A 71,729-nucleotide genomic window follows, 5' to 3' on the forward strand; every position below is an offset into this window, starting at 1 on the left:
AACAGACAGGGAAGAAATGAGCATTTCTGGCTGTATGAATGAGTTACATCCACAAAACATCTTGATCAGTGCCTGTTGTCATCTTGTGTCTACAATATTACTAATTCGCTACTTAAAACAAGGAGGGGGAGGGACTGAGGGGGAAAATGAATCCACCAATCGGCTGATAGAATATGATGTCTGTTTTTTTTTGTTGGTCTTTTAATACATTCATCAAAAACTGGCAGTTCCTCCCCCAGTCTTTAATATTGCCCTTTTCAGGAATGCGATTAACATTGTCATGAGAAGAAAAAGACGTCATTTGTTATTTCAATAGGCATGTCAGATCTTCTAGTTTTCTGTATGGATTCATTTGTGTGCTCATTGTGATAGAAAGTGAATTCTTGTCTTTTTCTTTGTTGAAACTGGGTCTAAAATAGAGAAAGAAACAAGGTGACTGAAATAAACTTAACATCACATTTGTCTACAATGCGACTTTTTGAAATCAAACATGTATCCATTTGAGTTTTCTGCAATCTAATAAAAATGCTGCACCTGTATGTAATTTCATATTAAAAATAACCTTTTTAATAACCTAAAAATATTTTGTAGTTTTATTTGGGCATAATTCTAGACAAACTTCACATTCAGAGATTATCATACATTACTATGAAACCAGATTTCACTCACTTGACTGAAACAATCATAAAGATGGTAATATATTTTGTCTCAAACTTCACTTGTTCATGAGGCATAAATGGCAGACTTTCTTATTCCATTATTTCTTGTTTCGCATAGTGTCCATTTTCAGGCATTGGTTTGGAAAGATGTGTCTAAATGCAAATAGGTCAGGTAGAATGCTGGGAATCAGACATTTGGGAGTTTGGAAACAAATGCATGATAGCTTCAGTATAGACTCTGCAATAAATTCAGTGCTTTCACACAAAACAGACTCATTCACTATCCTCGAGGTATTTATTATTATTGTGAAACTTTGTTTTGAACATATATTTTCGTAATTGTAAAGAATTATATATTTGCCCAAACGCGAATGTCTGTCTCTGTCTCTCTCCATATAGAAAAGAAAATAATAATAAATGTAAAAACACATGGTTCTGCTACCCTCTGCTGGCACGTAAGCATACAAACATACAGGACCATTGCACCTTCATGATTCAGCCTTCATAAGATATTCCTCGATATTAATGTTTTTGCTCTGAAATAGCCTGAAAGTTTGTTTTTCCTCAGAGGAACCACCATTTCATCATTTCACAATGTTTATTAAGCAAAATAAAATCTAATAACCGAGGAATATTTCCCATGTTATTTTGTTTTAGGCCTACTAGCTGGCCTAAATGAACCAGAAATAATCGTTTTAATTTATATAGGCTAAACATGTATATACAACACAACATATGTATAGACCTACAGCCAATACATAGTAGCTTATGAACATCAATATTTATCCACAAATATTTTTTTAAAACATTTAAATAGCCCTAAATGAAAAATGAGTAGTGACGCGTCTAAATGAACCGTTGTATCAGCGGTTCGAATCGATTCATTGAAAGGGTGAGTTTGAATTGATTCACCTAAAATGATTCGAATTTACTAACTCTGCTCTGCTGCATATTAATCCGAGATGCCGTTAAAACATGTCTGTCTTAATGCTTTCATAATGCTACGTTGTCTGAGAAAAGGTAGGATGAAGGACGCAGTTACACACTAATTTGTAAAATTAGTTCACGATGTTACGTACGCTAATTTTATATCGACAGCAAAATCATCTCGAATATAGGCTATCGTGAATGTTCGATAGGCCTGCATTACCCAGCTCTAATAATAGTTCAGTCATTTGAATGTTCTTATCAAAATCTTTGCTGGCAAAACCAAACAAAACAAACAAAATTAAAAGTGTGAAAACTACGAACACTGTAAGTGTGTTTCATCAACTTTGGCACCACCCAGCGGTAAAATATGAAAATTCATTATAAAAATATGTATTATATTTTTTACAACTGGCCATTAAAACAAAGAGTGAAATAAATCTAAACATTTAAAAAAAAAATCGTTTACAAAGGTGACAACAGTGAATGTGAGGGGAAAAAGAACAATCAAGGGTAAATACACAGTACATGGCATTTCCAACCAAAATGCATTTTCTCAATTACTATGCAAAATCGTATTTAATTGTATATATTTAGGATACATAAAATGCTGGCTATAGTTTTCCATTTTATTCTAAAAATTTGCAAAGGTTTATATTTAACAGAATACTGAGTAACTCAATTTGAAGTGTGGTGGAAATGACACTGGGTGAAAATGACATTTTTAGAAAAGAAAATTAAAAAATTAAAAATTCTCACGTGATGCATGCATGTCCATTGTTAGTAGACAAACTAGTAAGAGTGTGAATACTGTATTTGTTTATTTTTTTGTATCAAAAGTTGACCCAAGAGACCAGGTGTCAAATGTAGTCACATAACATAAATTATCAGATGTCTCTGAAAAAAATAAATGTCTTTTAAACATTGTTTATATGTTGCCCTCAGCTCCTATCCTCAGACTTTCACATATCATCTATGTAAATCCATTCTGACACAAAAAGTTACTCCCATTTGTTTGTCATTATTTTGAAACTATACAGACTTGATTTTGGGACTCACTTAGGCCTGGTCTATGTCTATGGTCTACTTTTCACATAATCATGATGACTTGCTCCTCTAGTTTTATAATAGGTTTGATGGATTTAGGGTCCTAGTATAAACGGTAAAGTTGCTTATGGCAGGAGAGCGATCACCTGTGGATCCTCAGGCAGAATACACACATGGTATTGACTGGATTTTTAGACATGTCTCATAAATAGTATATGTCTAGTTTATTGAGATGTCTCATTTACTTGTCCTCCAGGCTATAGCTACTGTAAGTTTCTGAATCAAATGAGTCATCAATTTTTTTTCCGAGCTGCTGAAAGTATTTGGCTTTTTTCCAGTTTCATTCCGTGTCAAATCAACCAAATTTCAGAACCTTCCCTGGCTCAAATTTTTGATTTTTCTCTGAAGGAAGACAAACATAGATGAAAGCCAAAATATTAAATATCATGAATGTATTTTTACTGAAAAATTCACTATTTTGTAGAGGGGGGTCAAAATGACCATTTTCACTTGAGATTTGGAGCCAAATTACAGGGGGGTAAAAATGACTTTAAAAAGATGACAGCATCATTATTTTATTTTTATACAGAGATTGGTAGGTCTGTTAGTAAAATCTGTTGACTTTAGCAAACTCTGTTGCATTATATGCCAACAGTGACAGTTCAAAAATGAGGAAAAGCACTTCTTGTGTTATTTGCCCCAAGTTTACATGCCTGTAACTCAAGAAGTATTAAAGATATCTTAATTTCCTTTATAGATTTTGGTTTTTAACATTTCTTTTGGTATCTTCATTTTAAAGGCCCCATGTGGTACAATTCCAGAGTTATATATATTCTTCAGACATTCCTCTTTAAATGTAACAAGTATCAGCTGTGTACAAAGTGAACCACATTTGGTTTTCAATCACTGAAAATGGGTAAAATTCAACAATTTGAACATGGAGCCGCATTGAGATCTTCATATCTATGTGACTGAACCAAATGAGACTTTAAAAATGAAGATTCCAAAAGAAAAGTTTATTAAGAATTAGAATCTAGAAGGATATTAATATATCTTGAATACATTTTGAGTGACAGGCAAGATAACTTTGGAAAAAGAATATTTTTGGCACTCGGGTATATTCTATGCAATTGTGTTGATAGAAAAAAACGAGATACATTTCTAGTTTCAACAATATTTGATGTTTGTCTACAATCGTCTGCAACAATAAAAATATTCGTCTTTAAAATAAAAAGTATCAGCTGTATGCAAAGTGACCCACATTTGGTTTTTGGCCACTGAAAATGTGTACAATTGACCAATTTACTTATTTAGATCGCCATATCTCTGGCATTGTACCATATGGGGCCTTTAAAATGAAGATACCAGAAGAAATGTTTGTTAAAAATCAAAATCTAAAAGGATATTAAGATATTTTTAATATTTCTTGAGTTACAGGCATGTAAACTTGGGGCAAAAAACACAAGAAGTGCTTTTTCCCATTTTTGAACTGTCACTGTTGGCATATAATGCAACAGAGATTGCTAAAGTCAACAGATTTTACTAACAGACATACCAATCTCTATGTAAAAATAAAACAGTGATGCTGCCATCTTTTTAAAGTCATTTTTACCCCCCTTAAATTTGGCTCCAAATCTCAGGTGAAAATGGTCATTTTGACCCCCCTCTACAAAATAGTGGATTACTCAGGAAATACACATCCATGACATTTAATATTTTGGCTTTCTTCTGCATTTATGTATTTCTTTCACCAGAATTTTTTTTTTAGAAAATCAAAATTTTTAGCTGGGGACCTTTGGTTAGGTTGACACGGAATGACCCAATTACTCTACACAATATTGTTTCAGCTAGATTATTTTATTAATGTTAAAGTTAATTAATAGTAATTATGATCATATTCATAATTTAATATAATTATTAGATAACTTCACAGTGTCATGTTTTATGCTACACACCTTTATAGAGATTTAATAAATTCTGCATCATTTAAACAAACCCCTATATGAGATGAACCTGGCTAACTTTATTCAGGTGTTTCTGACGTCACTCTGTATCAGAGGCCGTAAAGATGTCTACTGAGGATGATGATGGATGTTTAGCTTTCTGGGAACCAAATTAAACACAGATGAAGTGCAGGTGAACAGTATCATGATGTATTTCATGTTGGGTAAAATGTTTGGCAAAGAGATTTAGCTTTCAATCTCGTAGTGCTAGCTGTAATGCAATTTCTGAAACATTTTCACTAATAAGAATAGCATTTTTTTTTCTAATCAAGATTGACTAATCAAGATTGAATGACTAGTGATCATTCAAATTAATAGGGGGAGTGCAAAAGCTAAAACTGCTTGCCATAGAAATGAACCAAAGTTTAGACATTTACAGTGATCAGAGTATACAGGTGCTGGTCATATAATTAGAATATCATCAAAAAGTTGATTTATTTCACTAATTCCATTCAAAAAGTGAAACTTGTATATTATATTCATTCATTACACACAGACTGATATATTTCAAATGTTTATTTCTTTTAATTTTGATGATTATAACTGACAACTAAGGAAAATCCCAAATTCAGTATCTCAGAAAATTAGAATATTGTGAAAAGGTTCAATATTAAAGACACCTGGTGCCACACTCTAATCAGCTAATTAACTCAAAACACCTGCAAAGGCCTTTAAATGGTCTCTCAGTCTAGTTCTGTAGGCTACACAATCATGGGGAAGACTGCTGACTTGACAGTTGTCCAAAAGACGACCATTGACACCTTGCACAAGGAGGGCAAGACACAAAAGGTCATTGCAAAAGAGGCTGGCTGTTCACAGAGCTCTGTGTCCAAGCACATTAATAGAGAGGCGAAGGGAAGGAAAAGATGTGGTAGAAAAAAGTGTATAAGCAATAGGGATAACCGCACCCTGGAGAGGATTGTGAAACAAAACCCATTCAAAAATGTGGGGGAGATTCACAAAGAGTGGACTGCAGCTGGAGTCAGTGCTTCAAGAACCACTACGCACAGACGTATGCAAGACATGAGTTTCAGCTGTCGCATTCCTTGTATCAAGCCACTCTTGAACAACAGAAGCGTCTCGCCTGGGCTAAAGACAAAAAGGACTGGACTGCTGCTGAGTGGTCCAAAGTTATGTTCTCTGATGAAAGTAAATTTTGCATTTCCTTTGGAAATCAGGGTCCCAGAGTCTGGAGGAAGAGAGGAGAGGCACACAATCCACGTTGCTTGAGGTCCAGTGTAAAGTTTCCACAGTCAGTGATGGTTTGGGGTGCCATGTCATCTGCTGGTGTTGGTCCACTGTGTTTTCTGAGGTCCAAGGTCAACGCAGCCGTATACCAGGAAGTTTTAGAGCACTTCATGCTTCCTGCTGCTGACCAACTTTATGGAGATGCAGATTTCATTTTCCAACAGGACTTGGCACCTGCACACAGTGCCAAAGCTACCAATACCTGGTTTAAGGACCATGGTATTCCTGTTCTTAATTGGCCAGCAAACTTGCCTGACCTTAACCCCATAGAAAATCTATGGGGTATTGTGAAGAGGAAGATGCGATATGCCAGACCCAACAATGCAGAAGAGCTGAAGGCCACTATCAGAGCAACCTGAGCTCTTATAACACCTGAGCAATGCCACAGACTGATCGACTCCATGCCACGCCACATTGCTGCAGTAATTCAGGCAAAAGGAGCCCCAACTAAGTATTGAGTGCTGTACATGCTCATACTTTTCATGTTCATACTTTTCAGTTGGCCAAGATTTCTAAAAATCCTTTCTTTGTATTGGTCTTAAGTAATATTCTAATTTTCTGAGATACTGAATTTGGGATTTTCCTTAGTTGTCAGTTATAATCATCAAAATTAAAAGAAATAAACATTTGAAATATATCAGTCTGTGTGTAATGAATGAATATAATATACAAGTTTCACTTTTTGAATGGAATTAGTGAAATAAATCAACTTTTTGATGATATTCTAATTATATGACCAGCACCTGTATATTGCTTCTCTTTTGAAGCAGGACAATAAAATATGGCATGCTATACGTTTTTGTGATATATATATATATATATATATATATATATATATATATATATATTGGCGAGGAAAATGATGTACAGATATTCTACACCATGTATTGATAGTTTACACATTTCTTGGAGGCCCACAATTCTTGGAGAACATCTCTGAGAACGGTGTTATTCCGATTGTTTTCAGCTATGTTCACTTTAAAGGAACACTCCACTTTTTTTGAAAATAGGCTCATTTTCCAACTCCCCTAGAGATAAACAGTTGAGTTTTACCGTTTTCGAATACATTCAGCCGATCTCCGGGTCTGGCGGTACCACTTTTAGCATAGCTTAGCATAGTTCATTGAATCTGATTAGACCGTTAGCATCTCGTTAAAAAATGACCAAAGAGTTTCAATATTTTTCCTATTTAAAACTTGAGTCTTCTGTAGTTACATCGTGTACTAAGACCGACGGAAAATTAAAAGTTGCGATTTTCTAGGCTGATATGACTAGGAACTATACTGTCATTCCGGCATAATAATCAAGGAACTTTGCTGCCATACCATGGGTGCAGCAGGCGCAATTATATTACGCAGCGTCTCTCACAAATGTCTCCATGGTTGCAAGGCACGCTCCCTGTGCAAGCAGGGCGTCACAGGCGCTGCGTAATATCATTGCGCCTGCTGTTCCTTGATTATTACACCGGAATGAGAGTATAGTTCCTAGTCATATCGGCCTAGAAAATCACAACTTTTCATTTTCCGTGAACTGTTTAACTCTAGGGGAGTTGGAAAATGAGCCTATTATGAGCCTAGTGTTCCTTTAAGCCCTGTTGTCATCATTGCCTCAAAACAGAATTTATGTTTCTGCTCAGATTCAAAACATTTTATTGTTTTATTACTGCCTGGCATGCTTTGAACACCACATGCTTTGATGTTTCAGCTTCATTTTTAAGTACAGTGGTGTTTCCACACAGCATGCTGACATACATGGCATGTAGCTGTATATCACAAAAGGTCAGGACGTTATCAGTCCCTGCTGGAGATTTCCCATGAATCCTTTAAGCATTTTTAAGACCATTGATGTGTACAGTAATTGTTTTAATTTAAAGTTATTACATACAAAATCATTAAGAGCTGTGCATGGTTTCAAGATTTCTTTTGTACATTTAAAAGAAATAATTCTCATAGCTAGTTTAATTAGTAGTAGATCAGTAGTTAATGTATGTTTTAATATACATGAGTCATTTGTTATACATTACAATATATTATTCATAAATGAAAATGATTTTAAGCTCCAAATGCTTTGAAAAAATTAAAACAGTCTTTGTTACATTAATGCACAGCCATGCATCTTATATATAATATAGCATTATGTAAAAATGGGTGGGTTCATGGGAGGAGCTCTGGATATTAGTGTTCCTCTGGATGGCAGCAGATGCTTTACATGAATGGAGTTGATGCACATTATTACATTTCTTCTCCTATACAGCAAACCCATGCACTCTTCACACATATCCATTGATTCTCAGTCATTTCATATGGCATCTTTTTATTACATGTGGATCTCACACAGAGAAGAGGCTGTGAAGTCTGTCATGCGTTTTTGATCTTCATCTTTCAGGTTGGACTCAAGCTGGTACTGTACTGAAATCAGAGCTACTTTACAGTAAGTGCACATTTTGCTTGCATTAGCAGTTTATGATACTGTTATGCTTGAAGAGTTCAGTAAAATTAGTAAAAAATCATGAGCATCATGAGAAAATAACTTCTTTGCTTTTCCACTTTTTCATTCCTACACAAGGTAATGTTGCAGTATGATGTTAATACAATGTTTTGGGTATTTAGAGTGAAAAGTAAATAAACAGCTGCTGATTGCAAACTTTGAATGTGGCAATGCGTGTGCATTGTGCGTTATCCATCCTTAATATTGTGTGGGCATCTGTTTGTCTCTCTCCTACTGTAGTGATGAAGCGGCTGTGTGCAAGTTGGCTGGTTTTGCTGTTGGGAGTTCAGCTTGTTTTTGCTCGGCTGGAGGATCTTGATGATGATGCTGATGATGATGAAGATGTAGAAGACAAGAGAAATGGAAGAAACAAAAATAAACCAGTCACCTCAAATGTCATCCCAAAAAACAATGGTAAATATTATTTGCCGTTCAACAAACAGCAAGTACAAAGTGAGCAGATGGCTTGCAAAATACTGTATTTACTTTCTTATCAAAAACTCTTTTGTTTTCAACTAAGCACAAGTACGTTTTTGGAGGTGGTATGAGATAGTCGAGAGAGATTTCATTCATGCATCTGTCATGCAGGGTGTGGTCCTCAAATTTGACGTGAAGTATTGTGATTGAGTGTGATTTTTTTAACAAATGAAACTGATTTAAATACTTCTCAAGACTTAAATACTTCTCATTGAGTATGATTTTTTTTTTTAAACCAATGAAACTGATTTAAATACTTAGTCCTATGGTCTGCTCTGCTCACTGTCCTGGGGCAAATTTTCATCTTTGACATGTTACTTTTTCTTCATAAATGTGATTTGCTGTAGACTGGGGCCATTGCAGATGGATTACATTTACTTTTACCATTACATTTGTTTTTGGCAGACACTTTATGGTATTTATGTAATACCTAAGGAGTTATCAAATGATTCAAGTCAAATAGGAGTCACTGGCTGTCCTTTAGTGTCAGAACACATTACACTGTATGCAGTCACAATTCAGCATTTTTGTCACTTTGTTATTACAAGTTTTAGATATTTTGGTATTTAAACTAAACGAAAATACAATGTTGCCTAGCTGAAATAAAATAGGTTAAAGTTTTGTTTTCCTATTTCAATTAATGTAACCCTAGTATGCTTTTGTTACAAGATTTTTTGAAGAATCTTCACACAACTCTTTTTTCAAATTCAATAACAGTCCATATTTACAGCTGTCTAGCTCCAAATAAAGACAAAAAACCCCAATCAAATAAGATGTCAGGAGTCATGTTTGACGTCAAAGATATTTGCTCTCAAGACACGCAAGAAACAAAGATGTTTGAAAAAGTTTTTTATGTCCAATCTGAAATTATGTCAAAATAACATGTTTTTGAATTTATATTTTTGAATTAATGTTGAGTACTTGTTTTTTTTGTTCTCTCCTTCTTTTAGATGAGGACTGTAATTTGGAACTGGCATTTTTGGTGGACAGTTCAGAAAGTGCCAAAGGCAACCATGCCCAAGAGAAGCGTTTCGTTACTGATCTCGTTACCCGGATCCAGAATATCCATCTCCAAACCGGGCAGGGCTTGAACTTCAGAACTGCTCTCCTTCAGTATAGCAGTCATGTGATCACCGAGCAGTCCTTTAAAGATTGGAGAGGTGTGCCCACCTTCCAGGACCGCATTGCGCCCATTCCGTACATAGGGCACGGTACCTACACCACCTATGCCATCACCAACCTCACCCGCATCTACCTCGAGGAGTCTGGCCCTGGCACCGTGAAGGTGGCCATTCTGCTGTACGACGGCGTGTCGCATCCCAAGAATCCCGATATTTTCTCTGCTTTAGCTGATGCCAAGAACCAAGGGATTAAATTCTTCACAGTAGGTTTCACATCTGCTGCCAACGTGGAACAGCTGCGACTACTGGCCAGTCCTCCAGCCACCCGCTATGTACACAACCTACAGGACAAGGGTGTCGTGGACAAGATTGTCAAAGAGATTGTGAGTAGTGCTTTTTTTCCCCAGTAGTAAATAAAAGTCTTGTCAGTCCTTTTTTTCATAATAGAAAACAATCAAAATAAATGGACCGCAAATGGAGATTTTGCTTCTCTAATAAGACCCCAGTAATCTCCTTTGTCTCCTTAAAAGAACCATTGTGAGCCTAAACTGATTGCAGAGGGCATTGGTGCCAATGTCTTCTACAATCTACTTACAGTAGGCTTGTTTGAAGAAATGGAATGTTTGAATAAATATCTGAAAAATTGTTTCCATTAAGTCTTGTGAGCCATGAAAGAGCAACATCTGAATCCCTTAGGATTGTCCGAACAAGGCAGTTTAAGGTAGCGATGTTGAGCCAAGAGCTGTGAAAACATTAAGGGACCAACTTTGAAGTGTAGAAATTATGATGCTCAGATGCTTGTGAAGGCCCAAATGAAGGATTTATATCTCTTGAGGGATCTTAGATTAAGAGGGACATGTGTTTCAGGGTTTGTGCAACTGAGTACCCTCACTCTTCTTCATCCACACATCTGCAGTAGCAGCTATGGAAAATGGGATGTCTTATCTCTGTATCTCTCCTGAGGACATGGAAAAAGTTGATTATGAATTCCTTGAACGAGGCATTAGGCATAATAAGTAAATGTTCACTCATACACTGCTTATCTCAAGTTAAAAACCCCTAAAGGTGATTTGCCGTACTCCGCATTCCTAAGCCCATTCTTTCTTTATTACCTGATAAAAGAGATACAAAGCATGCCTGCAAAAAAAATCCAAGTATGCATCAATGTATCAGGCGATAAAAGTAATTATCCATGATATCTGATGTCACCTGATAGTTTAAAAACAGCCAATGATCAGGGCCGATTATATCCTGTCAATCAAAAGGGGGGTGAAAAACAGATGTCTCTCATGACATTTACTTTGAATTGAGTGACAATGAATTAAGAATGTAAGTAATGTTTTCTGTTTAAAACTGAAAGTAGTTTCTCTTAAACATGGAAAACATGTTGATATGGAGTGATTAAAAGTTATTTACATTTCTTTCAAAATTGTGTAATTAATTGTCATTAATTTAAAACAAGGTATAAAAACCAGAACCACCTAATTCTCTGCGGTATCCATATAGGCAGATGTCATTATAAAAAATTGGATATCGATATCAGCACAGAAATTTTTTAGCGGTGCATCCATATGTTATGGGTGATCTATGTTTTTTTGTTCTGTTTTGGGTGGGATCCTGTGTTTTTTTTTTTTTTAGTTTTTATGGTTTTTCATTGATTTGATTATCATTTGCACCTGTAGTTCATTTCGTTGATTGGTTTGGTTGTGTATTTGAGCTCTGTGTTTCTTTCAGTTTACTGTGTGTTCTCATGTTTTGTTCATGTTTTTGAGTCTGTTCATGTTTTTGAGTCTTAGTATCCAGAGTGTTTTGTTTTGAGTTGGAGTTTAATAAACCCCACAACTACTGCATTTAGATTCTGCTTTTGTCATCTTGTTTGCAACTGAAGATGACAACATACATCCAAAATGCTTGCTGAAAAGACCAGAATAAATTTCTTTGCTGGTCCAGGTTGATTAATGCTGGTGAAGTTGGTCAACCAATATATTATTCCCAGTAAAACTGGTTGTCCTGTCTGTGAGTGTTCGTCTACAAGAGGGAGATTCCACCCATCTGTTTCTTCTCAGTTTTATTAAAAATCCTTTGACAATTCCGTATGACGTTTTTAGGATTGTTTCCTATTAGTAGACTGGAATGCTGGATCTTAGTGTGTCTGGAATGGTGTAAAACTACAGAATGCCTTTTCTGATCTCAGTGTGACCGTGTCTCACAGCGCAAAGCATCTGCACATGGTCAGGAAACTTTTACGACTGAATATGTTAGCCAGCGCTGCTGTCTCCTGCTAGAGGTTCCTTTGTGCTTCTCTGATAATAGAAAACAGCAGATCACAGGAGAGACAACCAATCCCATGACATCACATCATAGCTGCTGACAAATCCAGCCAGAAGCAGCGTTTGATGGTTTAAAATGTTCTTCCAGCCTGGACAAAATAGTTTAAGTGCTTTAATCAGATGAATTCACGGTTTGAGATTGACCCGGTAGATGTTGACCATTCTAATTAGGACTGACAGACAACCTTCCCTACTGGAATATCCAGCTAAACTACAGTTATGGTGATAAGTGATTTGGTTTTGCAGGGTCTTAGATTGTCCAAGCTGGTAATTAGCTGTTAAAGCTGGAGCAAGCATGTTTAGGTGGTTTTAATCAACCAGACTACCAGTTTATAGGGCTGAGGCTGATCATGCTGGTCAGAGCTGGTTGACTACTTTGGCTAAACAAGTGTAGACCTGGCTGAACTACTTGACCAGTTTGACCATCTTAAAAGTGGCTGTTTTTTGGCTCAGTGGGTGGGTGTATGAGTGACATCTGTGAAACAATATCTGTTATAGAGACATTTGTGGTGGGTAAATCCAAATTCTGAGAGTAAGCTGACCAAAATATTCTTTCCGTCTTACTGTGGTTTTAGATAATGAGTGCAGTTTTTAAATGTCTTTTTTTATGGAAGCCCGTTTCCGCCACTAAATAAAAAAATAAAAACAGTAATTGCCACTTTTTATCTCAGAATTTTGACTTTTTTTCTCACAATTGCGAGTTATAAAGTCACAATTCTGAGATATAAACTCGCAATTGCATGATATAAAGTCAGAATTGCGAGATATAAACTCGCAATTGCGTGATATAAATTCACGATTCTGAGATATAAACTCACAATTGCGTGATATAAAGTCACAATTCTGAGATATAAACTCGCAATTGCATGATATAAAGTCACAATTCTGAAATATAAAGTCACAATTGTGTGATATAAACTCACAATTGCATGATATAAAGTCACAATTCTGAGATATAAACTCGCAATTGCGTCATATAAAGTCACAATTCTGAGATATAAACTTGCAATGGCGAGAAAAAGTCAGAATTGCGAGAAAAAAGTTTCACGCAATTGCAAGTTTATATCTCAGAATTCTGACTTTATAACTCGCAATTGTGAGAAAAAAAGTCAGAATTCTGAGATAAAAAGTCGCAATTACTGTTTTTAGTTTTTATTTAGTGGCGGAAACGGGCTTCCATACTTTTTGTATTAATTGTATCAGTTTTGTGGATATAACCAATGTGATGTGGATGTGAATGTAATTAGTCTTGACAGATGTAGATCTGAAGGATCTGATTGACCTTAAGCTGGTATGATGATTTTTTTTCCCCCAGCAGTATCACTGGTATTAGAGCAGAATAACAGTTAGCAGGTTGCAGTATTTGCAAAGGGAACATCTGTTGCTCATTGACTTTGTGCTGGGTCAGAGCTTTAGGGTACTATAAGCTGCATGATCCTGCATGCAGAATGAATATCTCACACAGCCTTCTGCACGCTATATTCATGCTCTGGAACGACTGTTGATGCAGGTGCTTGTCACAGAGACAAGAAAAGCACAATCAGGGGCTTTAATCGCAGGCCAGGAGCATTCAAATCTCATGCAACAGCAACACTGTCATCTTCTCTGCTGCTCGACTTTCTCAGCCGCGGTGTTTACATCTGTTGATCAGCTGCTCGTTCAAACTAAGTGTGATGTTGCTCATCGCACACACTTTAAGTTAAATAGGAAATGCATCTTTCCATTGTGTCATTAAGTCCACTGTGTGTGCTGTTTACAATCAAGAAGAAATGACCTATTGTGCTGCAATGAAATTTCCTTTGTTCTCATGGTTGCCTGTGATTCCCAGATTATGGCATCTGTCTATCATCACTGTCTGTAAGAAAGATCTTTAGGCCAAGGAATGTTTTTGGATATGTGTCTCTCTCTCTGTGTTTTTTTCTTTTTTCATTCACACACATGTGCACCCATCATGCACTTTCTTCCAATATACGTGATGAAATTCAGTGTTTCGAGAAGAAAAGAAATGAGGGACATTTCTGTTTTTCTGAAAGTTGTTTGGGACATGTATACACTGTAAAGGCTTTGTGAGTGTGAGTGTTGTTGTTTTATGCAAAATAAGGAAGAAATTGTCCCTCTTTGGGGTTGCTTCTGAATTCCCATTTCTAGACATTTTCATGACAGCTATTCTGGGACATTTTAGAATATCAAATATTACAGTCTCAGAAAAAGGTGATTAGTTGAGCTTTATTCTGTAGCTCTGAGGATTAGCTGGGCTTCTAATATTCAAGAACTTGCCTTGACAGCTTAAGTGACTAGTATTACATTTTTAAAGTTAATTTAAAAAAAAATGAAAGAGTTAATTAGCTCATGACAGCATATCTCAGAGATCGCATGCAGACATTCACCCCCTTTTCAGTTTATGTTAGATGTTTGATACCAGAACATGCCACAATGTTTATTGTGTTAATTACATTCTTGTAAATTTCTTATAATTCTTGTAAATTGTCTCTTGTGAATTCACCTTTTTCACTTTTGTTCCCTTCTAGACTGAGGTGGCCAATGAAGTGGTAAGTGTTTGTCTGACCAAATTAATTTAGGACACTAATGAATGACATTATTGTGACTAAAGCTGTGTGTGTGTGTGTTCCAACAGTGTCCTCTTTCCCCAAAATGCACTTGTGAGAAAGGAGAGCGAGGACCCAGTGGACCCGCTGTAAGTGTCAAACATTCTTAAACCCTTTCTAGCCTCTTACATGATGTTTCAACAAAGCATTTAATATAAATTCTGACATTCTTAATAAAAAGAAACACCCACTATATTGATCAAAGTGGCCTAATAATACAAAATTTAAATTTTGTAATTATTCACGCTCGTGTCTTTCCAAACCTGTTTGCTATTATTTTTTTATTTCTAATTTTTGCTGTATATCCACACAGATGTTATCCATACAGTGATGATTTATGGTCATATCTGTCAATCTGCAAAAAGGAACATAAAGGGGGAAAAAATTAAAACACATTAGTCCCTGTGATGGTCAAAGGTTGTTTAAATATTGCAGTAAAATAAATAATTCAAATACTGATAATACTTTAAATATTTTAATATGTAAATAAGTAATAAAATAAAAAAAAAAAATGGTCTAGAATACAGAAGAAAATATTCAGCCTTTTAATAAGACTTTCTTTATTACTGAAAAGAATTTTCATTGATTTTTTTTTTCAGTAGGTCCAGAATGGAGCACATAAACATAAATAAATGATTCTGTACCCACTAGTTGTACCAATTTTCATCATCGATACGCTGTCAACATAATGATGTGCTCTGCATGGCAGTCTGAATATGAATCGTTTGTAAGTTAACACTCTTTCTCTGAGAACCACAGGGTAAAAAGGGTCGTCCTGGGGATGATGGAAGTCCAGGACCTAAAGGACAAAAGGTCAAAGTTGTCTTTAAGTATCATATTTGTGAATTATTTATCAGTGTTACCATCTAAAATGGGTTGCACTTCCTGCAGGGAGAGGGCGGTTTCAGTGGATCTCCTGGTCGAGATGGGACAGAGGTAAACCTGGCTAGAACAAGGCCAAAAGTTGCTCTATTTTGACATTAACTGCTTGTGTATTTGCTCTTTCTCACCATGTGTTCTGTACTAATCATTAGGGGAAACCTGGATACAAAGGAGAAAAGGTAAAATGATGCATCATAGAAGAAAATCAGCTGATATTACAAAACAAGTAAAGCATGGTGCTTGCAATGCCATCTCATGGGTTAGAATTCCAAGGAATGCATGAGCTTATTAGAAAAATGTACATGCAAAAAAAAAAAAGTCTTATTTACAGTCCTTAATGGTGCACTAAATCATTTTTCTGTTCTTGTTGTTCTGGCTGATGTGACAGTGGTCTTTAACTATCTGTTAATATAGAAAATTAAATATAAAATATAATTTTTTTTAAAAATTGTGGAATTTCATTTGATAAACCGTTTAAAATGTCTCATTTGTAAGTCGCTTAGGATAGACATGTTTGCTAAATGAATAAATGTAAAATGTGTTAAATCTAACTAAGCAGATTTGAATGCAATACAACAATCAGATTTTCCTTGCCTATTTGAAAAGCCAAAGAAAGTAGTATTTGACTGGTACAATTTATGTAGAATAAAGGCCACTGATATGGAGTCTGTGTATTACATATTAAAGAAATCTGTCAAAAGTACTATTGTCCAAAAAATTACTTGGCAAACACAATTGTATTGTGTGTATATACAAAGTGGCATTGACCATGAAACACATTTTTTAGGGGGAACGAGGAGAGTGTGGAACACCAGGAGTCAAAGGAGACAGAGTGAGTGACACTTCGGGTCTACAGTGCAGTTCATGCACAATAATATACTGTATGTTTAATTGACTGAATCTGATTCTTTTAAGGGTCCGGAGGGTCCTGTTGGTATCAGAGGAAGTCGAGGGCTGCAGGTATGTCTTTTAAACTACATTTGTGAAAATGCAAGCATTGTTTCTCGCTTTCAGTAGTAATTTACTTTATTCATTCTGCAGGGTTTGCCCGGACCTAATGGAGACATTGGGCCAGAGGGCCTACCAGGCAAAAAAGTGAGTTGGATTCAACAATCTCAGCTTTCAAATACAGTAAAGCAGCACTTTTCCAGATAGCAGGTGGAAAAGTATAGGAAATGTTTGGGACAACCTAATGCCATAAACATTCTTCTGTGTTCATGTATGATGACTTAAATCCCCTGTATAAGCTTGTAGGGTGCTGACACACTAACCCCCGGTTTCACAGACAAAGCTTAAGATAGTCCTAGACTAAAATGCATGTTTGAGCTGTTTTAACTGAAATATGTCAGTGCCATTGTTTTGTCTCAAGATGCACACAAGTAATGTTTTTTCTAAGGCGTGTTTATTAAATGCCCCTAATTGAACTAAGGCCTAGTCTAAGCCCTGTCTGTGAAACCAGGCCTAAAAGATTGACATTAAAACACTGATGATTGTATTGGTTAGCTCATCTAGTTCTCTGTGGTTCTGATATGCATCTGTGTGATACTAAGGAGAAGTCAGAGCATAATTATTTTTCTGGAATGTTCTTTTTTTCATGTACTGATGGCTGTCATGTTTCAGCTGAGCAACAGATTAATGTCTGGACTTGCACACACAGAATTCATGTGTGTCGCACCACAGATCAGTATTTCTCTCTTTGACAGGTGAAGGGATTCTGCCTAATGTGTGTGAACACCGTAATTGCAGTCTTTAGTTCAATGTGTCTGACATGAACCATGTGTCTTTAAAGACCCCCACTGCATGTGCCCAATGAACGCAGGCAGACATGTGTGCCTAATGGCCTGGTATAAATAATAGTCATGAAATGATTTTTATAATATCATGGTTATTGTTATTTTTCAATTTAACATGCTGATATTCAAAGCAGACACATTTCCTTAAGGTTAAGTCAAGTTTAAAGCAGCACGTTTTTATTTTGGTGCCCATATGAACACAGGCTTAATGACAAGCACACTGACTTTATATTCAGTATATACGACTGAATCCAGATGATGTAAGCAGTGATGCAGTTTGAGTTTTGGGATCCGTTCTATGTGGATTTAAATATGATCCCCCCTCTTCACCCTCATGTCGCTCTAAAAACATAATGAGAAATATTGAAAAGTGGTTGTTTTTCCCCATACAACAGACAGCAGCAGTGATCAGGGACTGACAAGCTGCAAACCCTTGGTGGTTATACCAGATTTGACATCATTAATGCCAAGCTGTGTATTTTGGACTTGTTTAGAATTAAAACTCCAGCATATTAAATTTTTTTATTTTGGATATTATTGGTATTTTGGTTACACGATAAACTATATCTGGCATTTAATTTAACATAAACACGTGTGGCTTCTCTCTGGGCTTCCCCGTCACAGGCATTTGCTGTGTTCATGCCATGTTGTAATTACCATAATTTCGAGATGACAACGTGACTTTCTACTCTGAACTGTCCATGGACATGGAATTATGCTGTTCTATGGTAACACTATCAACGCCAAAGTGAATCTGCAGCGGTCACATGGTACAAGACAGAGCTCTCAGAAAATTCTGAGTTGTCATTATGAGTTCTACGAGGACGTGAACACTTTTTACAAGTTTGAATCTCAGCACAATAGTATTTTTATTGCTTTCAACACGTGATTATCATATATGCAAGATCCAATATCAATATTTTTAATGTTTTTGAAATTCGTATATTAAACAAATTTCAATACATATGTATATACGAATAAAACATATCTTGAGTATTTTAAGCAGTTGCAGTTACACTGGTTTGGAGTTAAATGTGTGCCTCAGCCAGTTTAATTATGTAAAAGAATCTGATACACATTTATTTTGAGATTGTATCCGTTTGTTCTGTATAGACATGCGGTAATAATTTTGTTTGTGCAGGTTTATAAGAAGGTCTTAAAAAGTCTTTAATCTGAGTTTAAAAATTCTGCAGAAACCCTTACCAACATAAGATGTGTATTAATTCACTCCGGACTATTAATCATGGTCTAATCTGGTCTGAGACAAGTGGAGAGCATTGCGTTCACCGATTACACTTCACTATTGGATCTGTTGTCATTGTTCTGAATGGTTCTGCTTCTTCAGGGGGAGAGAGGCTTTCCTGGACCACCAGGAATACAGGGTGAGACTGGCAGTGGGCTTCCTGGACCAAAGGTTGGCCTGAATTATATATAAAACCTATGATATCAGGAGGAACCCAATATACTCATATGTGATCATAATGTGTGTTTTCTCAATCTGTAGGGTGATGTGGGGTTCCAAGGCAGAATGGGTCCTCCTGGGCCTCCTGGGATCGGCGAGCCTGGTCTACCGGTAAAGATAAGCTATTGATCATGCTCACACTAGGGGTCGCAATCGACATTGAACACAGTGAAGTAGTTGTATTAACCTCTACTATCATGTTTACCTCTAAAGGGGCCGCAGGGGCTGCAGGGTTTGCCAGGAGAGAAGGGCCCTCCAGGAGAGGGTTTACCAGGGCCAAAGGTACATACATCATTGCACACAATTTTTAGTGTTTTCATTTTCAGATTCAGTGTGCATGAGTCATATCAAGGCTATGAAGAGGTTTGATATGTTTTTTTATGCAAGTCGTTCCTTGCAAGTGCATGCATGGTTTATATCAGAGAACCTTTGAAATGTTTGAACCTTGTGACTTCTGACCTCAGTTTAGATTCCTGAGTGATCCATCATTCTTTCATCTGTTTTTTAATTAAATAATGGAACATGCTGCTGTTGTTTGACTGTGTATGTGAAAAATACAGGGTGTGTCAGACATATTTATGCATTTGGCAAATGCTTTTATCCATAGCAACTTAAAGTACATTCAGCATGAGTGTTACCTGGGAATCAAACCCATGAATTTGGCGTTGTTATCACTCCAGATGAAGATTTTTTGCACGGGGCAGAATGAGTGATTTTAACTAGTGGTGTTTGTTAAGGCAACCATCGTTAACAACCAGAACACCTTAGCAACCACATAACAACTTCCTGACAACTATTCAGATACCGTACACTGATTCACTTTGAGACAATTTTAACTTCACAAATAATTACAAACGCATTACAAAGTAACACTGAATTAAACATGACATTTTGAAGTAGAAAAACTGAAATAATACTTTTTCAATAATCTTTATTTACAACTTGGAAATTTTTTTTACAGTGTAGCACCATGGCAGAGATTTTGCTTTTTTGTCATAAGCTATAAACATCTATTTGGGTATATTTTACTAATTGCCATTATAATTCACAATGCAAAAAGTCTTAATGGTCCTTAAAACAATCTTCATTTTCTCTATCCAAATATTGTTTTTAATTTGATTTTCGGGTGAATTGTGACTTGCACGTTTTTGTGTGATTCATCATGATGAACAACAACAAAGAAATGGAATGACAATGCATTTTATGAATTTGATGGTTTAAACATTTGTCTTTTACAGGGTGAGAGGGGTCTGGAGGGGCCAAAAGGACCCAGAGGACCAGTAGGTCCTGGCATTAAAGGAGACAAGGTATGGATGGGTTTTCAATGACATGTCTATGACATAATTTTTATTTTTAGGTGAACTATTCCTTTAATTGCTTTCCCTCTCGAGCTCATATCTCATGCATGGGTTTACGATAACGATATATATCACAATATAGTTATTTTATTTTATTTTTGTTATTAACTGCTAGGGCTGGGCGGTATATCGAGTTTGTACGATATACCGATATATTTTTAATATACGATACGGAATGAGGCGATACCGTTTATCGATAAACAGTAGTTTTAAACAAAAGCATCTGAAAAACAGCGGTGGACGTCGCAGAGTGCTGCTGCGGGGGAAATGCATAATACAATTTGGCTTAAACATGAGACATGCTTAATATTAAGGGCTTTAAAAATAACTCGTAAGATTAAGATATAGTTAACACGTAGGCCTATCGACAGATTCATGTGCTGACAGATTTTTGCGCTGTTCAATGCTTTTGTGATGTGGTGTTTTCCTAAGCGCATAACTTACATTTCACAGGTATATTCTCCATCTGTAAATGTTAGAAAGTCATACAAATATTTCCATTTTAGTGTCATGAGTGGACAAACCTTCTGCTAGCGAATCTCATTCTCCTCTAAACTTCATAGACTTCCGTGAACGAGCGCTGCCGCGCGCATTCGCGCCAAACAGACGGAGCTCAATAGAATGGGATCACCATAATTCTGACTAAAATATACATTTTGATAAAATGTTTGTTGTTGAACAATAAATGTGCCATATGTAGAATTTTAAACCTACAAGTAAGTGTATTTTTATGATAGCAGTAACAATATATATATATATATATAAATAAATAAATATATATATATATATATATATATATATATATAGCTAATTAGTCTGTGCTTTTGTTTTTATTTTAATTTTTAGACTTTTAAATGACTTTTTGGCCATATCGCCCAGCCCTATTAACTGCATAGTTTTTTTTTATTTTTGTTATTAACTGCATACTGCATAGTCTTCACTGTTTAAATTAAATATACATGTATTCTTGTTAAAGCTACAAAAGTTATTCAGTCAAGAGCAGTGATTGATTTTCTCTTGTTTGATTAACATTAATGTAACAGAGAACAGCAGGTATTTTAGACTGCTGTTACTTTAAGGCCGATTGCACGGATCCCTTATACTGATGCATGTGCGGTTTACACCCAACTATTTACTCGATTGTGTTTACTCATGTGCCAGTCAGCACGAGCACTGCACTGAATTCTTTTTCACAATTAATTGCACTTAATGACTTTTTTAACAACAAGCACATCCCTGTCTTTATATTCTCATTCATGCGTTTCATCACTCTAAAGTGTCAATAGTGCTGTGTTACATGTATATATTTACATACTACGATATACACAATATAGCAAAATCTGTAACAATCAACATTTTATGCCGTCACCACTATATATACCGCCATACCACCCAGCTTTTCTTATTTGCACAATGTGCATTATTAAACCTCTCTCTGTGAATGTTTGGAGAAACATGTTACAGCATGCAGTGTAGTCAGTAGCTACTCAGCCTGTGGCCAAGACATATGAATATCAATGTTGTATCTATTACACATTCCAGTTCATTTTAATAACTAGAATGAGCTGACAAATTTGCTTATACTTGGCACTGACATGAATATATTTGTGTTTTTTCCCTTGAGGGTGATTTTGGTCCACCTGGGCTTCAAGGTCCAGTTGGGCTTCCTGGAATAGGGATCCAAGGAGAGAAGGTGCTAACAAACTTATGATCTGTGCCTGATGACATAAAAATGTCCATAGCCAAGAATGCATTGATAATTTATGACATGCTGATTGTTTTGTTATGTTTCATTTTAGGGTGTGGAAGGACCACGTGGACCCCCGGGAAGCAGAGGCCCACTGGGTGAGGGCTACCCTGGACCAAAGGCAAGACTTTCCCATCATGCTATAAATGCAGTCGCATCTTCAAATAGTAATAGGTCCCAGATAAACGTTATTTGATAACATATGGAAACGTCTGTATGTTTACAAATGTGCTCTTGAAGGGTGATCAAGGTTTACCAGGTGAGATTGGTGCACCAGGAGAGAGAGGAGCAGGAGAACCGGGAGCTAAAGTAAGTCTTCTTCACTTTTCTAATAAATCTACAATCAACATGAAAACATTTGTTTTCTTTATGCACATTAAAGTATGTAGTTGCCTTTTACAGCGTATATATATTTATGCTCCACTCCTAATGATACTGATCTTAAATTATTGTCTATATACATGTGTAGGGGGAACCTGGAGCTCCAGGGTTATCAGGATTACCAGGTTTACCTGGGGAAGATGGAGCTCCAGGACAGAAGGTACCAATCTCACCTTAATCACTAAGACATTTTACCTGCTCAGCATCAACACTTCAGAAAAAGTCACACTCATTTTTGTATCTCTGTGTGTATTTTAGGGAGAACCAGGAGCCTCTGGGTTGAGGGGCCCTGAAGGAGCAGCAGGAATGGGCATCCAGGGTGAAAAAGTATCTCTTTCACTTTTCTTAAATGTTTACCTTTCTAAAATCATCTTAACCCTATAAAGCCCTCTGTATCATATTTGATGCACAAATTTCTAAGGCCTCTAAATTATCAACATAATCATTACTTTGCTTTAAAACCTGTTGCACACAATGTACATGCCTGATTGTTCATAATTTTTAGCAAGTAAAAGGCCTTTTAGTGTAATTGTAAAAATGTCTACCTTCAGGTCGTGGTTCACTTGTCTTTTTGCTGTGAAATCTTTATTTTTATATTGTTAATATTTCGTTAAATATTTAGTTTAATATTTCAAGATGACTGGACTTCAGTATTATACATCTATACATCATTTTTAGAAACATCATGGTAAAATGTGATTATCAAATATGATCTATCAGGCTTTTGAGGAACATTCATCTGTCAGTCATCATTGAATTGCATTGCATTATATTTTTTGCCCTCCACAATTAAAACTACAGAGCATTAGCAGGGATCCACAGAAATGTAAAGTCTGGACCGAAACTGAAAATTTCGGATGCACTTGGCCAACTGAAAAAAAATAATGATTAATTTCTTATTTTAAATAAGTTTTGTATAATTGTATTATTATTTGTAAATTTGCAGCATTGTCTCAAAGAGAAAGATGAGGATCTATGTGCAAAGTGTATTCCACACGTGCACAGTCACAATAATCCACAAACAGAAAAGACATGAATCCAGGCAAGGCAGTGAATAATCCAAGGCAGACAAGGCATAAATTCAGACAAGGCAATGACATGAACTTACATTGAAAACATTCAAACAATAACTGACAAAGGCTTACTCAAACATAGGGGTAACAAGGGAGGGGCGCATTTTCAGGGAAACAAACAAGGGTAACCATAGTAGCAGACAAGGTAGCGAGAGCAATCACAAGGTGAAACAAGGTATGACAAGACAAGACAAAAACACTCTTCAACATAAAAGTCCCGAATTCAGACACACAGGGCTGAGTTCATTACAATATTAGAATTAAATTCAGTAATTTTATTGAATCTGAATTAAAAAAATACAAGGCAATAAAATAAATTCACCACACTTTTATTTAAAGTAACACACCAAAATTGGACAGAAAATATATTAAAATAATATTAAATATCAATATATTATTATTCATTCAGTTCTATGCAACAGAATTAGATTTAACAGATTTTTTTTTTTGACCAATTATCAAAATAAAGTATAGTTCTACAAAGCTATTATTATCAGAGCATGTGAGAAGAGCTTAGCTTGGAGTGGATCAGTGAACAAGAGGGTAGCGTCATTTTTCCAGAGTTGCCCAGCATGGCTATACCACACCATGTTACATCACAGTAGGACTATTGGAAACAGAAACAAGTATACTACAGAGAAATGTCATGTCGGCGCGTTATTTTAGCAGACTTGAGTGTGAGTGCGAGCTGTACATTGGCATATATTCTCATATTTTCGGCCTTTTTTCTCTTGCGGTCAAAAAACGAAAATGCCATTTTCGGCCGATAATTTTCAGCGGCCAAAATTTCAGTGTATCCCTAATTTTACTTAGACATGTTATTGGGGATATAGAATGACAATATGCATCTTATGTAAGTAGTCTGCTATACTGTTGTAAAGATCTCATTGATTTAAAAGCAATTTTTAAAAGCAAAAAAATCTTATTTTTTGGTCATATCTGCACCAAATTTCCCTTTCGAGGGAACTCGCATTGCGTTAAGTATGCTTTGGGAACACCTCTGCGTGATTGCATCTGAAGCACATGTCTCAACTAGTCCAATGGCGAGACAGAACGTCATGGGTGGGTGACGTCACGACCAGGAAAGCATAAAAACACATCCGGAATGACCGGCATTAGTTTCTGTGCCTCAGCAAGCGCTCTGTGTTCATAGTGTTTGTCCTATTTTTTGTTGTCTGTCCTGATATAGTGCAGTACACAATCACATATATATTATGGCGAATAAGCAAACATTCAAGTCGTGTATTCCTTCCTGCCCTCGTTTTTTCATGGGTGGGGATACACTCAATTTGTGTGTTAAGTGTTTGGGTTAAGTGTTTGCTTCGCACGCTCCAATCCCACCTGTCCCTCTTTGAGGAGAGTAATCAGGCTTGCATTCCCTGCGGTTCACGGCCCGCTGCTGCTGATATAGCACGGAAGCTGAGATCATGGGGTTCGGAGATGGATCTCTCGGAGGGGTTAGAGACGGTCACAGCCCTTTCTCTGCCTTCACCTGGGGGATCCAGTGCTTTCTCGCTGAGATCAGAAGCCCACGTTGCGGCTTCTTCCACCCGGGAGAGAGCCCGGTGCTTCAGCTATCCAGCTCTGAGGAGGTGGATGTGTTGAGCATCGAGGCTGGGGATATAGAGGATTTTCCATTTCTATCCCCAGCGTATGAGGAGCTAGTGGAGGTTGTTACTCATGCTGTGTCAAAGTTGAACACAGATTAGCCAGCTGAGAAACAGGGTGCTCGTCCTAAAAGTGAACTGGACGCTTTTTGTCACCTAAAACTGTACCTCCACTACGGGGCCTTCCATTTTTCATGGAATAAACCATATTCTTCACGTCTTTTCAGCCCCCAGGTTTATGTATATTCAGATATTAGGGGGTTGAAAGAATATGGCTATGGTGCAATGGGGCAATGCCTAAGGTGGAACAGACGCTCGCAAGCTATCTGTCCCCTAGCAAAGCATCATCCCTGAAGGTCCTGATGCTGCCCACTAAGCGTCTAAGAACATCTTAAGCGATAGTGGGTAAAGCGTGCATGGTGGCGGGTCAGGCTGGTGCATGTCTGCACACTATAGGCGCATTTCCACTGCATGGTGCACATTTTCACTTTTTGGTGCTTTTCCACTGCATGGTATGGGTCAGTACGGCTCACTTAAATAGAACCACCTTGGTTGAGGTTCCAAGCGAGCCATACCGATAGTAAAATGTGACGTGTAAATGCTGCAGATCACTGATTGGTCAGAGAGAATCATCACTACCAGCATCATTGCATTTGCGACACAAGACACCAAACCCGCTAGCAGCAACAGCCACCGCAGTATCATTTGTTTGCACAAATTTTGTTTTGCTGCCATCAGCCTCCTTTGAAACAAACTTCTTCATCTTGCAGTAAAAAACATCCACATCCTGAGGATCAAGACCATTTCATTGATATGCTCCATTGCTCCTGTGTTGTGCGTTTGTGTCGCGTTTACAATTATGTCACTATGTCACGGCAGTAGAGGCGGTGCAACTATAACGATCATTCTATAATCCCACCCACTTTTAAGTGGTACTAAACTGCAGTGGAAAAGCAAACCAAGCCAAAGTAAAGGGAGCCGAGCCGTGCCGTGCTGTGCAGAGTCGTACCACGCAGTGGAAAAGCGCCATATGTCTATTCTGCAGGCATACCAGGCTGACCTACTGAGGGACCTGCTCAGTGAGCAACCCCAGCCTCATACAGGGCACAGCAAAAGGAGAGTGTTGCCTCTCGTACCCCTCCACAAAAATCATTATTGATGTAGTGTTTTGTTAATGTGATGTTGTGCAGGGTGATCAGGGTCAGCGGGGAATCCGTGGGTTAGCAGGGCCACCGGGAATAGCTGGACCCTCAGGGTCAAAGGTGAGTGAGATCAGTGAATCTGGAATATTTTATGTTTTGGTACATTATATATCATATAAAATGAGTTTGAGGGGGAAAAATAACTAACTTAACTACATTTTCTTTTGTTCTTTATTAATGTCTTTGTAGGGAGAGCCTGGCACCCCTGGGCGACTGGGATTACCTGGACTACCGGGACGTGCCATACCAGGACCAAAAGTAAGAGCTTTTCTATTGCAATCTGGAAATAAACCAAGGAAATACCAAAGTTTTTGGTATTTACACTATAAAACAAAGAAAACACAGGTTACTTTCATTTAAAAAAAACTTTTGGACCCCCGCAATATATATATCTACAGTATCTCACAGAAGTGAGTACACCCCTCACATTTTTGTAAATATTTTATTATATCTTTTCATGTGACAACACTGAAGAAATGACACTTTGCTACAATGTAAAGTAGTGAGTGTACAGCTTGTATAACTGTGTAAATTTGCTGTCCCCTCAAAATAACTCAACACTGTCTAAACCGCTGGCCACAAAAGTAAGTACACCCCTAAGTGAAAATGTCCAAATTGGCCCGAATTAGCCATTTTCTCTCCCCAGTGTCATGTGACTCGTTAGTGTAACAAGGTCTCAGGTGTGAATGGGGAGCAGGTGTGTTAAATTTGGTGCTCTCACTCTCTCATACTGGTCACTGGAAGTTCAACATGGCACCTCATGGCAAAGAACTCTCTGAGGATCTGAAAAAAAGAATTGTTGCTCTACATAAAGATGGCTTAGGCTATAAGAAGATTGCCAAGACCCTGAAACTGAGCTGCAGCACGGTGGCCAAGACCATACAGCGGTTTAACAGGACAGGTTCCACTCAGAACAGGCCTCGCCATGGTCGACCAATGAAGTTGAGTGCACGTGCTCAGCATCATATCCAGAGGTTGTGTTTGGGAAATAGACGTATGAGTGCTGCCAGCATTGCTGCAGAGGTTGAAGGGGTGGGGGGGTCAGCCTGTCAGTGCTCAGACCATACGCCGCACGCTGCATCAAATTGGTCTGCATGGCTGTCGTCCCAGAAGGAAGCCTCTTCTAAAGATGATGCACAAGAAAGCCCACAAACAGTTTGCTGAAGACAAGCAGACTAAGGACATGGATTACTGGAACCATGTCCTGTGGTCTGATGAGACCAAGATAAACTTATTTGGTTCAGATGGTGTCAAGCGTGTGTGGCGGCAACCAGGTGAGGAGTACAAAGACAAGTGTGTCTTGCCTACAGTCAAGCATGGTGGTGGGAGTGTCATGGTCTGGGGCTGCATGAGTGCTGCCGGCACTGGGGAGCTACAGTTCATTGAGGGAACCATGAATGCCAATATGTACTGTGACATACTGAAGCAGAGCATGATCCAACATATTGGACTCCAACATGATAACGACCCCAAACACACCTCCAAGACGACCACTGCCTTGCTAAAGAAGCTGAGGGTAAAGGTGATGGACTGGCCAAGTATGTCTCCAGACCTAAACTTTATTGAGCATCTGTGGGGCATCTTCAAACGGAAGGTGGAGGAGCGCAAGGTCTCTAACATCCACCAGCTCCGTGATGCAGAGTGATGTCATCACAATCATTTATCCATATTGGCAGAAGTGAGAGACTGTAAGTTTTGAATGCTTACATCTTCTAAATGTGAATTTTGTCACTGTTTTGGTGCACACTAGCTATTCATGCTAAGATATTCATGCTAAGATACAGCAAGATATTCATGCTAAAAGCCAAAAAACTTCCATTTAGATTTCATGGGGTCTTATTAATTGTCCGTCTTGCTCCGTATACCTTGTATACCTATTATCTGTATTAACTGTTGTCTTTTTTTAGTCCTTGTAAATATCCACTATGTGTGTCAGCGTTGTTCCCTGAAGGAACTGTGTTTTGTTTGTAACTATTGCCATGTAATGTGCTAAAAATATATATAGCTGTTTGTGAATGTAAAAGGTCTTACTGTTTGTATCACTGTGTATCAAGCGCTATAGAAGCCTCCGGAGCTGAAATTCAGATATGGTAATAGGCCATCTAACACTGAGCCAACTGACTATCTGACTTTATGAGAGTAGGCTCTCATAAAGGAGGGATTTAGAGAGACTTAGTCCTCAAACAAACTGTTTTCAGACTCTTAAGAAATGAGGTGATTTGCAATGTATATTATGAGTATATATGTGTTTTTGACATTGGATGCATATAAACCTCTGGTAAGAGACCTCCATAACTAATTTAGGAACCTTTAAAGTAGCATAATAGGGGCAATTTAAAAAGCATTGTAATGTCTCATTGTAGGGTGACGCAGGCCCACCAGGTCTATCTGGTCCAGTAGGAGAGACAGGATATGGACTTCCTGGACCAAAGGTAAATTTAATTCTTATTTATTGTTAAAATTGTAAAATAAATATTTCACTCTTTTCTTAATATGTTGTCAGTCTCGATCATTGGATAGCTCATGCTTTGTTTCTCAGGGTGATCGTGGTGACCCTGGTCCTCCAGGTCTAAGCGGCCCTAAAGGGGACGGCTATCCTGGTCCCTCAGTACGTAAAACATCTTCAAGATCCTATTAAAATCCCTTCCCAGATAGCATGGTGACATTTATACAATGTTGAGTTTTGATCCAAACCATCATTTTGGTTGAGATTGACATTTCAGTGTTTAATGTATGTTGGATCAACATTGAAATTTTGATGAAAGTCGACAGCACACATGGGTGGAGACAGTGACATTGAACTAACAGTGATTTGTAGTTGATGACCGCAAGATTCTGCAGGTCTGTATCTCTGCAGAACACTAGTGGGTGTTTCTCAATCAGTGGGGCGTTTTCAAACCACAGTGGGCTTTTACCCGATTTGCTCTAATCCACTGGTGGCTTGGTTTGAGGTGTGGGCCTTCATAATTTTAGCAAGTCTGTTGAAAAATGGTTAAAAAACATCCATTGTAGTTTGAAATTGGCCACTGATTGGTAAACGCCCATTTTGGTTTTGCATGTGCACTTCTCAGTAGTCTAATCAATTCCTCCTCATTCAAGAGAAAACATAGGCGTGTCCTATATACTAGTGTTTGTTGAACCACCTGATTTCTCTGTTGGTTTTTAAACAATGGTGCATCTTTCTTATTATTTCTATGTTCTTTTGTTTGTTTGTTTTTTGTGCTTGTTATTTGCATTTGATTTATTGTTACTGAATCTAATACGATATATTTATTTTAAAAAGTTATTAAAGTGTTTGAATAAACCATCCATTTTCTAAATTCTTAAAAAGTGCATGCATCTTGCTTTAGTAATATTTATTAGGATATATTTATTTATTATCATATCAAGTGACATGAACGTGAACAAGAATATTATACTTTATACATAGCCCATGTATTGCCTCAATTACTCAATGCTTGCAGAGCACCTTGACTTCTTTCCTTTAATAGGAATGAAGGCAGATGAGGATGGACAATTTAAAAAAAAAATGAGAAGCACCCTCTTGATAAATGTGACATAGATAATACATTGAGTTGTAGTCTATAGGATTGTAACCTGGGACTTGATGCTATCCTGTGCCTTATCTCCTACTCCCTGATTACTGCTTGATCAGGTAATCATTCATATTCCAGAATCTGTATTAAATTTGAGGAATGTAACTAATCTCCATTCTGTTTAGCCTGTTTCCCCTGAATCAAAAAAAAAAAAAAAAACCAAACTACACCTTGTGTTTAAGTGACTGACATTTCAATATTGATTCAACATCAGTGATGTAGAATCAATCATAGTGTAATGTTGATTCAATAGCATTATCATTGATTTTTTGTTCACCATTGTTTCAACATTAAATGCGGGTGCAAACGTGATATTGAACCATCACTTCATAATGTTGATTCAATGATATTATTATTGATTTTTTGGTGAAATCTCAACATTGTTTAAACATTAACTGAGAAAGTGACGTTGTAAAAATATCACTTTGTAATGTTGAATTAATAACATTACTATTGATTTGAGGTTGAAATCTCAACATTGCTTCAACATTAACTGAGGGTGCAAGAGTGATACTGAAGCAACATCACTTTGTAATGTTAATTCAATGCAAATAGCGTTGACACATCAACACTGACTCAACATTGTTTCAATGATTACATGCTATCTGGGTTTCATGTTCATGGCATCACAAAGAAGTCTTCATAATTCAGCATGAGGCCATATTTTGTTGTTGTTGTTGTGTTTGTCATTAGTTTGATGGCTTCTTTTTCAGGGGCCTCCTGGTCTTCCTGGTCTTCCAGGAGAACCTGGTCAAGAGGGCATTGGAATACCAGGACCAAAGGTAGGATGGTTCTTATGTGTCACCCTAAAGCAGATCATATACAGGTGCTGGTCATATAATTAGAATATCATCAAAAAGTTGATTTATTTCACTAATTCCATTCAAAAAGTGAAACTTGTATATTATATTCATTCATTACACACAGACTGATATATTTCAAATGTTTATTTCTTTTAATTTTGATGATTATAACTGACAACTAAGGAAAATCCCAAATTCAGTATCTCAGAAAATTAGAATATTACTAATGACCAATACAAAGAAAGCATTTTTAGAAATCTTGGCCAACTGAAAAGTATGAACATGAAAAGTATGAGCATGTACAGCACTCAATACTTAGTTGGGGCTCCTTTTGCCTGAATTACTGCAGCAATGCGGCGTGGCATGGAGTCGATCAGTCTGTGGCACTGCTCAGGTGTTATTAGAGCCCAGGTTGCTCTGATAGTGGCCTTCAGCTCTTCTGCATTGTTGGGTCTGGCATATCGCATCTTCCTCTTCACAATACCCCATAGATTTTCTATGGGGTTAAGGTCAGGTGAGTTTGCTGGCCAATTAAGAACAGGGATACCATGGTCCTTAAACCAGGTACTGGTAGCTTTGGCACTGTGTGCAGGTGCCAAGTCCTGTTGGAAAATGAAATCTGCATCTCCATAAAGTTGGTCAGCAGCAGGAAGCATGAAGTGCTCTAAAACTTCCTGGTATACGGCTACGTTGACCTTGGACCTCAGAAAACACAGTGGACCAACACCAGCAGATGACATGGCACCCCAAACCATCACTGACCGTGGAAACTTTACACTGGACCTCAAGCAACGTGGATTGTGTGCCTCTCCTCTCTTCCTGCAGACTCTGGGACCTTGATTTCCAAAGGAAATGCAAAATTTACTTTCATCAGAGAACATAACTTTGGACCACTCAGCAGCAGTCCAGTCCTTTTTGTCTTTATCCCAGGCGAGACGCTTCTGACGCTGTCTGTTGTTCAAGAGTGGCTTGACACAACAGCTGAAACCCATGTCTTGCATACATCTGTGCGTAGTGGTTCTTGAAGCACTGACTCCAGCTGCAGTCCACTCTTTGTGAATCTCCCCCACATTTTTGAATGGGTTTTGTTTCACAATCCTCTCCAGGGTGCGGTTATCCCTATTGCTTGTACACTTTTTTCTACCACATCTTTTCCTTCCCTTCGCCTCTCTATTAATGTGCTTGGACACAGAGCTCTGTGAACAGCCAGCCTCTTTTGCAATGACCTTTTGTGTCTTGCCCTCCTTGTGCAAGGTGTCAATGGTCGTCTTTTGGACAACTGTCAAGTCAGCAGTCTTCCCCATGATTGTGTAGCCTACAGAACTAGACTGAGAGACCATTTAAAGGCCTTTGCAGGTGTTTTGAGTTAATTAGCTGATTAGAGTGTGGCACCAGGTGTCTTCAAAGTTGAACCTTTTCACAATATTCTAATTTTCTGAGATACTGAATTTGGGATTTTCCTTAGTTGTCAGTTATAATCATCAAAATTAAAAGAAATAAACATTTGAAATATATCAGTCTGTGTGTAATGAATGAATATAATATACAAGTTTCACTTTTTGAATGGAATTAGTGAAATAAATCAACTTTTTGATGATATTCTAATTATATGACCAGCACCTGTATATGAATATTATGAACATATAGTGTGTAAACACAGATATTTAATTGTGACTGTGTCTCAGGGTGATGTTGGCTTCAGGGGTTTACCAGGTCAACCTGGACCTCCAGGGGAAGGACTCCAAGGACCACCTGTACGTCATCAAATACAGTCAGATAATGATGATATCTTGATTTAGCCCTTGTCAATCTCTTTCAGCCCTTCTTAGCCTTGATTTAACACATTCTTGCATTAGATCTTCTCCCATTGTGACATACGATTTCAAAATGAGATGGGTAAGATGCAGAGAGTATAATAGAACAAGTAAAATTAATTTAAAATGTGAAAATCTAAAATATAGATTCTGTGTTCACTATCATTAAAAAAAAATTGGGTCCATAAGATTTTTTTTAAATAAATAAATGCCTTTATTGAGCAAGAACACATTAAATCCCATCAAAAGTGAAAGTAAAGACATTAAAAGACTGAAAATCCTGAAAAAAAAATATATATATATGAAGCAGCACAACTGTTTTCAACATAGCTAATAATAAGAAATGTTTCTTGAGCAGCAAATCAGCATATTAGAATGATTTCTGAAGGATCATGTGACACTGAAGACTGGAGTAATGATGCTGAAAATTTAGCTTTGGATCACAGGAATAAATTACATTTTACAGTATATTCACATAGAAAACATTTTAAATAGTAATACAATTTTAAAACATTACTGTCACAGTCACCAGCTCAGTCACCTCTGCACTACATTTCCCATCATCCTCCCTTCTGCTCACCTGCAGGCTTTCAGTAATCACCCGCACCTGTGAGTTGTTCAGTTACAGAAGACCAGACCAACACAGATTGCAGTATGAGCATTCCTCTCTGCCCTGTTGATCTGCTATACCAGAGATTGTATATTATAGGGAGATGAGAGGGTCTGTATCTCTTACCATTGAAGAAAGCGTAACGGCTAACTTAATCATGTGCGGCACCTCTCAGCCTATCGTGTAATGGCAGTGACATCAGTCGCAATATTCCCTAGTCTGCCTTCTCTTAAAAAAATAAATTTTTATCAAGCTAAAATCTACATATAGTTCCCAACGAAAGTATTGTTTAGTGTAAAACATGCTGAAGATTAGCAAACAGGCTGTCGATTAATTAAATGATTAGCTATTTCCCCACAAAAGCTGTTTAATCAGCATAGTGAAGCCTCTCGTCCATTGACATCCATTCAAAAAACAGCCTCTGGTCTCCTTCCCTGCGTACTGCCAGAGGCGGAGCATTAGCATTAGCCGTTACGCTTTTTTGGCTAAAGGTTGCAGGCTTGTCTTCCAGTGGCTTTGGCTATACTCCCTCTCTCAAAATGGCCGTCCCCTTGCCAAATATGCAGAGGAATTCTGGGAGTTGGCCATTTATTTGGAGGATGATCTGCTGATGGCCATCTTCCATGGAGGTTTGGATGAACCACTGTATTCGATGATGCCCTGTGATACTAACAACTGCTCATTGGAGCAATATATCCTATATGCACTCTTGCTCAGTCAATCCGCCTCCAAAATGCCACATCCTCTCTCATCATCTCCAGAGTTCAGTCCAGTCCCAGAGTTCGGTCATGAGTCCGCTCCAGCCGCAGAATTCAGTAACGAGTCCGTCCCCATCTCAGAGTTCTGTATCGAGACCGTTCCGGCCCCAGAGTCTGCATTGGAGCCCACTGTAACCCCTGAATATGCATCAGAGCCCGCTCGTTCCTGTGAGATAACTCTAAATTCACTTCCGGTCCTTGATTCCATACGGGAATTCCCCCCAGACCAAGAATCCGCTTCAGACCGGAGACCAGTGTTGGCTCCAGCCCATGACTGGAGTTCAGTGTTGGCTCCAGCCCCTGACCAGTGTCCAATGATGACTCCAGCCCCCGAGCACTGTACAGTGTCTGCTCCAGTTTGTTCTCCAGAGTCCGCTCCACTATGTTCTCCAGAGTCCGCTCCGGTATGTTCTCCAGTGTCCGCTCCTCCCAAGAATTTTTTTTTTTTTTTTTAGGGCTATATGGCCGAGCAAAGCTCCCATGGCAAAGCCACGGAGGCCGATCCTCCCTGGCTCCCTGAGCAGCCAGCACCTCACTGGTCCCCTGAGCAACCGGCACCTCCCTGGTCACCAGTACCATTCTGGAGGCTTCTTATCCTACCGGCACCTCCCTGGTTACTGGCCAAGACTCCAGGACACCTGCCCTCCCTCCCCGGTTGGGCTCCTTTTGGCGCAAGACCGTGCCTTCCGGGAGGGGGGAGTACTGTCACAGTCACCAGCTCAGTCACCTCTGCACTACATTTCCCATCATCCCTCCTTCTGCTCACCTGTGCGCTTTCAGTAATCACCTGCACTTGTCAATAATCACCCTCATTAGCTACTCTGCATAAAAGCACACACCTCGAGCTCAGTCATTGTCTGGTCTCGTTTAGAGAAGGACTGTTTACCTGTTCTACACGTTCTAGTGCCGAATCCCCTACGATTAATCCAAGTTCCTGTTCACCGTGTGTCTCCATTCTCCTCCTCGTGTCTATTCCCTGTTTGTATGCTACTTACCTGGATACCTACCTGGATCTCAACGAGGTGTGTGCTCATCCCTGGTTCACAAAGGCCACGATCTCCATTCCACCTCCAAAACAGCAAACCCAGTTACAATTCTATCATCTTTCTGAACGGTTATATCAAAGACTCACTTACCTGCTTATTCCTGTTTGCTACTTCTGCAATAAACATTGACTCTTCTTTAACATCATCCTCTGTCTGAGTCGTTCCGTTACAAAATAAATTTAAAAACATTTAAAAAATCTTATCAACCTTAAATGTTTGAGCGGTTTATATTTTATAGTACAAAATATTAAAGTACCATCTGCAAACAAATGTTGCTGGTGCTTTTCAATTAATACTTTATTTTTTTTTTTTTTTTTTTTTTTAATTTGTGCTTTTTTGCAATATTTTTTTTTTAAATAATTGCCACTCACTTTTTGTTTTGTTATCTAATGCAATAATATTCAGACATTTACAAGTGTGTCTTAAGTATCCAAATACCTTTTTGGAGCCACTGTATATGCCAAAGCACACTAATAAAAACTTTCCTTGGAATACATCCCATTCCTCAAAGGCTTCATCGATTACCACATCATCTTAACACCACATTTATCATAGTACTGTATGCATGATCGTATATTCACCACCAGATACACACATACACCTGCTTCAAATTTTTTACATATGTCCAACAAATCTGGATAATGTAATCCAGTAACCTAAACGTCATTCCAGATGTCCGAGTGCTGCTTTTATCTCAGCATGAATGAATCTTAATGTGTTTTTCCCTTTTGATTTGTGCTCAATACTCTGTTTCAGGGCAACATGGGAAGACCAGGACCTCCTGGGCCTACTGGGCCACCAGGACAAGGCATACAGGGTCCAAAGGTGAGACACTGGCATACACACATCATAAAGATTTGAACACATATCTATATCTAAACCTAAGTGCACATCTTTTATACGCTATTACAGGGTGATCAGGGGTCGCAGGGTGTAACCGGGCCAAGGGGACTGCCTGGAGAAGGAATGCCAGGGTCAAAGGTCTCAGGTTTTGTCATATAATCTATGTTATATGATTGAATATTTTTATATTGTAATATGAGGTCCATTTTTGTTTCTCAGGGGGATCGTGGAGCTCAGGGTGAGAGAGGGATGAAGGGAGTTAAAGGTGACATGGGAGATCCTGGCATTCCTGGACAAACAGTTAGTGAACTTACCTCAGCGTTATCAGAGCATTTAAAATCGGTCATAATACTGTATGTATGAGATTCTGTTTAATTTAGGATGCAGCCTAAATAGTAGACAGCAAAGTAATTGAGCCATATAGTCATTATTTATCGGCTGAGTAAAAGAGAGGCAAAATTATGTTTATTAAAAAAATCTGTCATTTCATTTTCTTGTATATTTTGAGATATATTATGACTCACTTTTTCAGGGTAGACCGGGAATCAGAGGAGACTCTGGGCTAACGGTATGTCTTTCACATCATACTACAACATTCAAACCATGATATACATATTTTACTCATTCAAATATGATGTTTGCTTTTAGAGGGACGAGATAATCAGAATGATCAGGGAGATTTGTGGTATGTGGCATCAAGAAATATTATTATCATTATCAATGTTGGAAATGTTGTGCTGCTTTATATTTTTGTCAAAACTGATACATTTTTTCAGGTTTCTTTGATGAATACAAAGTTCGAAAGAACAGCATTTATTTGATGAATATTTTGACACATTATAAATGTCTTTAATGATGCTTTTGATCTATTTAATGCTTCCTTGCTGAATAAAAGTATCAATTTCTTTAAAAAAAAAATGTACTGACACCAAACTTTTGAACGGTAGTGCATATAGCATAATTTTAGCCCTGTCCCATTGGTTATAAGTTCATGAAATGTACTGTACTGTTTTTCAGGCTGTGGAGTCAAATGTAAAGAGCGTCCTATGGAGCTAGTGTTTGTGATTGACAGCTCTGAGAGCGTTGGGCCTGAAAACTTTGAGATCATAAAGGACTTTGTGGCCGCACTAGTTGACAGACTCACTGTGGGGCCGTAATGCCACTCGAGTTGGCCTCGTTTTGTACAGCCTTGAGGTCCAGCTTGAGTTCAACCTCGCTCGCTACATCACCAAACAAGATGTTAAACAAGCCATACGCAGGGTTCACTACATCGGCGAGGGCACGTACACCGGCTCTGCCATCCGCAAAGCAACTCAGGAAGCGTTTTACAGTGCGAGGACAGGTGTGAGGAAGGTTGCCATTGTCATCACAGATGGACAAACGGATAAACGGGAGCCTGTGAAGCTGGAGATCGCTGTTAGGGAGGCGCATGCAGCCAACATTGAGATGTACGCTCTGGGGATTGTTAACATTAGTGATCCAACACAGCAAGAGTTTCTCCAGGAGCTTAATCTTATTGCGTCGGACCCTGACACTGAGCACATGTACTACATAGACGACTTCAACACCTTGCCAGGTAATAGATACAGCAAGCTTGAGGCTGAATGCCAATTCACATACTTCTACTGTATGAAAGTACTTCTCTGGCTATGGTAATATACATATGTTTGAATACTGTACATATGGATGTATGCAATCTGCCGTCAATATGTGCAAGATGCTTTACCTTCTACCAGCAGGGGAATGTTTTTTAACATCTCTTTTTATTTTTATTTATGATTTGATCACACTGCTAAAAGGTTAAGACATTTTACACAAACTTAAATATACTTTAATATTAAGACAATAACTGCACTTCACTTCCTAAATTAAACATTCAGTAACACTTTAGTATAGGGAACACATATAAACTATTAATTACGACTTTTCCCTTAATAAATACCTAATTTACTGCTTATTAATAGTTAGTAAGGTAGTTGTTAAGTTTAGGTATTGGGTAGGATGAAGAATGTAGAATAAGGTCATGTAGAATAAGGCATTAATATGTGCTTAATAAGTACTAATAAACAGCCAATATTCTAGTAATATGCATGCTAATAAGCAACTAGTTAAAAGACCCTAAAATAAAGTGTTACCAAACATTCATAATAGAGAGATCATATGGTGCAGAATAGTGCTTGAATCATTCATAGTTTGTTTCATTACTAGTACATTATAAATCATTATTAATTAACTTTTAGATTTCAACATATACATTTAAAAACTGCTGCATATGTTCCTCACCATTGTTATAAAAATGTTAACATAAAACTGGCAAACTGGCATAAAATTGCCCTATAACACACAGGGTTGTTGACAATATGAGAAAAAATGCATAGTAAAAATCCATATGAAAAAGCATTCTATTTTCAACACAGGATGTTAATTATATACAGTCAAAACAAAAATTATTCAGACATTTTTATATTTTTGATATATTTTTACTAGTGGGTGCAGGATAAAGTAAAAAGTAAAATAAAGTAAACTGTGACATATTATACCCAAAAATTCTTCATACAGCGGACTACCAGTAAAATTGATAAAAATTTGGACCCAAACATTATTCAGACACTTTGACCTGACCATGTTTTGCTTAAGTGTTATCTGACATAATTAAGATAATTTTTTTCTGACACAGTTTAACTCTGAGATCTTGTCATATTTTATCACCATTTTTTTAAACTATAGTAAATAAACTGTATTAATGAATGACATGTCAAGGTGTCTGAATAAATTTTGATTTGACTGTATATATATATATTCTTGAGATAAGGGACAAAACATGTCCTACAAACAAAAGCCCTCTTTATGTTGAAAATAAATAAATTAATCTAAATAAAAATACTTAAAAAGTTAAATCTAAAGGAAATCTGGATACTCAGGACATTCATTGCTTTTATTTTTAAATAATTTTGTTAGTATTATTTTAAATACATGCTCTATACTTGGAAATACATGTAATTTAACTAGTTCTCAGCATGAGGTCACACTGTAAAATTGCCAAATAAAGTGTTTAAAAATGCAACAAATTCTAAAATATACATTTAAATTGAAAGGCAGAGATCTGTAATATATCAAACAATATAAAAAGTAAGTCCTCAATTATATTTTTCATAAAAAAAATGCCTATCAAAGTTGTGTCATCACTTTGCGTCAGCTCCGTCAGAATTTTTATAATTCTGAATAATTCAGGCAATGTCATGGTCATCTTCAACTCTGAGGATCCCTTTCCTATTTCCTGCTCATTGTGGATCTCACAGTAGGACATATAGTCCTGGAAGTTTTATTTATTTTTTTAATTTTATACAAATAAATATAATTATAACAGCTTTAACATGTCAGCTCCGTCATTCTTGTGTAATAGTTTCTGTAAATAGTTGTGGGATAAATCTTGGCAATTTTTTGTTTATTAGGGCAGCTACAAATGAGGAAAAACAACACTGTACAACACGTAGTTAAGGTGGAAAAATATTCAGTTTTGTCAACTCCGTCAGATGTCAACTCCGTCAGGTTTTATGTATGACGGAGTTGACTTGTAAGCTGATGGAGTTGACAAATGCTCACAAAAACTCTTTATATGGTGATATTTTTTTTTTTGCATATAGGGGACCATTCTAATGTTGTTTCATGATTTTATTTACATTTGCCCTGATTTACATGCCTTATAGCATCTTTACATCTACTGTCACCATGAAATCAAAATTAATGATTCTTATTTATTTATGGAATATTGCAGTTATTATAAATAAATAATTTGTACCTGATGTAATGGACTTCATAGAGAGCGAACATGTTCATTGCATTTCCCACTTCTTAAGTCATGCAGGTCAGGCACAATTAAAATGTACATAATTGATGCGGTTTAAAGAAAGACTACAGATCTTTTGGATTCACATTAGGAAAGGATTTCTGTTGCTGCTACAGAGCGGTACACAATAATGCTTACCATTACACTCAACCTAACATACACTTCTTGTATTGTGTGAGCTACTGGAAACCCAGAATGAGACGTACTATACCGCTAAAAGGAGAAAAACAAATTACTGGAAGGATTGTTGAATTAAAAATTAGTTTAAAAATTGGTTAGTTGTCTTAATTCGTTGTCTTGTCAATCAGTTGTTGTAACCTTAGCTGGACCTTTGTCAATTCCATCAGTTTTTGTCAACTCTGTCAGTTTTTGTCAACTCAGTCAGTATTTAACACCATCAGATGAAGGTTTCTGTTAATTTTGAAAGAAATATTTTATTCTTTTTTTCATTTATTGTGTTAAAATATTAAAACATAAACTGAACTATATCATGTCTGATTTAGCTAAGAACATTGGTTATATATGTTTAATATTAAAAAGGAGGGTAGAGAATTAAGGAATTTAGGAACTGGATTGTTCATAATAACCCAAGGAACATTTTTAGAGAATTTATTTTTTCACTTAACGGTGCAATATGTAAGATTTTTGCAGTAAAATATCCAAAAACCACTAGGCCAGTGTTATATATTTTGTTCACTTGAGTACCCTCGGTTTCCGGTTTTATTTTGTAGAAACCGTGGAAACACCAAAGATGCTTTAATATATTACATGTTTTAATAGGCAAGGGAACAACTGTTTGGTTATGTTTATAGACAGAAAACTAATTATTGGTATATAGCTCAACACGTTTAGTCTTATTGTTTAAATCCAATTTTTTTTTTTTTTTTTTTTTTTTTTTTTGCGAGTACCATGCTTTACCATGCCTCAGAGAAAAACACTATTTTGTGAAGTAGCTAACATAGCATAATCAGATGCAGCTTTATTTTTAGTAACAGTAATACAGAATTTTCTCCATCATACAATACGTTTTAAAATTAATTGTATGCCATTTATCAACACAAGACATCCAGCATTTAATATGATATTCTAAAATCGATCTATCTTACTGCAGTGTGTCTCAAACAAGTGTCTCACAGCAGCCGCCGAGCGAACGCACAGAGTAACGTTATAACATCATTTTCAACACACTCAAATGTGATAAGAGAGGCTGTGTTACCTCATACTCATGACCGGAAAAGCGGAAGCGGCGCCGGCGACTGTGACATAATAAAAGTTCCGCTGCTCACGGCGTGTGTTGCGCAATCGCTCCAGCGGCCTCGTTCAGCTCCCACAACACTCGGTCCTGCTCTGCTTCATACTACAATAACATTAATAATCGTATCCATAAACATGATTTCTTCCCGAGTCCTATCCCGATTCTTTTCCACCGGCCGTTGAGGTGAAGACCACATGTCCCAAGATTCCACGCTCAAACTTGCCGTCATCAAGCTACACCTTTGTTTTGAATAGGCCTCTAGCGACCTCTAGCGAACAGAAATATTACATATTGCACCTTTAACTTATTTACTGAACAACATAATTACATAATTGAAGACTTTCCACTGTTGTTGGATGGATCAAATTCAAATAGCATGCTTTTTAATGTGGCTGACGGAGTTGACTGAAGTGAATAAATGTACATTTTTAGAGAGAAACATTTTCAGAAAAACCGGTTCCCTTACATGGTTCATTAGCTGAGACCTTTACAAATATATCAGTAAAAACAGTAACACTACAATAAGGTTCATTAGTTAACATTAGTTAACTACATTAGTTAACACGAACTAATAATGAACTGCACTTTTACAGCATTTATTAATCTTTGTTAATGTTAATTTCAACATTTACTAATACATTATTAAAATCTTGTTAACATTAGTTAATGCACTGTGAACTAACATGAACAAACAACGAACAGCTGTATTTTCATTGACTAACATTAACGAAGATTAGTAAATACAGTAACAAATGTATTGCTCGTGGTTAGTTCATGTTAGTTAACACATTAACTAATGTTTAACTAATGAACCTTATTGTGAAGTGTTACCGTAAAAACTAACTTCTAAAACATGTTTTGTCCCATTTCAAGAATCAATGATAGATATTTATTTATTTATTTATTTATTTATTTATGCATGCATGCATGCACTCAAAGCTGTAAAAATAAAGATTTTAGGAGTAGCCTACTTTTTTACAAGAAAATATTATTTCAGTCTTTATACTTTAAAAGTTCTTGTTTAATTCAATGTGTTACTTGCCATTTTTGTAATTATTTGTGAGTTTTACTAGCAATTTCATACTGAAAATGATTTTAAAGTAAATATGTTTGCCTAAGATCACTTTTTTTCTCTCTTTTTAATTCTGTCATACAGCTCTGGAGTCCAAACTAGTCAATCAGCTCTGTGAGGATGAAAATGGAGCACTTATCTTCAGTCGCATCAATGGTTTTGAAAACGGATATGGAATTAATGGCAACCGCATCAATGGTAACGGCAGATATAATTATGGCACCAACATAAATGAAGGCAACAGAGAGAACAAGGGAACACGCTCTGGGATGAACACTGCCTCTCAAGGGCACGGGAGGGGAAAAACCTTTGCTCCAACAGTTGGTCCAGACATTAATGAGGTTAGTGCACTAAAGATAATGAATGGATTTTTTTTAATTGTGCTCTAATTTAATTTTGTGTGTGTTTGCAATGTTCCCTCAGGAGGTTGAGCGTGTAACTGAGACACCAGACACAAACACTTCAGAGCAGAGCAGTGGTAGAGGAGATACTCCAACAGTCACTGGGACATCCACACATAGCAGACCTTCATCATCATCATCATCATCATCAACATCATCAATATCAACAACTGTGAACTCGTCATCATCCTCAGTGCTGTATATACCAGCCCCACGACCACCTTTACCCAAAGGTAAACACATGACACACTCACTAATCCACTACAAAACACAAAGTTTAGGGTCAGTAAAAAAAAAAATATATATATATATATATATATTTATTTATTTATTTATTTAAATTAATAGTTTTTTCAGCAAAGATGCATTAAATTGGTCAAAAGTAATATTAAAGATATTTATAATGTTACAAAAGTTTTTTTATTTAAAATAAATACTGTTCTTTTGAACTTTCTATTTATCAAAGAATCCTGAAAAAATGTATCACGGTTTACACACACACAAATATATTACAGACCCCAATCTTTTGAAATTTATTGTACATAAAAATACAAAGATAAAGTCCACAATAGGTTGAATGCTAGTTTGGGAAGGGGGCAAATCCCTGATTTTGTACTTACTTATTCATTACTTACTTACTTGTTTACATTAATATGCAAATTCCAATCGGAAGTGAGCATCCATAGGAACGCTCAAATTTCTTATTATTGCTGTTTATATAATTGTTGCAAATATAATGAAGTTTTTAAAATATGCATTAAATGTGTGTGTAAGTGCATATATTCCCTCTTTGTTCTCAACTTTAAATCTTGCCGTCTCTCCTTTGGACCATGCATTAGTCACATTTACCTAACATATCAACTATTAAACACATTTCTTACCTATACAATTTATTTAAACTTCATATGAAATGTATGAGATAAATGTATGTAATATATCAAACAAAACAAAACAACTTGAATCATTCTGCTCATACGTTAACTCGAACTCTTCCGCCATCTAGCTGTAAAATTAGTCATAAGGATTCACTACCCTGGGTCACATGACTATAAATGATAAAATTACTTCTTTGAAGTGACTCCTCGCAGTCTTGTGGAAGGGCCCTTTGTGAAGAGATTCTGGTGTTCACTTCCGTTTGGAACGCCCCTACAAATGGCGTCCCCTTCCCGAAGTGCCCTTCACAAGGGTGCAAAAACTCAGTTTGGAATTGCAAAAGCAAGTAACCAAGTGACATATTCTCTGACATTGCCCACCATCTTGCTAAAAAAATTTTTTTATTGCATCTATGTTCAGAGGTTGTGCCTCTGGACCCCCGTTGTGAGCTGCTCCTGGATCAGGGCCCTTGTCGGGACTATAACATCCGATGGTACTATGACCGGCAGGCCAACGCCTGCGCACAGTTCTGGTACGGAGGCTGTGACGGGAACCGGAACCGCTTTGACACAGAAGAAGAGTGCAAGAGGACATGTGTGGTCGTGAGAGCAGGTAAAATACAAACCTGATAAATGTTACAGCAAATGAAAATGGGCACCAGTTCCTGCCATATAGTCACACTCTTTTCTTTGCGTTTAGGAGGCTGATATACATTGTGGATAAATTTTCCTTTATCTGCAATTCCTCACTTATCACTGCAATGGACCTGCACTGAAATACACAAAGCATATCAAAAATTTTGTAGGAAAGGACATTTATTGAGGGACATTGTAATGCAATAGATAACAGAGAAAGCACAGTACTTTCATATCACAACCAGCAGAACTGTGAATAAGAAGTATTGTAATATTGTACACTGTCATATTTACACAACATTCATTGAATTGCCATTTATGTAATAAAGGAAATGTGTTCTTGATTTTGAGAACCAATGTTGTTAGTATCAGTGAAAGTTTGTGTTTTTTTGTTTTAATCTTTTATGTACTTTTTGTAATAAAATATTTTGTACATGGATAAATGGCTTGGCTGTTACACTGTCAACAAATTCAAATGTTCTGTAATTCCATGTTCACTAAATTATGGAGTATTTCATGTTCTGCTCAAAGAGGATTTGTGCTGCTTTTTATGGTCAATGACATGACGTGCATATTTTTGTGTCCAAGTGCATTATTTCCTTTTAAAAATATTTGATAAATTCATGACATAAATCACTTTATTCTATAAAACCTATTTAGTTTAAATTTATTGTTAGTACAGTTTAAATAATACATATTATTTTATGTTTTGTTATCTTAAACCCCCAAAATGTCAGGTGGTGCAACTGTCCGAACAAATGAACAGACTAAGAAAACTATTTAAAATGGTGTCTTAATAATAAAAAAATTAAAAACTAAATACTGTTAAAAATATCAATAGTTTTGAAGCTGTTGAGATAATTGAAAAACATTTGGCTAGCAATTTGTATATTCTCAAATGTCAGGGTGGCACAACTGCAAACACGACTCTTTTATTATGAATTGACAAGGTAATAACAGTAAACATGATAATGCATCATCCAGAGGACCCCAAGTGATCCTTGTGGCAGAGTGAAAAGGTTTGTAGATAGTTCCCAAATACTGCTAATTTCAAGTATGGGTAGGTTGGTATACTTTCCATGTTAGGTGGTACAACTACAGTATATATACATACAACTATTTGGTTGTACCGCCTGACATAAACAGTCAAAAAATGAATTTAAACACTTTGAAATGTTATTTAACAACTGAAAGATGTTTCAAAACACCTTTTTGAAGCTTTATTTGTCAAAGACAAATAGATTGACTATAATAGATTTCTAATGAGGTAACATGTGGTTCTCTTGAGGTTACACACTGCCATCTTCTGGAAAGAAATTAAGGTACCATATTGTGGCATTGTGATGTCCAAGGATGACTATAATACTTGAGGCAGTTATCCCCTAGTATTTCAATTCATCTCAATGGCAGTTGCGTGGGATGCAGTCCTGGAAGTAGATGACCTGCCATTTTTGTTCATGTGACCAATTACTTTGGAGCAAAGGGTTGGTGTCTTAGCATAGTCCAGTTAGCTCCTAGCTACTGGTGCCTATACTACACCATTATGTTGGCAAAAACCTCTTTCTCCATTTTTCTCAAATTTTTTATTATCATTTTACAAAAATGTATATACGTGAAGTCCCTGGGTTTAGTTAAATATAGTAGGGCCCCAAGACTATCAATCCCAAAATAAAAAAGTGGCATGATCTTCAGCTAAAGTCTATCTGTCTTAAAATATGACATTAAGCTGGTATATTAGTCATTTCTCTCTTTCTCATTTGTGCTTGTTATTAATATCTCCTCATGCTTTCTCTTTAACAGTCTCACACATCTGTCCCTTATGCTTTGACTTAAATTACATGACTCCTTCCCCCAACACCTTTCTGCCTGTTTTAATTTTAGTAATAGTCTGACTGTCGTTCTCCCCTGAGCCCTGAGATAATTCTAGAACCATTTTCTAGGGTGGAAAAAAACATGTTCCATATTTGTGATTGCCAAGTTAACACACCCTTTTGAATGGCACCCATGTTCCAATGAAGTTCAAATGATCAGTTTGAGGTGTCTTTTTTATTAATCACAATTACTGATTAACTAGAAAGTATTAATCTTTTGTTTGTGTTTAGCAGTGTTTTCCACACTGAAAAAAGTGTAAAATTTGTACCTTTAGGAGTATAACAGCTTGTCACTGGGGCAATACTTTTAAAATGACAACTTTATAGCTTATCTACCCCTAAAAGGTTCATGTTAGTTCCTTAGGGTACCCTTATGGTACTACTATGAACCTTTTAGGGGTAACTAAGGTATAAAAATGTCCCTTTGAGCTGTTGTACTCCTAAAGGTACAAGTTTTGCACTTTTTTTTTTAACTAACTACATTAAGCATTTTGTCTCCTCCCAGGATCTGACGCATGTATAATAAAGTTTGGGTGACTCAAGGCACGGAGTGGTTGAGGCAGCTGAAAATGGCTCATCACCTGTTGTAGTCACAGCTGTCTCCAAACACTGCAAGTGAACTCTTCATTTATGTGGGGAAATGAACTCAAAGACTCTTGCACACAAACTTGTAGACAAAGTATAGAAGAATAGAATTGGATTGGTAAAACATGCAGACTCATATGTCTCCTCAGATCTTTACGTGGCCCGTCCCGCCGACAGCTGGCGTCTTGGCTGGCCATCACATTGGGATCCCCTTCTTCACAACTAGGATTGAGGGATGACAGAGGCAGTGGGGGTGGACAAGAGCGACAGGGCTATATTTAGAATGGCAGGATTAAATAACAGCCCCTTCACCCTGGGAATCTTTTCAGCACTCTGTCCTTTTCCAGCCCGGACGGTGTGGCGAGCAGATCTGCAGCCACCTTCTCCACTTCTTTCTTCTCTTGTCCTTCAATTCCCATCTCAAAACAGAACAACATGGATCCCAAAGCCATAAAAGAGGAGCTGCGGCTGTTCCAGAGCACCTTGCTGCAGGATGGACTGAAGGAACTTCTGAATGAGAACAAGTTTGTGGACTGCACTTTAAAAATCGGTGACCGCAGCTTTCCCTGCCATCGCCTGATCATGGCCGCCTGCAGCCCCTACTTCAGAGAGCTCTTCTTCTCCGAGGACGGCAAGGAGAAGGAAAGCGGCAAGGAAGTGGTTCTGGACGATGTCGATCCTAACATCATGGACATGATCATCCAGTATCTGTATTCGGCTGAGATTGACTTGACGGACGACAACGTTCAGGAGATCTTTGCAGTGGCGAACCGTTTCCAGATTCCCTCAGTGTTTACAGTGTGTGTGAACTATCTTCAGAAGAAGCTTTCACTGTCCAATTGTCTAGCCGTCTTCCGGCTCGGCCTGGTCCTCAGCGTTCCCAGGCTCGCCATAGCGGCACGCGATTTCATCGCTGACCGCTTCGAAACCGTGGCTACCGAGGAGGAGTTCCTTCAGCTGGCACCTCATGAGCTCTTGGCCCTGATTGGTGGAGACACACTTAACGTGGAGAAAGAAGAAGTTGTGTTCGAGTCGGTGATGAAGTGGGTGCGCAGCGACAAGGCCAAGCGCGCCAAGAGTCTGGGGGAAGTGTTTGACTGCATCCGCTTTCGCCTGCTTCCAGAGAAGTACTTCCGGGAGAAGGTTGAGAACGATGACGTCATCAAGGCTGATCCAGAACTCTTGAAGAAGCTGCAAGTCATCAAAGATGCCTTCAGAGGAAAACTCCCTGAGAAGAAACCTAAAGAGAAGAAGGAAGGAGAGGTGAACGGCACAGAGGAGGAAGAGGAGCTGCTGCCAGGTTACTTGAATGATACTCGTAGACTGGGGATGTACGGACGAGATCTAATCCTCATGATCAATGACACGGCTGCTGTGGCGTACGACGTGGCCGAGAATGAGTGTTTTCTGGCTGCCATGGCAGAGCAAGTGCCGAAGAACCATGTGAGTCTCTGCACCAAGAAGAACGAGCTCTTTGTCGTCGGGGGCCTGTTCGTTGATGAAGAAAGCAAAGAGTCTCCACTGCAGTGCTACTTCTACCAGGTACAAATCAACTTTGAAAACTGGGTAACCACACTAGGTTTGTTAAACTAGCTTTACCAGTAGGGACCTCCATAGTCTTTATGCTGGTCCGCCGGCATTTATCCGGTCTGGACCAGCATGGAAAATTTCTTTTCATGGGTCTTTAAACTAAATTAACTTTAATCTGCAAACTTGAATCAATTTCCAAGATACTCTTCTGCCTATTTTTTTCTTCAGTCCACAATTTAGAGTTACCTGCAAAACGGCTTTGTAAACAACTTGCGATAACACTTTACAATAAGGTTCAGGTTGTTAACACTGGATATCATGAACTAACAATGATCACTACTTTTACCTCATTTAGGTTACGTTATATTCTACATGTACTAATACATTTTTATCCTTTCAAGTTTTATAAATTAACAAAAATGTATTCTAAACAAATATGAATTACCTATGTATAGACCTATCAAGTCAGGTCAAATTTCTTTGTGTAATGCTTTTCACAATACACATTGTTTCAAAGCAGCTTTACATAAAATCATGATGTTAATGTTTATAATATCTTGATATCTTCATGCCTTATAGTAGCATTTAGCAGATTAGAGCTGGGAAATAATATAGTTTACATTTTGCGACAATACAAGCAATCAAGAATTTGAGATTTACTACTGTATGTAGTATATATCACCCTAACTTTATATAAGAGCTCGAAAATATATAAGTATGAAATATCTGAAATAATAAACATGAACCTAGATTAATAAATGCTGTAAAAAATAGTTGTTAATTGTTAGTTCATGATATTTAATCTAATTTTAATGAGTTGAACCATAGTGAACCAAAGTGTTATGGAATTTATTTGTCATTTTAAAACTATTTTGTCCTATCCAGCTGGACAGTATTGCTGCTGATTGGAGGGCAATGCCACCTATGCCCAGCCCTCGATGCCTGTTCAGTCTGGGTGAATATGAACACCTGCTGTTCGCCATCGCTGGCAAAGACCTGCAGACCAACGAGTCCCTCGACTCTGTCATGTGTTATGACTCTGAGTATGAATTCATCTAATATGTACATAATTTTGTCTGTTCAACTGCTGATTCTGCTCTTCACACATGAGTGGGCTACTGGCTCAGATGTGTGTTTTCAGTAATATTTCATTTCATTGCAGAAAGATGAAATGGAGCGAGACCAAGAAACTTCCTCTGCGTATTCACGGCCATGCAGTTGTCTCACATAACAACTTGGTGTACTGCATTGGAGGAAAGACAGATGACAAGTAAGAGTGTGTGTGTAAATGAGATCAGTGGTGCTGAAAAACATATGGTGTAGTTTGCAGCTGTCTGTGCTCCATCAAAGTTCCTCAACAATCCTCTGTACAATGTGACACTTAAGTCCAATTTGTGCTGAGCCAACAGAAGGCAACAGACAATTCGTCGGGAGTACCCCTGTTACCGTCTGTCGGTTCCTGATTGAACATGTTGAATCTGCGTTTGTCTGTTTTGGAATGTCTGAGAAGTGACGTACTGTAATCTGGTGACTGTCGGCATTGGTCTGTGTCTGTCAGTGCAGTGTGAATTGGCCTTTAAAGGCCTCTTATCATGAGGAATCAATTTTGCATTCATCTTCATGAAACTCAAAACTTCCTCTTCAAAAAGCATTTATTGACATTGAGCAGCCTAGACACTATTATTACTAAACACCAGATGTACTAGAGTGAGTAAAAAGTAAAGAACATTTGCCAAACCTTGTACTGTTTCTGTCTGTGTGTAGCACCTACTGCTCTGCAGAACCTTATGAAGAATTATAATGTTAGAAACGAGTGGCTGAAGTTTATTTTGATATAAGTAAATATTAAATAATAAAAATTATACAAACATTTGTTACATTGTATAAGTACATAAATAATAAAAACTGCCCCTTTAAAATCAGAAAGTCAGTTTAAGGCGATGCGCGAGTTACTACATTTTGAAGAAAAACATTTTTCTTTAAAATAACGTACACAAATTAATTTTTTCACAATCACACCAAGAATGGTAATTACGAATGTAAATACAAAGTTCTGTCATGAAACTCTAGATGGCGCAGGCTGATAGGTCCTTAACTCAAACTGCCAGCAATCATATCATTCTCTATAGGGGCTTTCACACCGGAGGAACCTTTTCATAGTTTCTAGAACTATTGGCTACCCGGATTTTGCTGTGTTCGCACTGCAGGAACCATGAACAATTTTAGTTCTAGGAACTCCTTTTGGGGGAACTAAATTAGCTCCTTCTTCAGAGTAGGGTCTAAACCAGCACTATAGGAACTATCAGTGACGTGAGTGTACGTTGATTGGTCAAACGCATGTCAAACACCGGCACCCGGCATTTTTAAAAAGCCGTGTAAACATGTTTACTTCACAAACATGAAAAACAGCGACAACGGCATTTACCTGTTGTCTGTGGGGTTGTGTTCTTTTCTCCGTCCCGATGATATGTAATACTGAAAGTTGTCATAGTAGATTCCATCTCTGTTATCACGAAACCCACGACACACAACAAACACAGGTCTGATCACGGCGTCTTCCATCCACTGGTTTTTAGCGTTTGTAAATGCCGCGCTTAAAGTGCTTCCCAGTGAGAATACAACCAGGAACATGGCCCGGGGGAGCTCTTGGGGAACTATCCTAGTGGCTAGTTCCTAGAACTAAGTTCCTAGAACTATTCGGTGCGAAAGCCCCTTATAGGGCACAGCTGATTGGTTCCTGCTGTATCAGTAGTGCCATGCACTTTCAGAAACCCTCCACCTTCCCCAGCTCCACCTGTATAGTTCTGCTACAGGTATTTCATGTATGCTATGTTGTACTGCAGCAGCATGTCTTACTTGCTCACAGCAGCATGTTGGGTATGTGTTGGCAGTAGTAAGTCCCGTACTTGCTTTGCAGCAGTAGCATAGCAGATATTCCACCAAGACCAAACATATCAACATTGTCATATCGATTACCTTGCCAAACACTCAGAGAGTTGTCATGACAGAAATAAGGTCAATTTTGATTTCATGTTCGAAGGAGCTGACATGCACGAATCAATCTCTCTTGTTTCTCTCACAGCAAAGCTATCAATAAAATGTTCGTGTACAACCACAAGCAGTCTGAATGGCGAGAACTGGCTGCTATGAAGATACCCAGAGCAATGTTTGGTGCCGCAGTTCATAAGGGGAAAATCATTGTAACTGGAGGAGTGAATGAAGAAGGACTCACAGCTTCATCTGAAGTCTACGATTTTGGAACAAATAAGTATGATTACTCATCCTCACCAGTGTTATTTTAGCATTAATTATATACTTTTATAGTATTTATTTTCAGTTTTCATTTTAATTTTAGTTATGTGCTTTTGTCATTTTTTTTTAAGTTTCTATTTTAGTAATATTAGTACTTAAAATTAATTTCAGTTTTTCATCTACTATTTATATTTTACTGTATTTCAGCATTATTTCAATTAACAAATAGTTGCAGTTAACTATAAAGCACTGTTCCTCACTGTGAGTAGTGCACCTGAACAAACTATATAGATAGTTTAGTTTAGCAGGTTTTCTTGTTATACGAAATGATAATATTGTGTCTGTCCAGAGATTTACCATTCTACATGTTGTCTTCCAGTGCTTAGCCATCTTTTTTTTATCTCTTCACTGCTTTTGTATGTAAAATATGAAATCTATACAATGTGTTAAATTAATTAATATCATTTGTTCTCAGGTGGGACACATTCACAGAGTTCCCCCAAGAACGCAGCTCTGTGAATCTTGTGAGCACCGGAGGAAACCTCTTCGCAATTGGCGGTTTTGCTATTGTAGAGCTGGAAGACAAAAACGTCGGACCCTCCGAGATCACTGACATTTGGCAGTAAGTTATCCTGGTTTTGTGTCATCCAACCAATCAATCAATAACTAAACCAATTAATTAGTCAAGTTCCAAGAACCCTGGAATAATGGCAGGTAATAAACCTAGTAATGATTGTCCTTCTTAAAGGTGAATTATGTACGATTTTTTTTACATTAAAATAGAATCTCCTAACCCAGTTCATTGTTCATTGATGACTATTAGCATGCCATACACAGTGTTGGGAGTAACGCATTACAAGTAATGTGAGTTACATAATCAGATTACTTTTTTAACTTTTCAAGTTACTTTTCAAATCAGTAACGCAAGTTACTTAGTTTTCCCATTTATTGACTGACAGCTCTCCTGTCCCCATGTTGAGAGAAATCGGAAGTGTAAAGGTGCATCGCTGTGTGAACATGATGGATATTGTAGTTCTAGACTAAATGTGAGCATGCATTTACTCGTTTCACTTGCACAAAAACAGATTCAGTGCTCCTCAAAATGAATAAAAACAGTGAAATGGAAACTCAGAATATTACACAAACCTGCAATAATCAAAATGTTAAATTACACAAATATACTTTACATATTTAATCTAACTTTATTAAACAATGTCTTTGCTGCTGACCTTCGATGATCCAATTCAACCATACTAATAAGCAAAAATGACTAGTTAAACATCACATTTATTTCATTTTTTTTATTGCTGAAGTGAGAGTGTTTAACTTTCTTCTACATCCTATTCTTCTGCAATGTAGAATGGCAGCACAGCTGGAAGGTTTGTTTGAGCTGCGCCCTCTACTGTACAGGCGTGAATTTGCATTTCCGTCATCCTGAGGCTTATTCGTTTCACTTTTGGTGTGAAAGGGCCTTTACATTTGCCAAAAATATAACTTTTTTTTTTAAATAAACAAGCAGACCCAGCCCAGGTGAGAAAAAGTAACGTAACATATTACTTTCCATAAAAAGTAACTGACACAATTAGTTACTTTTTTTAGGGAGTAATGCAATATTGTATCCCATTACTTTTAAAAGTAACTTTCTTCAACACTGCCTAAATGTGTAAACATTGAGCCTCCCAGCTTCTGCAGCAGGCGGAGCCAGGAAGTGTTTAGCCGATGTGGGTCCATGACAACACGTTACATGGAGGGAAAAAAAATACAGCTTCAGAAGCTGAAGCCAGTCGGCGCGATAGCCTAGTGGTTAGTGCACCAACATATGGCGCAAATGCGTTCATGGCGACCCGAGTTTGATTCCCGTCTCGAGGTCCTTTGCTGATCTTGCCCCCCTCTCTGCCCAGTGCTTTCTTGTCTGCTCTATACTGTCCTCTCCAAATAAAGGCACAAAAAGCCCCCAATATATAAAAAAAAAATAAAAAAAGAACAAGAAGTGGAAGCCAAATTTTGCTGCATGCAAGATTAAACAGATCATAAACACGTCAAAGCGAACAGGGTGTTTCATGTTTCAAAACGGTTGCATTCACTCTAGACAGAGTATACTCTACTCAATTGCTTACGCATGACTTATAGCAACACAGCTAAAAGTATTCCTAATATGTTGGAGCTTTTATTAAAAGTAGCCTAGTTTTACCTGTTGAGATGTGTCTTCACAAGCACCCGTAAGTGCTGTGTTTGTGATGTTTGAGTTGTGGAGGCGCAACAAAAGGGCTAAATGATATTTGCCTTACTTCATACAACATTGATACATGACAATGCATTGACCTGCATTCTTTCACAGGTATGAGGAAGACAAAAAGACATGGAGCGGCATGCTGAGAGAGATGCGCTACGCTTCTGGCTCCTCTTGTGTTGGCATGCGTCTGAATGCAGCCAGGATGCCCAAACTCTAAATGAAACCCCTCTTTTGAAGTGTGACTCCCAATGGTCATGTGACCTCAGCACACAGCTGCCTGTGGTCATTTAAGCATAGTCTAAAATGAGAAGCCAATGGAACTAAAAGTGTAAAAAAGCTTTAGGATCTCTAAAGTATTTTTTCTTTTACATTTTAGACTTAACAGTTAATGTGAAATAAATGTGTATGTGTGTGTGAACAAGCCATTTCTCATTTAATGCCATGACAGCAAGAACAGGTGCACGCCTATTTCTGTGTTGTTAATATACTGTAATAAAAATAAACTCTAGTTCTCTAATTCAATACTGGTAGGTTACTATATGTATATGCATTTTTTTTTTTTTTTTTTTTTTTTGTAAAATAAACATTTTTAAACCATATCAACTAATTTGTGGTGTTTTTTGTAGTAGACATCTCCCTGATAATTGTAAAAATAAATATATATATATGTAGGCTAGGACTGGCTGGTTGCATTGTTTTTACAGAAACACATTTGTATTATTTACTGATTATTTACTTTTTAGCTGTCATATATTACAGTGCTGTTGTGAAGGTGAACTAGATGCTATTTCTCAGTACTTTGTGTATGTGGCACAGAGGGAACGTGGAGGCTGAAAGTCAAGTTTATCCTTCAGAACACCTACATGTATCACATCTCAACCCCTGTTTGATGAGGATTCTGGAATGGGTGATCGGGATCGACGGCTGTGGTTTGGACTTCGGTAGAAGTACAAAGATCTGGTTCCATTCCTAATTTGATTCCCCTCCTGTGTGAGAAAGAATCAGAAAAAAGTTTTAAAGTGAACATACAGATGAACAACAGGGTTTAAGGTCTTGACGCAAAACAGTGTTTGCTGTCAAAGCATCAGGAGAAACATCTGACTGTCTGCAGGCGGGAGAAATATGTCCATCAGACTCCAGCAAACACGTTCTAGTACCTGATACCAAAAGCCTGTTTGTTTCTGACTGGTGTGAGCAGACTCACATTCATCACAGTAGCTTTTCCTGCAGCAGGAAATCATCAGAGTATCAGTCAGCAGATCCTTACAGATCAGACACAGCAGCGCGTCAGGCACTGGTGAGGATGAGGATGAGGATGAGGATGAGGATCAAGATCAAGGCTCAATCTGGGCCGAGAAGGTCGGCGTCTCTTTCTTCCCAGTGGCCTCACTGAATAGATCAAGCACAAACAGACACAATGATGGCAACTGTGAGATTTTAGCAAACACTAGAACATGCATCAAAACCAGTGTACAGTATACTCACTCATCTATAATGGGAACAACGTATTTCCCACTGCGGTCCATCATGACTCCTTTTCTGTCAGGATCATCCACTTCCACCAGGAAGCTACGAGGAATCCCTGCGCATTTCCGTATGTGTTTTCGAGGAGCAAAATCTTTGTCCTGTGAATTCATGAGTGACATTCAAACTCTGAGCAAACAATCAGAGTTCAAGTTCACAACAGCTGTGATCTTTGATAACCCAGTTACCCTATTGGTTAGGCAGTTTTTAATGTGATGTCCAGGGATCCCACAGCAGAAACAGGAGTAGTTTATTTGTGTGTGTACTTGCTGGTTTTGATAAATATAGGCTATGATTGTGCTTTGTGTGCATAGCATCAGGGCATCAGTGTGTGTGTGTGTGTGTGTGTGTGTGTATGCACTCATTTCACATTCACTGTTTCTGTTTTTCACTAAAACTAATGAGAAACTGAATGACAGTTTATGATGACAGCATGATCACATCCTTGGCATGTGCTTCTAGCCCACACCATTTCCTCCTTTTTTTTCAACGTGGAAGTGAGCTGTTTTCTATGAATGTTCGGAGACTTATGATTTATTTAACTGTTAGAAGTTGTAAAATCATTTGCGCTACAAACCAGTGAGTTCATTATTATGATAATAAATTAAAATAATATGATATGCAACATAACGGACTGATTTTGTACAGTCACTGAGAGAGTGATCCATAGGTTAAAATAGGTAAAATAGGTTATGGTATATATACCATAGGTATATATAATTCAAGCGAAACCAAAAAACCTATATACTCTTTGGCGAAACTGCAAACCCCATGTGATTTTTGTCCGCATTAAGCTTCCATAGGGCTGATCAAATTTTTACCCAGAATGCTCCGCTAGTCGTCACGTGACGGCGCCATTTTTACAGACCTGCGCGCTGAGGAGGACACGCGAACGGCCAATGAACGTCAATGTTGTTTAGATTTTCTTCATTTTAGTAGCATTAGTTTAACTTGGATCAAACATGTAAGTTATACTCCGAGTTGACTAGTACAAAGGGAAGACCGAAATGGAAATATTAAAAGACGCACTAATGTACACATGTAGCATGCTAGCATGCTAATCATTCAATCATTAAAAGGTTAAATGTTACGATTTTATTGCTAATGGAAGCAAATAATGCTGATTATACACTTTGCAAGTCTTCGTTAGATAATTATGCGGTTTAAACAATGTGATACACTAGGTGTGCTGCTGGTGATTTCACTTGTGTATTAGCATAAGGTTAACTGGCGTGAGGCTAGGAAAACATGCAACATGACGAAAAATAAAGGTTTTAGTGTTGTTTTATTTAAAAAGTTATTTTGAATATCAAAAGCATCATAAACTTTATGAAGTGACCTTGGACATGTTAACAGCCGTAATGTGTGTTATTCTGCTGATAGTGAAAGTGCTTAAATGGACGTTTACGGTCAGTTACTTCATTAATCCGCTAGAGTATGCAAAAACTGTCGATATGTAGGAAGAGAACTTGCTACATTAAGCAATATTAAATACCAGTGTTCTCTATGGTGAAGCTTTCATTGACAATCTGTCAAAGACATGGCTAAGTCATAATGCACAGTTGTGTAAGAGTGTTGTTACACTGGTGAAACAAGTTTTTGATGTTGTATTGAGTCTGTAATCACAAATCTTTTGCTGTACTAGAGTTTGTTGTGTTTTGTGCTTGCAGCGTGATGGGGGTGAAGGCGCAGCGTCCTCGCTGCTTCTTTGACATTGGCATCAGTAATGTGCCAGGTAAGACTCTATGTGCGCTTTGTAAGACAGCTGCTCTTCAATGTCTGCAAATGTGGCATTTATTTCTCTGTGTTATCTTTTTCTCCTGGTTTTCCTTTCTACAGCGGGGCGAGTCGTCATCGAGCTTTTCTCTGAGGCATGTCCCAAGACGTGTGAAAACTTCCGCTGCCTGTGCACGGGTAATAAACAAAACAACAACAAAAAACACTTGTTTTTCAGTTTTTTAACCTATGGATCACTCTCTCAGTGAGAGATGCTTTACATCAAGTCTTGCATTGTCCTGGGCTGCGTTTCCCAAAAGCTTTGTGAGCTCAAGTTGATCGTGGATGCCATTGCCAGTGCCACTAATGTTCTCTACGATCAACTTATCTCATGATATTTTTGGAAAACCCCACCCATGTCTGTATTTATGCATTGTGGGGGGTTTCTTTTCTAGGTGAGAAAGGAATTGGCAAGACTACCCAGAAACCTTTGCACTACAAAGGAAGTCTTTTCCATAGGATAGTGAAGGACTTTATGATACAAGGAGGAGACTTCAGTGAAGGTACCACTCTCTTGCTTTTTTTTTTCCCCTGTTGAATTATGTATACCCTGTGGTCAGACACTTGACAGAAATGTTTGCCTTAACAGGGAATGGCAGAGGTGGAGAATCTATATATGGAGGATTCTTTGAAGGTGAGTCTCCTTTATTAACTTCATAAGATTTTACTTATCAATAACAACGCTGGTTTCAATATTCTGCCATTTTTCTTTTTTTAGATGAAAGCTTCTCAATGAAACATACCAAGGAGTTCCTGCTGTCAATGGCAAACAGAGGGAAAGACACCAATGGCTCACAGTTCTTTATGTGAGTCCAACATACAGGCTTCTTCAGGCATCCTTACTGTCCTCTTGGATAATGGATGATAATTTGCAACTATCGCGTTCTTTTTTTTGCAGCCTTGATGTTAAATAAATATATATGTCCTCAGTGCATTGGTCTGGTCTTGAACGAGTTATGAACTGCGGATGATAATGACACAGATTGATTTATGATGTGCATTAATCACTGTTTTTGTGTTCGTTAGATTTGTATTTACATTCTGCCTCACTGTTTTGTGTCCCTGACCATAGAACTACAAAACCAACTCCTCACTTGGACGGGTAAGTGTGCAGCATAACGTGATCTATTAAGGAATATAGATTTGTGTTTGCCAGTGCAGTACCAACTAGTAATATTTGATAAACAAACTGCTAGGTAACATAAATTCAAGTATATTTTACATGTGCTGTATGTCCAGTGCTTAATAGTATTGTTGCTTTTTCCCCTACCAGAATTCATGTGGTGTTTGGTCAGGTGATCTCCGGCCAGGAGGTGATCCGGATGATCGAGAGTCAGAAGACAGATGCCAACAGCCGACCCTATGCCGAGGTCAAAGTTCTCAACTGTGGGGAACTTGTTCCAAAATCTAAAGGTGATATTGCATATTTTCTCTTCTTATGTTTAAGGTGGTTTATGCATATTTTGTTATTAGCTTCTAGCTACACAAGATCAACATCATGTGTTATTTCATTTCTGAATATGTTGGCATGCAATTCATAACCAAACGCATGTATGCTCATTGCTCACTGACCTTATATTTTTATTGCGTACTTGCATAAAAAAAAAAGTATGACATGATTTAGATCCAACTGCTGTCTTTCCATCTCATTAGTTTGTACTGAATTCTACACACAAAAATAAACCACTGTTAGTTAATGAAGATTTGACAGATGAGCCTGCACCTTGATTGTGCTCAGTTATTAAATAACATCAATTGCGATAAGACTGTCCAGTGTTATGGATGTCAATATTTACTTTCACGGTCACTAATGGTTACTTGTGTTATTCAAGGGGCTTGACTTTAATTATTCATTCATATAGATAGTTGTATATCTATTCCTGTAAACTTGTATGAACTAAAATTATGCTCAGTAGTGCAAAAATAATATCTGAATTGTTTTTTTTTGTTTTTTCCCCCAGTCAATTTATGAGAATGTGTGTTTTACAGTATTGTTTTAACTCATTTCATTTAGCAAAGAAAGAAAAGAAGAAGCATCAGTCATCCAGTGAGAGTGATGACGACTCTTCTTCAGGCAGCTCTACGGGCTCGGATGAATCAGAGAAGGAGAAGAAGCGACGGAAGAAACACAAAAAGGAACACAAGAAAAAGAAGGAGCAGAAACACAAGAAGAAAGAGAAGAAAGGGTACCTTGCAAATACAGTTATCAGCTTTTGAACAAATCATGTTTATCCTTGTTGAAAGTGAACCTGTATTTTAATGTAGTCTGGGTTGTATTTTCATTTACCTTTGAGAGCTTAAGAGCATTAGGTCACACAACCTGTCCAACCTGTCCATGTTGGTATTTGCCTTATTTGACTAGCTTACAAGTAACAAGTAAATTTGCCCCAGATTTCTGTTGAGTAAGTTTGTTTGGACTTACAACGTGTGACGTCAGCAACATGACAAGATGTGGGTTTTCGTTTCTCTTTTAAAAATTCAAATGCCTGTTATATATATATATATATATATATATATATATTTCCGCAATAAATATATGGTGCATTTCATTTTATTATATGCAGTGAGGTCTGTTTTCGCCTTCTGCTGACAACTTCATCATAATGCAACTTTTACATGTTTTCTGTAGGTCTGATGAGGAAGAGGCTGATCCCCAACCTTTGTCGACCATCCGCCCAGAGGAAGTCCCGCCCATTCCAGAAAACCGCTTCCTAATGAGGCGAAGCCCCCAGAAGTCCAAAGAGGAGGAGCAGGGGAAAGAACAGCAGAAGGAGGACTCTGCGAGAGAGAGACAGAGAGAAAGAGACAGGGACAGGGAGAGAGAGAGAGAGAGGGAAAGGGACAGGTAGATGTGGTATTTTTTTTCACCCAGTCATGGTGTGGAAAATCATTAGTTTGTACAGACATTGATGAAATCTTTATGTTGTGTGATTTATTATTACTTTATTATTATTATTATTATTATTTTCCTCTCCAGTTCATAACTTGTATGTTATATTGTAGACCCATGGCGAATTCACGGCCAAACCGCACAAGACTCGTGATGACCAGGTCAGGGCGCAGAATTAAAGGAAGAGGACCGAGGGTGAGAATAAATGTGGTTTGCATTGAAAGGCAGATTATGAGTTAAATGTAAATACACAGCTGTTCAAAAGTTTGGGGTTGGTAAGATTTTATTTGTTTTTGCAAAACGTCTCTTCTGCTCACCAAGACTGCATTTATTTGACCAAAAATGCAGTAAAGACAGTAATATTGTAAAATATTATTACACTTTAAAATTATGGTTTTGTATTGGAATATATTTTAAAATGTAATTTATTCCTGTGATCAAAGCTGTATTTTCAGCATCATTACTCCAGTCTTCAGTGTCACATGATCCTTCAGAAGTCATTCTAATATGCTGATTTGCTGCTCAAGAAACATTTATTATCAATGTTGAAAACAGCTGTGTGCTGCTCAATATTTTTGAGGAAACTTTGATACAATTTTATTTTCAGTATTCTGATAAATAGAAAGTTCAAAAGAACAATTATTTAAAATTGAAATATTTTGCAACATTATAAATGTCTTTACAGTCACTTTTAATATCAATTTAATATGTCCTTGCTGAATAAAAGTATTAATTTCTTTTATAAAAGCAAAAATCTTAATTGACCCCAAACTTTCAAAGTAGTTTGTGTTGTTTTACATACATTTTAAATGTTTTCTTTTTGATTGTAGTGAGGAAAGAAAAACTCAACTTAATTTTATTTTTGTTTTGACTATATCTCTTCTGTCCATCTGTAGCGCTATCGGACACCATCTCGATCTCGCTCACGATCATGGGATCGGTTTCGGCGCAGTGAGACGCCTCCACACTGGAGGCAGGAAATGCAAAGGACACAGAAAGCTAAAGCCAACACAGCTGCCACCCAGGACCGATGGATCAAAGGGGACAAGTATGTCCAATTTTACAGTACATGCAAATATTGCGGTCAGAATTCACGTAATGAGGAATTCTTATAATAATAATAATAATAATAATAATATTATTATTATTAACAACTTCTGATTAAATAATTTATTAGTCTTGCTTGAAATTGTTTTGTGTATTTAATTTTAGAGGAGATATGTCAGAGGAAAAGGCAGAAGCCACTGAGCCAGCCAGCGAAAACAAAGCTGCAGGACAAGAAGAAGCAAAAAAGAACTCTGAACGAGAAAAGAAAGATACAAAGCGGGACAAATCACGCAGTCCATCCAGAGGAAGGGATAGGAAGAGGGACAAACATCGCTCCAAAAGCAGAGATAGGGACACACGGAAAAAGACCGATGCCGATGCTGAAAAGAAGAAAGCTCGTAGCCGGAGCAAGAGCAAAGAAAAGAAGAGAGAGAAGGAAAAGCGTGATAAAGCAGATGACAAACGGGGACGCTCAAGCAGCAAGGACAGGAAAGAGAAAGACAAAGACGCCAAAGAGCGAGAGAAGGAAGGTGAACAAAAAGACAGAAGCAAAGAAAGGACCAAACCAAATCTGGATGGAAATGAAAAGGAGAAATCGAAGGAGGTGGAAAAGAAGAAGAATGGAGAGCAGCGACGTGATAGATCAAGAAGCAGAGAAAAGGGTCGTGATGCATCGCGGAGGTCCCGGTCGAGGGGCCGCGGCCAGCGTGGCCAATCACGTGACAGAGGCCGTGACAGGCGTCACAGCAGCAGCCGGGACAGAAGATCATCTCGCCGGTCGAGGAGCAGAGAGAGAGACAGAGGTCGTGATCGGGGGAGAGATGCAGAAGACCGAAACAAGAGGAAGAGCACAGAAACCAGAGGACGAGACAGAAGCTCCAAAGAACGCTCTTCCCAGAAAGAGCGAAGCCGAGAGCGAGATGATCGACAGAGCGGTAGGAAGAGGAAAGAAAAGAGCGACAGTGGAAGCAGCGATTCTGAGAGTGATGGCAATAAACGGAAGAAAAGAAAAAGGAGCGAGAGCCCAAAATCAAAAGAGAGAGCAAAGGACAAATCTAAAAGTCCAAGAAAAGATGCAAAGAAAAAGGATGCCTCTTCCAGTGACAGTGATTGAGACTCTGCATGTACCACTCCAGTTTTTTTTAGTTTTCTTTTCCCCACACAAGCATCAACGGTCTGCTGTTCAACAAACGATACAAAGAGACTGACATTTTAGTCATCATGTAAACATCGTGGACATGCCCTGGTACTCAATGCCTGGAATATTTTTATTGACTAATACAGACCGTAAAATCCTAATTTGTTTCAAATGAATCAGTTATTTGTCCTGCTTTTATCTGACATTTGTTTTTTTTCTTGCCCATATCTCGACGTAAACGTTTAGTGAGTTCCTTAGTGAAAATGGTTGCTTAAATCTTTTTTTTTTTTCTGTCTGATCTGAGCTGTTTTTTTTTTTTTTTTTTAAAGGGGTTTGTTGGGGACATGTTTGCGTACCTTGGAGTTTTGTAAGGGCTTTATGTTTATAAAGAGATGACAATGTTAGGTTCTGCTGAATTTGACAAATAAACATTGATACTGAACCTGTGAACCTCGCTTTCAGTGGTCCTGTTGATTGAAATCTCTTCCTAAATTTAATCAAGTACAGTTAGCTTAATATATTGGTAGTTTTTTGTTTGTTTAGTTTATATAACATTTTATTCCTAAAAACATTATGATTTTATTTATTCTGGTTGTTATATATAGTCATAAAAAAATATCCAAAATTGGGGGGGGGGGGACTTAAATTTGTCAACAAAATGAAACAAGAATTTTGAATCTGTCTTTTATCAAATGTTCATGTATCTGTTGTATGCAATGTATGCCAATTAGAGCAGTGCCTCATTTTCATATTTAAACATAACATTTCAGAAAACTTATAATACAAAACCATTTTCTTAATGTACTGTGATTAATCAACTGGGGAAGTATGGTGATATCCAGTGTGGGTAAGTTACTCCTAAAAATAATTAATTTCAAGCTACTAATTACATCTTCAACAGTAATTAGATTACTGTACTAATTATTCTCTCTAAGAAGCATTGCATTACTTATTACTAATTATTTTCAAAATCTCATCAACCTCGTCCAGTTGAACAATACAAGGATAGACATGAAACTGCATTTTTGGTTCTTTCAAATAAATAATATAAAATTGCATAAATTACTCTTGAACTGACTAAAGTATTTAATGGCAGAGAGTTGCATTATCATTAGACGTTAAATTTTAATGTTAAATCCACTCATTTTTTATATAGAATTGTTATATAGTCTGTACAGTATTTCATGCAATTACATCAGAAGTAACTAATTAAATTCTAGAAAAATTAAAAGTAATCCCATTTAGTTTTTCAAAGGAAAGGTAATTAAATTACAGTAATTAGATTACTTTGTAATGCATTACACTCAACACTGGTGATAATTTCATGTTTGAAGTTAGTGTTGCAGACGCTTATATTGTTTTATGACTGTATTATTCTAAAATGATTTACTAGCAGTGTCTATAAGCAAGACAATTCCGTTTTTATCTCGAGTAGACTGAGTCGGTTTACTGAAAGAATAACTGACTAGAAACAGAAAGCAAGAACGATCCAAGAGCTTACGATTTGAGTGACCAATCAGAGCGTCGCAAGACGTTTGAGTGACGTGAGCCGCAGCCTATCAGAGACGGGCAGTGACTAATCATGCTTTGTGTTGTAAGCAAGTGTCTGTCTCAGAATCGCTAACGAAATCGAGTAATTCACTCGGGCTGCCGCTTCAGGTTAGTACATATTTGATTTCCTCACATCCATTTCGTGTCTTCACTTGCCGGGAAAGGAATGTTGAACATTTGTTTGTCGGTCATCATGTCAATATTGTGTTTTTGTGTTATTTCCTAGCGCAGAATGAAGACCTTAGTAGTGTTTGACTTTGACCACACTATAGTGGATGACAACAGCGACACATGGGTGATCCGCTCCACTCCCGACCAGACGTTACCGGCCTGGCTGGAGAAGTCCTACGAGAGAGGCCGCTGGACCGAGTATATGGGTCGAGTCTTGACCTACATCGGAGACCAGTCCGTCAGCCCGGACCACATGCGCGCGGTCATGGAGAGCATCCCGTTCACCGAAGGCATGATCGAGCTCCTGACCTTCATATCTGAGAATAAGAACGACATTGACTGTATTATAATCTCCGATTCTAATACTGTCTTCATAGACTGGGTTTTGCATGCATCAGGGTTGAAGTCCGCTATAGATGACGTCTTTACTAACCCTGCAAACATAGATGCACGCGGCTATATGAGTGTGCGCTGCTTTCACGCGCACGACTGTACGCAGTGTCCTATAAACTTGTGCAAGAGGAGGGTGCTGCATGATTTCAGAGAGAATCAAGCTAAAGCTGATGTGCATTATGAGAGGATTTGCTATATAGGAGATGGAGGAAATGACTTTTGCCCCATTAAAGAATTGAGAGAAGGGGATATTGCAATGCCTAGGAAAGGATTCACACTAGAGAAACTGTTGTGCAAAGCCATTTCAGAGGGTCCAGAAGCATTCAGAGCGAAAATCATACCCTGGACTAGTGGAAATGAAATCCTCCAGGAATTGCGAGCTCTAATTGAGTAATACAGTATTATAGGCGATACTATCCTACTGAACCAATAGAATATCAAGATGTTTATTCTGCAGTAAATGCATCATGTTCGTGAACTCATATTACAGATAATTTACACACACACACACACACACACACATAAAATTCCTTAATATACTTGATAAATTAATTTGGGCATGGTGTTGTCATAATTGAGTTTATGTTTCAGAGTACATTTTAAAAATTTTATTTTACTTGTTAATTCACATTTAAGTGTTATGACCGTAAATGCAATTTGCCTTGGAGATTTAAATCATAAAATAAGCTCACTGTTAGGAATTAACAGATATTTAACAGTCTGAGGTGCTTAACATTTAATCCATTGAGGTTTGCTGTAGAACATTAAAATGAACAAATGTAAATGTTTTAACATGCTGGCTAAATATTTATTTGCACGATAGAAATTTCCCTTTAATATAACTATCTATTAATACTATACCAATGAATGCCATTATTGTATATGTTGTATTAATGAATGCAGTCTGGCTGTGACGAAAGCCTTTAACATTGCAGTTTGGTGCTACTATAAAATGAAAATAGTCTAATATTTCCATGCAGAAGATATAATACGAACCAGATTATTATTATTGGAAGCCCTAATCTGCTTTATAGTACCATATTTCCATATATACAGTGAACCCAAAAGTCTGAGAGCAGAGCTGTAGTTATGAATTCTGGAAATATTAAAACTATTTTAAAATATTAAAACTATTTCCATAAGCTAGACATAACCGTTGGATTTTAAAAATGGTATATACATTTTACAGCACAACTTATTATTATTATTGAAATGCTTAAACTATTTATTTCCAGATTTTCAGTGTGGTCTCAGACTTTTGGACCCCATTTTTTCTGGACATCAGTGGTGTTTAAAAGCCACCAGGGTCATAGTAACTCATGCTGACATGTAAGGTGTCAGACTTGCTGCTCTTGATTTAGATCAACAGTGCCGTGAATGTTTCTTCTTGAATGAGCCTGAATTTTAGATCTGTATTGGAAATGCAGCCTGATTCAGTGTTGTATTCAAAGCAAACAGAGATGAATGGAGAACATGGACTTTAGTATTGGTTTATATGACCAGAGAAGCTTGCATTCGTCAGAACAAATTAATTTATATGGCTCAATCATTGCTGTATTCAACTAAGACTTTGTTCCTGTTAATATTTACAACAAATCTTGTGTCCTTTGTATTTGTGACACACGGGTCATGCACATGTTTCGTGTCCTATTAAAAAAGAATAAAATTACCAGTCTAAGTTATGGCCTGTCTTTTATTTCTTTGAATAATTGCCTGCGTCAGATTGGAGGTGAAACTAGGCAGCTGCAGTAATTTACTGAAGCATTTAATTGACGGAGTCCAGCACTTTGTGGAAGATGATGTTATTATTGCACAAACCTCTTAAAGCAGTGGTCACCAACCTTTTTAAGCCCAAGATCCCTGACCTCGACCTTTATGAAAGACTATCTACCTATTGAAGAATTGATAGAAAAAGACAGCCCAGATTGTATTTAGTATTTTTCATGGCCAATTCAGATTCTAATTTATTTATTTTTACAAGCAAATTGGGCGATTCCGATACTGATTGCAGATATTTATTATTATCATTATTATTATAAACGAAAATATCTAGCCATTTCAAATTAGAGGTAACCACTGCATTTTTAATCACAATCCAAACAAAGATGCTACACACGTTGCATGAGCATTTTTTTGTATTTGAATTAGATTTCATTTCAAGATTTAAAGCAACAACAGAACGGTCTGACTTTGTCTTTGTGAAATTATATGCTACATACAAAAAAGCATGAAACAAAAACAGCAGACAGGCTGAATAAGACGCAGATTCACTCTCTGACAGCAGGTGGCGCTTATGGAAGAGCAGTGATACAGCGTTTCCTTGGTTACCGCTGTAAACAAAGCAGCACTGCGCTTAGAAATAGCTACTTCATTAGGAGGTAAGAGGAAAATAAAATGCCATTACCATCGAAACTTTTCTGAAGACAGTAAGTTCCCTTCAGAGATACATTCATATAACCCCTCACCCCCAATTCAATATTTATATTTTCTTCCTATATTTCGACCATCGTGAACAGTGAGCTGCTCTGCCTGCTACAGAATTTTCTTCTCTTTGCGTTGTCTTCAGCGTCTTTGGAATCTTGTTAACGGCCCTTTACAGACTCAGGCATGATGTGGGCTATTTACCTTTATCGCTGTCCCAGAAGCTCCCGAAAATAACATAAAAATAGATACAAAAATACAGTACAAAAACTGGAGAAACGTTATGTCTTTTTGTACTTATGTTTCTGTTATTTTCGGGAGCTACTGGGACAGTGATAAAGATCTACCAGTCGATCGCGATCGATGGGTTGGCGACCACTGTCTTAAAGGGATAGTTCACCCAAAAATGAAAATTCTGTCATCATTTACTCATCCTCAAGTTGTTCCAAACCTGTATGGATTTCTTTCTTGTGCTGAACACAAAATAAGATATTTTGAATAATGTCGGTAACCAGTTTATGGGTCCTATTGACTTCCATAGTATTTTTTTTTTTTCATACTATGGAAGTCAATAGAGTACCTCAGAGATGACGTGTTTTTATATGCAAAACCCGGAAGAGAGTTAGCATTTTAGGACTTCCAGTTCCATCGCCCTAAAGTCTATGGGTTTTTTGAATGGGTTTTTGCTTTTGTCTGTGGTTAACAAAGCCTCTAAATATTTTCACGTTTTGATCTATGACATAAAACACACCAGTTATAACCAGCTTGTGATTTTTTAAACCTTTATTGTGTCTTAAAAACGGCGGTTGCTAACAAGTTGCTAAAAGGGACTACTTCCTTTGGCGGGGACTTTAGACATCATCATGACAAACAGGACATTTGGACAGCTTTTCTCATAAAAAAAAGTGGATAAGTAGCCTATTCATACACAGCGCAGATCATAATCAGCGAGCATGTTTTTAAATAAAGTTGTTTTTTAAATAAAGTTTGAGGAAGCTTGGTGGTGGTGACGTTGATCCGCGACCATGCTGTGCTGTAGTCCGTTTATAGCCTACTGTTAGCTTTTTATATTTTTATTTGGGCTTCAAAATGTATAAATGGTGTGTTAACTTGTAAAGATTATCTTGATAGACAAAACATGTAAGTGTCGTAGCCCTTTCAGAGCTTGTTTTTTGCAATTTTCCAAAAGTCTATGGGAAAAATGCATATGCTTTCGATCGAGGGAACCCGTGCGCCGCTAACTTCCGGGTTGGCCTAAAAAAACACGTAATCTCTGAGGTACACTATAGGGGTCCATCAACTGTTTAGTTACAGACATTTATTATAATTATAATTTATTATTATTACAGTTATAATTATAGGTTATATAATGTGTATTCTTGTGGCTTTTGTTAAAGAGATATTGTAAAAGACCAACAATGTCACCAGTTAAAACAATATATAGCCTACCCAATGTTCTCTAAATGAAATGAAACTTCAATGAGAGAAAGGAAATAAAACACCTGATATATTTATTAATAAATTGCCAGTGTTTGAGTTTATTTGTAGTGCTTATAGGGACATTGCAGAAATGGTAATGCACATTCAAACTAAATAAATTATTTAAAAAGAGCAGCTCAATGTTTGTGTGAAAAACTCAATTTCCCAGGATTCTTTCCCTGTCTTGGCGTGACATCATAACAGAGCGACGCCATACTTGATTCACGTTCGGATATCGTTTAGTGTGGCGTTTTATTGAGATCAGACAGATCAGAGCGTAAGTAAAGTGAGTATGGTGTTTTTGTGTTTATGCTTGTTTTTCTGATATTTACAGTATTGCAATGTTTCAGATCGGACAGAAAAACAGCAATGACAGATTGAGCGCGCGACGTTTGTTCAGTGTCATTCTGTGACATGTGGCGCGCGTGGCGTACATGCTTTATAAACAGTTATAATCGCTGTTGACTGAATTTATATATATATTATTCATGTAGCGTATTTTTGTGCTGTTGAACACTGGGTTTATAAACTTCAAAAGTAAACATTTCCGTTATAACAGAAACTGCATGCAGGAGTTCTGCTGTATTCACACGTGGTTTGAGAATCACACACTTTTCATGTTCATGTGCATTTTTCATGATAATATAGTTTGTGTGATGCAACTTTTTAATAGAAAATGCAAAATAGAAACAATGTAAGTGTTCACAGACTTTTAAACGTGTGCAAGAAAGTGTCATGACAGGTTTTTTTTTGTGTGTTTATCATCCTAGCAGAGATGGCAGACAATCAGGAAATGTCTCCTCTGGAGAAGAAGGTGGCAGAACAGATTGAGGTGAGATTAGCATAACAGCCTATTTTATCTTTCCAAACCTTCATTCATACCAGTGACATGAATGCCAATGTTTCTGTGTGTGTTTAGTACTATTTTGGTGACCACAATCTCCCCCGAGACAAGTTTTTGAAGGAGCAGATGCAGTTAGATGACGGCTGGGTCACTCTGGAGACAATGCTGAAATTTAATAGGTAATTGCAAGAGAAATGCATCATGTTTCTGAATAAATGGAAATTGAAAATAGGGAAAGCTGAAAATTAAAATTCTGTCATTATTTAATCACCGTCATGTCTTGCCAGACCTGTATTTTGTGTGTGTAATACTAAAGGTGAAATGTTTGAATAATGTGCACACTCAAATCCATATGACAGTTCATATGGGCAGTAAAGCTCCTTAAAGGACAGAAGAACACCATAAACTTTATCATGCACTATATATGGTCTTATCGGGCCATGCAAGTAGTTTTGTGTGAGGAAATTTGCGCATGCGCATTCAGATGTACATGTGGCCCCTTTAAATGTTGTGCCAGACATTTTTGAAGGATAATTACATTTGAGAGCTGCAATGGTGAGTTTACAGTTAATACAAGAGCTTAAAGTCCCTTTAAGACAAGTCATTTCACTCGGTGGCCATCTTTGAAATGCCTCTCGGGCGGGACTTATTCCACCATATTACGCGTTGCACTTTATCCCATTCAAAACAATTCAAGTGACGCGTCTTGTGTTATTAACTAGGATAGTGCACATGTTGTATAAATTACTTTCATGAAAAAGAGCTACATGAAGATTCTTAAATTCTCCTTTAGTGTTAAAACATGATGCCAGTCCACATAACTTTGCTGTGGTTGTGTTTGTTTCCCATTTTGTATTTGTCTTCACAGACTAAAGATTCTTACGTCAGACGCAGCCGTCATTGTTGAGGCGCTACAGAAATCTAAAACGGGTCTGCTGGAGATCAGCGAGGACAAAACCAAAATAAGGCGAAACCCGAACAAACCTCTTCCAGAGAACAATGAGGAATACAGGGACGCGCTCAAACACAAATCCATCTACATGGTGAGCGAATGGGAACAATGACATTAAGTCTTCTTTCTGCCTGCCTGTGTTTCCTTTGCTCTAAAACAAACAGCTTATAATAATATTTGAACATGTCTAGTAATGGGGCATGTTGTCTTGTCCTGTTTTTGAATGCACTGCAGTTACATCTCCAATTGTATTATAGTACACTATTGTTTTTCCAGCCTTTTTGTTGAACCACATGCTGCTTTTTGTTGATTGATGTTAATGTTTAAATTCAACAGAAAGGTTTTCCTCTTGAAACTACATTGGATGAGGTGAAAGAGTGGCTCGCAGATAAAGGCACAGTCGAGAACATCTATATGAGGAAAGGAGCCCAGAAGACTTTCAAAGTAAGGGTTTTAAGAAAGTGTGAGTTCTCTTAAAGTCAGCATGAAACGGAAGTTGCGATTAGTCTTTTCTTCCCTATTATGACCAATATCCAAGTGAAACAGTTTCTCAATTGAGGAAAAATGTGGGGCGAGACTTGATTTTGTCCATGAGGAATTGATTGGATGGTTGTAGTTTGTTATTGGTTGATCTCAGTGACAGGTTGCCCCTCCCTCGTGCCAGTAAACACGTCATCAGAGAAGAGATGTCGCTGCAAAAGGGAGGGGAAGTTATTTTGATTAAAGATTACGAGGCACATGAATTAAAAAAAAAAAGATGTAGATAAATCATTTATATAATTGTTGATTTTCATTTCATGGTGACTTTAAAGTGACAAAATAAAGCATCTAGGAAACCATTTGGACAAATAAAATGTTATTTTTTGTATTATTTATATACTATTGTAGTATTTATTAATATTTTTAATATTTTCAGTTGATTTTAAATTGTATTTATTTTTGGTAGTTTTGTAGTTTTATGCTTTTTTTTTTTTTTTTTTTTTTAAACACCGTGTACACTGGATGCGACAAAGTGTGCCTCACCACATCCAGTGTAGACAGCATCACTGATTATAATGGCTTCTGTTTGCTTTTGTCACGTCGCTCACGTCTGGTTTCATTTTCAAGGTTTCATTTAACATTATTTAAAGCTACACAATATAAGGCAACATCTAGTTTTAATGAACCTAATTTTCAATAGTTTTAGTTAGCAACACTGGGACAGATTAAATTGTAATATTTGACCATTCGCAAAGACCCGTCCCCTTTAGTTACTGTTGCTACGTCCGACAAGCCATGCCGCTCTCACACCACGCATCATGTTCTTGCGCAGTAAAAAATACATCGCGGAGCAAAGAGGACACTGACAACGCGTCGACAGACAAGACAGAGCAGGTTACTTTTGATATGAAATAAAGTCTCAAATTTTGTAATTTTAAAGAAATTTAAACTATAAATACTGTTTTGTGGCTCTTTAATGTGTTGTGACAGATCGCTGTAGTGCCTCAGTTTAAGCGGCTCGTGAACTAATCATCTCTTCCTACTAGTTCATTTATAGCATCAAATAAACGAATGAACATCATAAGGAATGTTATTTCAACCGCGGAAAGATGTCAGTACACACCATTTTTCAAGTTCAAGTCCACCGACGTTAATCTACTAACTCTCCTGACTGCTTTGTCGGACAAAATGGCAGATTCGGCGTTATGATTGGTTAGATCGCTTGTCAATCAAACTCTCAGTGAAGGGTCAATTGTAACTGTAGCTATCTGCTGTAAACCTCATCAAAAGCTCTATACTGTTGTTGTCATCTGCAGGGATCAATCTTTGCGGTTCTAGAATCTGAAGATGCTGCCAAGGCTTTTGTTGAACGTGCTGACGTGAAAGAGTACAAAGGGAATGAGATGATCGTCATGATGAAGTAGGTGCTTTTGCCGTTTAGTTCCTCATGTGTCATTGCATGTTTACCTAGAATGGTGTTAAATATACTGGTGTAAGAGGTGTTAACCTTTGACCTTTGTCTGTAGAGAGGCATACTTTTCTAAAAAGATGGCAGAGAGGAAGCAAAATCGCGTAGAAGCAAAAGCTAAAGCAAAAAGGTAATTCACAACACTACATATTTTCTACAAA

General features: G+C 37.5%; 5 protein-coding genes across 10 annotated transcripts in view; all 5 read left to right on the forward strand.

The window, feature by feature from the left end:
• The first annotated feature begins 1,560 nt into the window (after positions 1-1,560).
• Positions 1,561-44,535, forward strand: col28a2b (collagen, type XXVIII, alpha 2b). The gene is given in 38 exon segments (XM_051898200.1): positions 1,561-1,679; positions 8,270-8,314; positions 8,612-8,785; positions 9,799-10,352; positions 14,828-14,848; positions 14,935-14,994; positions 15,665-15,718; positions 15,797-15,841; positions 15,940-15,966; positions 16,575-16,619; positions 16,703-16,747; positions 16,829-16,882; positions 18,926-18,994; positions 19,085-19,153; positions 19,256-19,324; positions 20,281-20,349; positions 22,025-22,093; positions 22,200-22,268; positions 22,388-22,456; positions 22,617-22,688; positions 22,787-22,855; positions 26,399-26,470; positions 26,600-26,668; positions 28,774-28,842; positions 28,950-29,018; positions 30,720-30,788; positions 32,495-32,563; positions 35,794-35,862; positions 35,950-36,018; positions 36,100-36,180; positions 36,413-36,448; positions 36,529-36,565; positions 36,898-37,028; positions 37,030-37,456; positions 42,139-42,395; positions 42,478-42,688; positions 43,749-43,940; positions 44,028-44,535. Coding segments are annotated over 38 exon segments (3,741 nt in total). The 5' UTR covers positions 1,561-1,621; the 3' UTR covers positions 44,036-44,535.
• A 2,224-nt stretch (positions 44,536-46,759) lies between these two features.
• klhl41b (kelch-like family member 41b) lies at positions 46,760-53,956 on the forward strand. Its single transcript, XM_051898289.1, has 6 exons — positions 46,760-47,961; positions 48,835-48,992; positions 49,112-49,219; positions 51,032-51,217; positions 51,677-51,823; positions 53,540-53,956. Exons 1-6 carry the CDS (start codon positions 46,855-46,857, stop codon positions 53,649-53,651), a joined length of 1,818 nt encoding a protein of 605 aa, XP_051754249.1. The 5' UTR covers positions 46,760-46,854; the 3' UTR covers positions 53,652-53,956.
• A 1,809-nt stretch (positions 53,957-55,765) lies between these two features.
• ppig (peptidylprolyl isomerase G (cyclophilin G)) lies at positions 55,766-62,259 on the forward strand. Of its 2 annotated transcripts, XM_051897284.1 has the most exons (13): positions 55,766-55,922; positions 56,629-56,693; positions 56,798-56,872; positions 57,130-57,237; positions 57,324-57,368; positions 57,453-57,540; positions 57,807-57,836; positions 58,008-58,147; positions 58,749-58,920; positions 59,364-59,579; positions 59,738-59,819; positions 60,521-60,672; positions 60,837-62,259. In XM_051897284.1, exons 2-13 carry the CDS (start codon positions 56,633-56,635, stop codon positions 61,783-61,785), a joined length of 2,118 nt encoding a protein of 705 aa, XP_051753244.1. In that variant the 5' UTR covers positions 55,766-55,922; positions 56,629-56,632; the 3' UTR covers positions 61,786-62,259. The 2 variants fall into 2 exon arrangements, with proteins under 2 accessions (XP_051753244.1, XP_051753245.1); XM_051897285.1 differs by lacking the exons at positions 55,766-55,922; positions 56,629-56,693; positions 56,798-56,872 and having other exon boundaries at positions 57,129-57,237; positions 57,761-57,836.
• Positions 62,260-63,341: 1,082 nt separating this feature from the next.
• Positions 63,342-65,606, forward strand: phospho2 (phosphatase, orphan 2). Of its 2 annotated transcripts, none has more exons than XM_051897934.1 (2): positions 63,342-63,468; positions 63,592-65,606. In XM_051897934.1, the coding sequence occupies exon 2, from the start codon at positions 63,593-63,595 to the stop codon at positions 64,316-64,318; it is 726 nt and encodes a 241-aa protein (XP_051753894.1). In that variant the 5' UTR covers positions 63,342-63,468; position 63,592; the 3' UTR covers positions 64,319-65,606. The 2 variants fall into 2 exon arrangements, with proteins under 2 accessions (XP_051753894.1, XP_051753893.1); XM_051897933.1 differs by having other exon boundaries at positions 63,358-63,468; positions 63,587-65,606.
• Positions 65,607-67,975: 2,369 nt separating this feature from the next.
• ssb (small RNA binding exonuclease protection factor La) overlaps positions 67,976-71,729 on the forward strand; it is an 8,575-nt gene continuing 4,821 nt past the window's right edge. The window contains exons 1-7 of one of the 4 annotated variants that reach the window (XM_051897042.1): positions 67,976-68,110; positions 68,595-68,656; positions 68,744-68,847; positions 69,537-69,711; positions 69,957-70,064; positions 71,417-71,520; positions 71,627-71,698. In XM_051897042.1, the coding sequence (XP_051753002.1) occupies positions 68,600-68,656; positions 68,744-68,847; positions 69,537-69,711; positions 69,957-70,064; positions 71,417-71,520; positions 71,627-71,698 (620 nt within the window). In that variant the 5' untranslated portion in view covers positions 67,976-68,110; positions 68,595-68,599. The remainder of the gene's footprint in view (positions 68,111-68,594; positions 68,657-68,743; positions 68,848-69,536; positions 69,712-69,956; positions 70,065-71,416; positions 71,521-71,626; positions 71,699-71,729) is intronic. The other 3 variants (XM_051897043.1, XM_051897044.1, XM_051897045.1) reach the window with 3 other exon arrangements.

The sequence above is a fragment of the Ctenopharyngodon idella genome, chromosome 6 (genome assembly GCF_019924925.1).
Source record: "Ctenopharyngodon idella isolate HZGC_01 chromosome 6, HZGC01, whole genome shotgun sequence".
NCBI lineage: Eukaryota > Metazoa > Chordata > Actinopteri > Cypriniformes > Xenocyprididae > Ctenopharyngodon > Ctenopharyngodon idella.

Coding starts and splice junctions, on each gene's coding strand:
- klhl41b (XM_051898289.1), top strand. CDS start 46,855: ATGGATCCCAAAGCCATAAAAGAGGAGCTGCGGCTGTTCCAGAGCACC. Junction 49,220..51,031: donor GGAGGAAAGACAGATGACAA/GTAAGAGTGTGT, acceptor TTTCTCTCACAG/CAAAGCTATCAATAAAATGT. Junction 51,824..53,539: donor GAGATCACTGACATTTGGCA/GTAAGTTATCCT, acceptor ATTCTTTCACAG/GTATGAGGAAGACAAAAAGA.
- ppig (XM_051897284.1), top strand. CDS start 56,633: ATGGGGGTGAAGGCGCAGCGTCCTCGCTGCTTCTTTGACATTGGCATC. Junction 56,694..56,797: donor TGGCATCAGTAATGTGCCAG/GTAAGACTCTAT, acceptor TCCTTTCTACAG/CGGGGCGAGTCGTCATCGAG. Junction 57,238..57,323: donor AGGAGGAGACTTCAGTGAAG/GTACCACTCTCT, acceptor TTGCCTTAACAG/GGAATGGCAGAGGTGGAGAA.
- phospho2 (XM_051897934.1), top strand. CDS start 63,593: ATGAAGACCTTAGTAGTGTTTGACTTTGACCACACTATAGTGGATGAC.